This window comes from Miscanthus floridulus, chromosome 4 (genome assembly GCF_019320115.1).
Source record: "Miscanthus floridulus cultivar M001 chromosome 4, ASM1932011v1, whole genome shotgun sequence".
NCBI classification, from domain to species: Eukaryota; Viridiplantae; Streptophyta; class Magnoliopsida; order Poales; family Poaceae; genus Miscanthus; species Miscanthus floridulus.
In genome coordinates, this window is record NC_089583.1 from 119,152,452 (window position 1) to 119,224,047 (window position 71,596).

General features: G+C 44.5%; 4 protein-coding genes across 5 annotated transcripts; 1 reads left to right on the top strand and 3 right to left on the bottom strand.

Moving 5' to 3' along the window:
• Positions 1 to 2,078: 2,078 nt before the first annotated feature.
• On the bottom strand, positions 2,079 to 7,768 carry LOC136552864 (uncharacterized). The gene is made up of 11 exons (XM_066544437.1): positions 6,910 to 7,768; positions 5,723 to 5,810; positions 5,534 to 5,625; positions 5,315 to 5,433; positions 4,280 to 4,395; positions 4,075 to 4,202; positions 3,893 to 3,979; positions 3,414 to 3,474; positions 3,255 to 3,295; positions 3,042 to 3,162; positions 2,079 to 2,395 (listed from the first exon to the last, which is right to left on the bottom strand). Exons 1-11 carry the CDS (start codon positions 7,263 to 7,265, stop codon positions 2,336 to 2,338), a joined length of 1,269 nt encoding a protein of 422 aa, XP_066400534.1. The 5' UTR covers positions 7,266 to 7,768; the 3' UTR covers positions 2,079 to 2,335.
• A 4,123-nt stretch (positions 7,769 to 11,891) lies between these two features.
• LOC136550539 (ubiquitin carboxyl-terminal hydrolase 24) lies at positions 11,892 to 17,804 on the top strand. The gene is made up of 7 exons (XM_066542142.1): positions 11,892 to 12,289; positions 12,812 to 13,513; positions 13,597 to 13,784; positions 14,642 to 14,883; positions 15,500 to 15,642; positions 16,058 to 16,234; positions 16,496 to 17,804. The coding sequence occupies exons 1-7, from the start codon at positions 12,266 to 12,268 to the stop codon at positions 16,682 to 16,684; spliced, it is 1,665 nt and encodes a 554-aa protein (XP_066398239.1). The 5' UTR covers positions 11,892 to 12,265; the 3' UTR covers positions 16,685 to 17,804.
• Positions 17,805 to 18,735: 931 nt separating this feature from the next.
• On the bottom strand, positions 18,736 to 19,955 carry LOC136552865 (protein EARLY RESPONSIVE TO DEHYDRATION 15-like). 2 transcript variants are annotated; one of them, XM_066544439.1, is made up of 2 exons: positions 19,784 to 19,955; positions 18,736 to 19,624 (listed from the first exon to the last, which is right to left on the bottom strand). In XM_066544439.1, the coding sequence occupies exon 2, from the start codon at positions 19,570 to 19,572 to the stop codon at positions 19,066 to 19,068; it is 507 nt and encodes a 168-aa protein (XP_066400536.1). In that variant the 5' UTR covers positions 19,573 to 19,624; positions 19,784 to 19,955; the 3' UTR covers positions 18,736 to 19,065. The 2 variants fall into 2 exon arrangements, with proteins under 2 accessions (XP_066400536.1, XP_066400535.1); XM_066544438.1 differs by having other exon boundaries at positions 19,789 to 19,953.
• A 23,967-nt stretch (positions 19,956 to 43,922) lies between these two features.
• On the bottom strand, positions 43,923 to 44,276 carry LOC136549206 (uncharacterized). Its single transcript, XM_066540469.1, has one exon. It carries the CDS (start codon positions 44,274 to 44,276, stop codon positions 43,923 to 43,925), a length of 354 nt encoding a protein of 117 aa, XP_066396566.1.
• Between the last annotated feature and the right edge of the window lie 27,320 nt (positions 44,277 to 71,596).

The following is a 71,596-nucleotide window of genomic DNA, read 5'->3' on the forward strand; positions in this document are numbered from 1 at the left end:
TCTAGTCAGGTCACAGACTTATTATCCTGAGTACATACTTGCTTATAGGAGCGGAAAGTCTCGTTGCTCTCTTGTCGTGGGTTCCGGCTCTTTTCGAACTGACTGATTGGAGGCGGGGATGGTGGAGGTCTAAGCACCACACTGAGTCCGGGACTCAGGAGTGGGGGCTTGGAGTCTAAGTTTGGACGGAGACCTAGACCCTTTGACAGGAGAGTGGTGGGTCGGTCTTGCTTGTGCCTAGGGTACAAGCGGGACGTGTGTTTTGGAGTACCCAGCTGGAATACATTGGTTCACGAATCGTCATGTGATACGGTATGACTTGTCTAGGATCTAGCACTATAGTAAGAACTAGAAGATGAAAGGGGATGAATGGATCTGGTTGCTCAACTCTTACTTGAAAGTAGAACAAGTACTTACATAGAATTGTTAGCTAATGAACTAATCATGACTGCCAATAAAATACATACATAAGGATTCACTACTAGTAATATTTTTTGCAAAAGGAAACCCAGCAAACCATAAAGCTTATCATATCCTTTGGAGTCGGGAAATTATTCTCACTAGTCGGGTAAGTCTTGCGAGTACATTGTGTACTCAGGGTTTATTTACCCCTGTTGTAGGTGTAGCTAGAGGAGTGGCTGTTGTGTGGAGGATTTTTCTGGTGGGCACAGACGGATCCTTGTATCTTATCGTTAGATGTTTATTTCAATTTCGCTGTTTAAATTCTGCACTCTGAACTTAGTATTGTAATAATGTATTTTCGAGAACTCTTGTTGTATAAAATGGACTAAGTATTGTAAACCCGTTCTCATTATTGGATCCTGGATGAAAAATGTGGATTATTCGAGTTCTCCCTTGGGGTGTGCTCGACGGGACCGTCTGATGTAGCTCCCTTTCGAGGTGCTTAGCATCTAGTGGAAGACGAGCGCCTCCGAAAGCGTGTTATTTCAGACGTTTCTGCCACACGTTCCCCCGATCGGGCAGCCACTGTGTCGGTCGCACGTGCTGCAGCTGTGCACTGGGCCGGTCGTGCCTCGTCGTGACACACCACACGCCTAGCCTGGCATGGATGGACAGCGCCGCCGCCTCCTTCTCCACCGCGACTTGCACAGATGGATCTCGCTATGCAGTGCTCCGCCACCCAGCCGCCTACTAAGGTTTACTAAAAGGGCATGTTGCAATTGTCTATTTCAAGTGTTTCAGAGGTATGTTACAAGTGTTTTATATGGATGTTGTAAAAGTAGATCGGGATGTTGCATATGTTACAATGGCTTGCACACATATATTGCAAGCGTCCATTCCCAATATTTCATATATTTTTTAGACGTACGTTGTAAGTGTGTTTATCTGGATGTTGCATATGTTTCACACATATATTGCAAGCGTTTTATATGGATGTTGCGTATGTTTACAATGGTTTTTAAGTGTTTTCAAATATTTTTGCAAGTGTTTCAAACGCATGTTTGAAGTGTTTCATCTGTCTGCGGACGTATATCGTAAGTGTTGCATCTACATATTTCAAAAGTAGATCAGTATGTTGCACATGTTGCAAGGACACCAATGGCTGGCGAGCAGCAGCCTGCCGCAGGGTTTCCTTTCTCGCGCGGCACGCCTCGCCCTCTCTACTCTACTCCCCTCCCCTCCCTTCCCTTCCCTTCCCTTCCCTTCCCTCCATTCGACGTGATAGTTCGAGCCTGGTGAAGGTGGTTGCCCCAGGTAGGCCACCGACGACACGATGCCCGAGTGGTGGCCCCATAACAAGCTAAGGTCGCACTGTCCGCTCCCTACGTGGGAAACAGAGCAGCCGCGGGTGTCCGTCCGGACATCCGGACGCTAGTCCTGCCGTTTCTCAAATTCTGGGTTTCTTTTAACTCTCAAAGCTAAACGTTTCTCATATTCTCATCTAGGTCTCTAAACTCTCAAAGTGATTATCTAGGTCCATGAGTGGACCTAGAGTTTGTGGACCCAATTAAGAATCTGAGAAAAGGTAAGGACCTACGGCACATTTTACTCATTCCAATTCCATCATCCCACTCCTTAAATCAAACATGATATGATCTCAGGCAAGAATCAGGCTCTTGGTACAAACGTATACAGAGTAGGGATTTCAGCTGTGCAGCAAACTTCCATGAAGCCAATTGTACATATAGTTACAAAAATTTGGAAACTGTTAGTTAGCACAAGTATAGGAAAGGAATCCAAAACCTACTGCGTGAATACTACTGGAAATTTCCGGTGGTTAGTCTACTAGTATGTCGAGGAAAACAACAGCCATCAGATGCAACTGGATTTTCCAAAGAGCTGGGCGACAACATGGATAGCCTTTCGCAGGTGATCACTTGTACCATCCGGTAAGCATGTATCTTAGCCAGAAGCAGAATACGCAACATAGAGCCTGTCAGACATGAAGACGAGGGGTTATGATCCCCAAATGGAAATGCAAACACAATGCATTCACGTGGTTGTACATCACAATGCAGATATATGAAGTTGTGATTATAGCAGTTGCTTCCGTGAACCGGCTTATTCAAACTCCAAAGCATCCATGATGCAGATGTATATTCCAATTAGACTGTCTATGTTTCGGACTACTGATATGAGAAAGCTAATTCAATGATGCAATCATGCAACATTATCAAGTAACATAAAACTTTGCATGCTTGATTTTGGTGTACTATATGACAGCGTGCACCATAGCTATTGCCGTGCAACGTATCAGACAACTCTGCTGATTTACATTGGCACGCACTCTGAAAGGGTTGTTAATGCCAGGTCTGAGTTCAGATTTAACTGATGAATCTTTTACCTAGTTCAACATAAGAATCTAATGAACTTAGTTCTTTCCTCTATTCTCTAGCTGTTAGAAAAGAGCTAATCTCCTGTTTAGAATAAGAATCTTGCAAAAGCGAATAATTATGACTTCTTTGCAGCATAACCAAATAAGAAAAACGGAGCCAGTTCACGAGATCTTCAGAAGTCAAGAAACAAGTTTGCAACAAAGTACAATAGTAGTCTGCAGCAAGAGGGCATTTCAAGTCTACCTGAAAAATAAGGAGCCTTATGCAAAGGGCCTTCTCTGAGCACTTTCCAAATAACCTAAGGAATATATTAACCAGATTCCCATCTTTTGTACCAGTCAAAAGATCCGTTTCAGGATCAAACCTGTGGATGGAAGCATATTTTAGAAACTTCATAAGAACTCATAGCGTAATAAGTTCTCTTCATGGTTCTAGGTCAAAGCAACACAAAAGTACCTCGGCAACCTATGTCTTGGGCATGGAACAAAGTGAAAAAGCTGCAGGAAACAAAGACATAATTCTGAAGTTTAAGCATATTAAGTACCTACTCAGCTATAAAACACTCATATCTCAGAGTCAAAATAAAGTAATTAAATGAAAATTATTTCTCCTGACCTGTGGGACTGAACACAAGAAATTAAGAACTTGAGGTAAAAAGAAGAGCAATAACGTCTCGCTGCAAACTCAAAACGGTCATTGATCAGATTCAGTTATTACAAATAATAATAGGTAAAATGAACTGCATGTCCGTATGTAAATCTAGCACACTAATGCTAGAGATGTCAGGTGGATGAGCATAAACAGTGTCAATGGCACAGGTTTGGGCTCACAGCGAAGATAGCTTTTCCACCCCCACACATATCCACCCTATGAAGTTGGTGATAAAAAAGGGCAAGTTGAAAAGAAAAAAAGACACCCCGTATTATGCAGTAAAAGAATGAAAAGCCAGAAAAGAAAAATAGGGGAAATGCTTTTATGCACATGCACCCAAACAAGAAAACAATTGACAACATACATCACGCTGGCTGGGTATTCTTGACTGATAAATAACAAAGTACTAGTGAAATTTGTAGGGAATAATTAAAGATGATTACCTGAAATGTCCCAAAATTCCTATCACAGCCAAAGCCATTCCAGCAAAATAGGTGTAGGTATCACCAACAAAAACAATTGAAGGATACCTGATGCATAAATGCCATGATTTGTCTCCAAAGAAAAAAGAAGACAAACAAAACTCCGATTTAAACAGATCTAGTGTGTTTCTCAAGGTTCTTACCAGTTAAAAGCTAGCAAAGCTAATGAAATGGTTAGGAAAGGCAAGACAAGATAAATAGAGAATTCATGAGCTTGCTGAGATTCAATGTCTGTAGAAGATGCTATGCGCATAACATTATGTATCAAAACCTGGAAAAGGCCACACGCCATCAGGACATGTGTGGTATGCAGAATTCATGTACAAAAGGAATATATTTTGTTTATACCGCAGCAGATATAACAACTGTCTGCCCAACTTCAAGTCCATTTAGGCCAGCGTGTATATTTATCGAGTTTGTACAAAAGACTGCTAACAAGAGCATGAATAGCTTGTAAAATAAACCTGCATGCCAAAGGAAACAAAAGATCAGTGTATAGAATAGCTTCTGATTACAGAATCAGAAACAGGGTTCAGCAACAGAGCTGAAATTGGAAATAGGCTTCACAAGCAAACACACATAGGTAATCATGCAGTTGAGGGAATTTTTACAAGTAGTTCACGAAAACAAGCACTGAAGACACAAGACAGATTATTATGTAGTATGCTACCAATCAACATCCGCACACCAAGCATAAAGCACTGTCACCAGTAATGAAGCAAAATGTTACGCTATTACAGAATTATCATGCTCAGTCAATGCAAAATATCAGACTCTATCAAAATGTGAACAAACAGGTTGTGAGTCTCTTAAAAATACAAGTGACAGAGTTGCACGAGATGGTAAGCATATGAAATCTGTGATCATGATAATATAATAAAGTCAACTTCTAAAGTCCCGCAAATTTCCAAAAGACTGCATAATGTAAAACTATCCCACAAAAAACCTTTTTCTCTGTTTTCCAGAAATATTATAAGTTAGTGTCACTAATCTATAAGGAGTGGCACATTTTGACAAAGTTCCAAAGTGGAGGGCTTATTTTGGACAATGGAAAAAAAAGCTAAAGATCAAAGACTTACAGGGAACCTCGGCCACAAAAATGAGGAACAAAATAAAACAGTATCAGCAGGCAAAACTCGATAGACACTATACTAGGTAAAATATGGTGTTGAAGAACATAGACACTGACAAACACATTCTATTTTTTGAGTTATAATCAAGTGAATGACTAAGAAGCGCTAAGGATTTCACAGTGAGATCTGCTATGCTTGTGTATTTCTGTAATTGTCTCTTGGTTGTATAACAGCAAAAAAGAAACACAAGTGCTGCAACCACCAAATAGTAAATATACACTTTCAACCAGTTATAAGCGGATACACATACCTAGTTCCAAAACCGTTAGTCCAACATAAGGAGTTAAAGGCTTTGGAATGATGATGGAAGTGCCACCAGCATATGCCATCAGCAATGGGAGTGCTGCAAACGTTGGCAACGCCAGTTTCCTGTTTCAATGCAGGACATTTTAAAAATTAATTTATCAGCAACACAACAGTGGTAGCACATCACTATTTAAGTGAACATAAAGTCTCACGAGCAACATACACTCTCCATGGAACATCAAGAACATCATCAACAAATCCAAGAAGAATCATAAAGCAGACTGATGTCAATGCTGCATTATATTCAACAAGCCACTGCAACAAGAAGACAGCAAAAGCCACTGTGAAATATGTTTCAGGACATAAGACATAGTTTGTAAATGTCAAAAAAATACTGCTAGCCATGGCATACAATGGAGTCTGGGGCATAGTGAAACTGCTGAAATATAATAGCAATGACCAAGTAGACAATCCCCACAACAAGACCAAGTGCCTCAGGCCTGCAAAAAAAAATGTTTAGACAAACAAGAAATGGCCTTTAACATGACTATAGCTATAGGTCAGACCAGATCCAGATAAAGATTTTGATTGATGGTGCATACAGTGGTATTCTTTAACTTATAACATTGTGTCTTCAGTTGTTATATGAATTCCTACACAGTTATCTAAAATATTAATGCTACACCTTCAAGAGCTTGTCAAAAGTGTCTCCTACTGAGTTTATCACAACCTTAAGTCACATATATGTACCAGCATGCAACATCGTCATGGGGGAAAACAAGGCATCACGCTTCTTCAAGCAAAACTTTTTATATTTTTTCTAAATATACTAGTTATCAGAGAACCAAGGACATTTGCCAAGTCATACAAAGAATTTGGTTTGCACACACATAAGGAGATGAGGCTGTGCATGAATTCTAGATGTAGGTATGTGAGCTAAAGGGAAGGCTTTTAGCAACCCATGGCTACACAGCTGATTTATTTAAGAGTTTATATAATGTAAAAAAAGATAGGAGATATTACTGTGAAACTTGGTCAAAAACTGTGCCTCTTCAGTCCATCAGTGAAGCTAGGCATCCAAATTAAGAACGTAAACAAAGCTTGGCCTACTTATTTTAGAATTTATTTAAGCCAATAAACAAAAGGGGATGAACTCTCTAAAGCACACAAATTTCATCTAAAGATTACTCCATAAGATAATATAAATCAAATATTAAACTGTAACCCTTCAACTAGGTCGGGAATCCATAATCAATAACTACCCAGAAGCAGCCTCAGCCATCCCTACAGAAAATTCCAACTTCACTTATTATCCAAAGAGCGAGCAATCTCTAATTTCCAATTTATGCACCATTTTCTTAAATAGCAATCTCTTTTTTAACGACAATTTACAAGCCATGCATAGGAACCGCACAAAACCAACTCTGCAACTATGCAATTGATTTCAATCGAGCTGAGATAAGTATATTGACAGTACTGCTGCATCAATAAACCAGCAAAACGTGTTGTCCTGAAGAACATACACTCGAATCTAGATTAAGTCTACTCCTAGAGCAATGGCATCTGCAATAGGACAAGCAAATGTGCTTGCGCACTCACACTTTGATTTGCCCCGTGGGCAAGCCTTTCTTGTTGATGTCGTAGCCAAACATCCGGCGGCGGAGGTGGTAGCGGGCTGCGACAGGGATGAGCTTGAGCGCGACGCAGAAGCCAACGAGGCTCATGGCGCCGCATTTGAGGATGGATCGCTGCAGATCGGCGCCCAGCGGGTAGTGCACGAACGCGAGGTACGAGAACGGCGCGAGGAAGAGTGCCGCGGCCACAGCGGCCACGCGCAGGTTCGGCGGCCGGAGAACCGGTTCGTCTGGCACCGCCGCCGCCGCCGCATCTGCCGGTGGCGCCTGCGGAGGCGGGTCCCCGGCAGCGGCCGCCGCGGGCCTGCGGCGGACGGCCATGGGAGGGAGGGACGGTTCGGGGCTTCGCTGACTTGGTGGCTCTCGACGAGATTGCCGCTCGAGGCCTCCTCGCGGTGCGTGCGGCGGTGGCGGGCTGCTGTCTGGTGGTCGCCGGCGGCGGGCAGCGAGGTCAAGAGGTTTTATATGAGTGGCGGCGGGGTGACGTGGTGCGCCCTCATTGGCTGGAGTCACGTGTTCGGCTGTCGGGTCCTGGAGTATATGGAGAGGGTCGTGTTGAGAACTGGATCTTGCGTGGAGTTGAAGCTCGTGTCTTCTTTGCAGCAGTGAAGTGTCTCTCTGTTAGGTGGGGTCGGCTCTCTAATTTGTGTCTCTGGCACGTTGGTCCCAAGGTGGTTAGGGGCTGTTAACAGTAGCCTCGTTTAGATGGGAGACGTGATTTGAACTTACAAAGAATGTTTCAAATTTACAGTTTCAAGCATGTAAGAATTCAAGGTTCATTTAAAACAGTTGCAGCCAGCACTCGCTACAGTACTGCACTAGAGTATTGTTGAAGCTGTATTGTAATTAGAGGTATAAATATATCTGTAGAAATGTAAAAATAGTGATTTTGACTCAAATTTACCATATATACACACACACACACACCGTTTATGATACAAGACTATAGACCCACGAGACAAGTGCACCTCTGTAATTTGTTATAACTTCGCAATTGGCGAACAGACCCACTAATATTACAACGAATATAGACAACTAAGCATATATTACAACGAATATAGACAACTAAGCATAGAAGAAACTATGTCCAAGTCTGTCCAGTTTAGAAAGGTAACAGAAATTAACAATCTCACTACTCATTAAGGGTTTAGGATCATAAGTAGATTATTATATAATCTAAATTATACATGTGATTATTATAATCTAGATTATAGACTATAATGATCATAGTGTTTGGATTCCTAGTTATTGTGGTGGATTATTCTTGGTTCAAGTGAAAAAAATACTCATAACCACTAAAAAGTAGGTCCAAGGTAGATTATATGATTATTGTAACTAGGTGTTCTGATTACAATAACCAACCTCATAATCTAGCTTGTTTTTTAATCTATAATTATTATAATCAAAATGGATTCAAACAAGGTCTCAGGATGTGTTCAATGCATAAATTAGACCTGACCATTTTTGTTTGGGTTTGGCTGGGCCAAAAAACAAACCTGGTTTCTTTCGACTGGTTTTTTCGACTAAAAAATCTTGCCCACAAACATATCACGAGCCATGTTAGGCTAGCCTTTTTTTTGGTTCAGGCGGGCCACACTACTAGTTTTTAGCGTGAAAGTAATTGAAATAAATACATTGGGCTAGGTTGGGCCGAGATTTTTTTTAGTTTGCTTTATCTAAGCCCTGTCCGCTAAGATATTTGGGCCAGGCCAAAAATGCTCAAGTCTAGGACAAATGCCTTTTTTTTGCTTAAATAGACACGCTCAGTGGTTATTTGGATCTCTAAAATATAAACAGGTTTTACTTACACGAGTTTTCACCAGATTTTTAGGGAGACCAGTTTTATGTAGGTATATCAACTATTGCGGGTTTTATTAAACATGTGTTTTGGTCCTGCTAGCTAAAAAAACAGGATGACGAAAAAAAGATGTCCACTCGGTTCAAATCATAATTATCTTTTTTTTGCGAAGGAAATGATTATACCGTTTTTTAGAAAAATTCTCAAAAGTTGTTTATACTAATATACATTTTTTTCTTCAGTTTTGAGGAGATTGGGTTTTCCTTGTGGGAGTTTGTTGGATGGTCCTAACAAAAATTTAGGAGCAATCATTCTTGTGGGAGTTTGTTGGATAATCCAAACAAAAACTTAGGAGCAATCATGGTAGAATAAAATTTACAGAAGTTTATGTTTGTGAAACCGGAGATCCAAACAACCCCTTAAAGAGAGAGAGTATGATTAGTAGTGTTTGGAGAAGAGTCGTAACCTACAGTGAGAGCATTTTTTTTTACAAAAGTATCCTTGTTCTTCACGATGTGATTGCTACTTTCTCTAAATAATAACATGGCTTTTCGGATCTATTTGGATTGGGGCCTGACAAACAAATACATGTGGGCTTATATAACCATAGTATTGTAATACTATAGTTTTCCAAAACCACATCTTCCAAACATGCCCTTATTTGTTTTGCGCCCTCGCCTTGGGAGCCGCACCGAGGCAGGTGCATCCGACCGAACACTTGGCGTCGGTGCATGGCCCAGGCGGTTTTTCCACGACGAGAAAGCAGACACCCCCTAAAATCGAAGACTTGACTGACCCAACCATCCTTTTGAGCTTGCACCAAATAGGTCCTTAGAGCAACTTCAATCCGAGCCTTCAAATTTTGCGTCCCCTATTCCCTCAAACAAACAGGAGCCCCTCGTCCATGTTCATAAAATTCCCCTATTTTACACTATATTGTCATAGGCTCTGCTCATCGACCCCACTTGAAGAGCCAAGCAAGAGGACAACGAATAGAAGAAATGGAAGTTTGTGCTTTAGAAGGATCTGATGTTGCTCATATTTTACAAGAGATACTTAGGCCATGTTCGCTTCGCTGAAAAAACAAGCCAAAACGCTGTTTCGGATGATTTGTTGGGAGAGAGAAAACACTGTTCTGGCTAAAAACAAGCTGAAAAGTACGGATTATAAGACAAGCGAATAGGGCCTTAATATAAATCTGATCATCTTATAGCACGCCAAGAAATACGTAATGCTATGATCTAGGAAAAAAGAGTGCCTAATCACGAGGATCCGTCCGAACCTTTTCGAGTGCTCGTTCGAGAACCTCTCAGAATAAAAAAAACTCGACCCGCAGGGTGTAAGGCAGCCCCCGGGTATTGCATTAAGAAGAAGACCTTCTCACACAGATCGAACCCCCCCCCCCCCCCGATACATAGAGCACTGTAGCTCATGTGAGAACAACCACGACGGTGGGGCGGGCGGGGGGAGTAAGACAGCCTCCGAGTATTGCATTAAGAAGAAGACACGTGAAAACAACCACGGCCGAGCTAGGTCTCAGACGTGTGCTTTGGCATGAGATAAACAAGGAGATTTTTTTAACCCAGCCTGAAATTCGCTACCACAAGAAGTCAAACTCAGGACCTGATAAGTGCTACTTAGACCACCTAATCAACTCAGCTAGAGGCTCTTTCAATAACCTCGATCTGGTTAGAGTATTTCTTAGCCGTCGGCTGTTTATTCAAGCAGCGATGTCGCCAGCCCACCAGAAAAGCAACACAAGTGCGCACACAAGTGTCACGCGTTGTACAGGTTTAAGAGGTTGTTTGACTCCTACAATGCTCCAAGCTGACATTAGCAGCCTGTTCGTTTCGGCTGAAACGATCGTGGATTATTACTTCTAGCTGGTTTGGTGTGAGAGAAAAATACTGTTCTGACTTATAATCCACGATCGTTTACGACCCAGCGAACATGCTGCAGATCATTTTGGTAGCCATCTTGGTAAAAATAACGACGTGGATAGGTGATCAAAATTTGGTAGAAATCAAACAAGTCGAATAAGTTCATTTGATGTTACCAGCACGCAGCCACACGTATTTGATGAGTTTGAAATTTCAAATGTGAGGATTTATGTTTCCAGTTAATTCTAACACATGTTTTAGGGATGAGATAAAAATTTACAATAAAATTATAGGAATGAAAAAATACTTCAAAACAAACAAGGAATTTTAGTAACGTTTCGGTTGAGGGCCTTGAAATTTGTAGAAAGAAAGCTATAATGTATAAAAAAAAGATAGAATCCTAATGAAAATTGAGAAATTACTTGTAGCATCTCGTCCAAAATCATATCCTTAAAAAAAATTATACTCTGTAATATTTTTTGAAAACATTATTTACGAAATGATCTGTGATAGTGCTAGGACAACAAAAAAAAGGTTCATATGCATGAGAATGCGTGTATGTGTGTGAGCGTTTGTGTCTTTTCTAAAAAAAGATCAACATTATGTAAACAAGAAGGAGTTTTTTTTAACTAATATAAATATTTTATTAAAAATCAACAGTAGTGCCAAACGAAAACAAAAAGAAATTCATTTTTCTGATGCACATGGGATATCGCAACTAATGCAAGCTGAATTCCAAAGAACGCAACTAGTTTTCATCGTGCACTGGAAGGCTGGAAGCACGGGAGGAAAAAGTCCTTTTTACATTCGTAATCACTGCAGTCTAGTTTTTCTTGTCAAATTCCAAAATCATGCATCTTATCTCTGGTTCGAAATGATTTAGAAGACGGTTTTGTCAATAAAAATTTAGTTAAAAATCTAGAAAATAATGACAAGATTTTTAGAAGCTTAGAGATATTTTCTACGGTTTAATAACCTTATTAAGTATTTAGAGAATTTTTTAAGAAAAAGAGCAATCTGTCTAGAAACCACAAACAGAATAGAGAGGTAATTTGTATGGTTTTATAATTTTTAAAAGTTCAGAAGCAAATCAGATTCATGGACCTAAAATGGACATTTTTTAAGCACACGCTGCGAGTAGTCCAAAGCGAGTGCGTTCACCAACTGCTAAGAAAAGCGCGCGGTCAGGCCCGTGGCGCCCCACGTACAAAGTACAGCCCAAGCCCACGAATCGCCCCCCCGCATCGACAAATACCACCAACCCAAGCAACACTTCGTCAAATGCCCCCCGTGCCGTCCTCCTTCCTCCCAAGACCCAGGCTTCCAGCTCCAGCCCCACCTCGCCTCTCCCCTCCCCAAACCCTACACCTCGGCCCCCGGCCTTCGGCCTTCGGCCTTCGCCGTCCCCGACTCACCGCCGCCCAACCCCACAGCGCAGCGCCGGCGCCGAACCGGACCCTGCCGTGCGGTCGGCCGCGCGGACGGTCACCCCCTCGGCGCCGCCGGCCGCCGCCGCCGCCTTTGATGTCTCCCACCTGCGACCTCGGCTTCCTCTGGCCCCGGTCGCAGAAGAGCTCTCAAGAGGTCGTCCCCCGAGGGGCCGCTTCCTGCGCCCAGCGATTGGCCTCCCCACCGCAGCCGAGATGAGCTGCGGCGGCGGCGAGAAGGTACTGTCCGCGTGCTTGCATTGGCGTCGTCGTTTGGGCGTAATTGCGTGGTTTCACTTTCGGTAATGGTTGTCCGGCTCCCATGGCGTGGCGCATTAAAGTGAGGCGGGGTGGTTGAGGGTTGGGGGTGCGGGCGAGTTAGATTGGATTGGGGGTTTCGTAGTACCTGGCAGGCACGATGATTCAATGCTGCTGCACGTGTATGAATCGTACTCCCGTTACTGGATGCATAAGCAATTAATTCATATGTATCGAACCATGGACTCTATTTGGATGTTCATTTGGATTATGATCATTGATAACTGCTATGTTATTCTGGCTCCCGACGATTGCGTCTGTAACGCGCGTGGGAGTATAGCAGTATTCTGCTGTAATTCAAAGCTGAAATTAAAGTATCCTTAAATGCATATAGCCCCTTTCCAAAGGGCTCTCTGTACAATTATTTTGATATGCAGTAGATTTTTTTTTTTTTTGCTGCGTAAGTTACTTGTTAACAATAAAAGCTGCTCTGTTGTGATGCAGATGTTGCTGTTTGGGTCCTTTACGGAGGATGAGACTAAGTTGTTCCAGGGTCAGCCTCTCAAAAGTCCAACTAAAAGCGTCAGCAAAGAATGTGAGCGGACGGAGATCCAGTTTGGCACCCTGAACTTTTCAGTGCTGAATTTAGAGAAAATATCTATTTCAAGTGTTGTTCTTCCTGCAAAATCAGCAAACGGCGAGACCAGTGCCATCGCAAAGGAGAATGCATGCGGTAATGAAAAGAAAGCTGCAGGATCAAGCCTTCCAAATGGTGGACCAGTTCTGGCTAATGGATGCCCCCCTGTTAATGTTCCTGCTAACAATGGTGTTTTTCAGAATGTGAAGAAGATAGAGACTGTTGTCCCACCAGTTGTGCCTGTCAAAAGCATCAGCAATCCAACACCACAAATGACGTTGGAGGTGCACAAGGATGGCATCGAACCCACTCAAAGCAGAAAGTTAGACAAGGAAAGGGAAATTACTGAAAATGGTAGCCCGATTGTCGATACACCCATTGTCGCAGCTCCAGTGGAAGAGGCAGTCACTAGCCTAAATAAGAAGGCCTCTCAGAACATGCCCTTGCTTCCACATGGTTTGAGGAACACAGGAAATATCTGCTTTCTGAATGCAACTTTGCAGGCATTGCTTTCATGCTCGCCTTTTGTCCACCTATTGCAGGATTTGAGGAACCGTAGTATACCTAAGGTACTTGTACCTAATCAAATCGGTCTGATGCAATTTTGGCGCTTATTTGATTTCCTTTGTTCTGACCACTTCTTTCATTTTAGGTTGGCTACCCAACTCTGAGTGCATTTGTTGAGTTGATCTCTCAATTCGGTGTGGCTGACGAGTCAGTTATCAAGAAAAATGAGAAGGCTATTACTGTTGCTGCAAAACCACTTAATCCTGCCATGTTTGATGCTGTTCTCAGAAACTTTACACCAGATGTGCCGGCTGGAGTAACTGCTCGGCCAAGGTAAGTGCTTGTGGTTCTGTTCTTTGGTATGTTTTTTCCTTGAGCAAAACTCCTCAAGTTGTGGATTCCGAATCGAATATAGCATTTACGCCATGAAAGGATTTATCTCATTGAGTAGCAAGTAGCAAGACCTGGATGACTACATATTTATAGGGTTTTAGCTGATTCAAATCTTGTGTATCTATGTTGCAAGCTTTGCTTGCAATCATGGTCACACGATCATTTTCAGAGTCTCCCAAATGCCAAATTCACCTCCTAAATGGGCTGTGGGCCTTTCATGGTGACCATATGCATCAATATCGAGTTTATTCTGACAAAGTTGTCTGTAAATACATTGAGCATGTTGTTATCTTTTTAATTTTGTTTGTTAGTGTCCTTTATAAACTGTTGTCTCCCTTGCAATGAAGCTTTTGGTTTAGTTTGTGATGCTATATGCTGTTGGGATCGCTACTACAACCGCGCAGGAAGTAATCGTGGTGCGTAGGAGGGCGAGGCTTGGGTTCCCGGCGGCGGCGAGGATGCGACACCGTCCTGTTGGCCGGCGTCATGAGCGAGAGAGCTAGGTTGAGTGCGCGCGCGAGAGAGAGAGAGAGAGCGGGAGAGATTGCAATCAATCTCCAGCTGAGTTTCTCATTAACCAAGTGTTTGGGCTTTATAGCCAAATCCTAACAAATCACAAACTGAATAACAATTCCAAATCTGAGATCCTATAATCTAGGAACGGCGCCCACTCTGGACGCGATCACCAAGCTGAGCCGCGCGCCATGCGTGTCGCCTGCGCACTCAGCCACGGTGGCTCCGCTTATGGCATTGATACACCTGGCCCACCATAACATATGCACTTTTGCGCTCTGCAGGCAGGAAGATGCTCAAGAGTTTTTAAGTTTTGCCATGGATAGAATGCATGATGAACTGTTGAAGCTTAATGGCAATGGATCAAATTCCAAGGAGGGTATGGTTGTTTCTTCTGTGGATGATGATGCTTGGGAGACAGTTGGACGAAAGAACAAATCTGCAATAGTTAGAACTCAGAGTTTTGTTCCCTCTGAGCTAAGTGCTATTTTTGGAGGGCAGCTACAGAGTGTTGTGAAAGCTGCAGGTAAATTTTGTCTTGTCCTGAGGGAGATGACTCAGTTTTTCTGTAAACAACTGTATATCTATCTAGCTATATCTCTTTGAAAGAACTTGGAAAGTTGTGCTTTTTCAGTTTTTCTTGATTTGTTATGCCCGCATCATGTTTCCATGAACACATTCCCTGTTTATCTGGTTGTTGTCACCTTTTGCCTCCTCCTGTGCATGCTGTCATTGCTTTTTTTCGTCTCTAACCAGCCCAATATCAGGCTCAATACTTCATGTTTCAAGAGCATTCTACATGTTGTCGATTAATGAAGTGTCTGTCTATGTTAGCCCTTTGATATAATGAAAAAGGATCTAGGACTTTTCTGTGTCCTGTAAGGTAATTCTACGTTGTTGTCATTGCCATTGAAGATAATAATGCACGGATGCATCTCAGCACTAACCCAGCTACCCTGCTAAGTTAAAACTGCCCCCACTTGTGCTGTTTCCTATCCGTCTTTTCTGCAATGGAATATGATATCATGATCTCATTAGTTATTCACCATAGGGATAGGCTGAAATTTATGTTTGAGTAGGCCCACTTGTGCTGTTTCCTATCCGTCTTTTCAGTGTTGTATACTGATGAATACACCTTCCAGGTAACAAAGCATCAGCTACTGTCCAGCCCTTCCTACTGCTCCATCTTGATATATTCCCAGATGCTGTTCAGACACTTAATGATGCACTTCGTCTGTTCTATACTCCCGAATCTTTGGAAGGATACAGAACAGCTGCTGGAAAGGTATCTACCTTGTCACCTTTGTGTTTAGTATATCTTTAGCATCGAATTTCATCGTCACACAATACAATTTGTGTCATGAAATGCATTTTGCTAGCGAGCGACTTGTAAAGACGAAACTGCAAAATATGCATCTTCTAGTTTGTTTTACCTTTAGATGCATTTCTAGAATGCTTTTTATGAATTTTTTATTCGTGCCTCTATTTAAGGTGGGTTTATGACCTGTATGTTAACTTTTTTCTATTTATTAATGGGCTTTTCTCTTGAAATTGCTATAAGTTAAATTTAGCCTGACCTGTACTTTTCTCCATTTTATTTATTTTGGGTGCCATAGTGCAGCTCTTCTTTCATTAAACAGACACAGTAACTTATTGCAGTCAACTACAGTTATAACGTAGTATCAAACTTGATCTTGCAGGCTGGTTTGGTGACAGCTAGAAAATCATTCAAGATACACGCACTTTCAAAGATAATGATACTGCACTTGAAGAGGTTCAGTTATGGAAATCATGGGAGCACTAAAGTCTATAAGCCACTCCACTTCCCAAAAGAACTGGTTCTTAGTCGTGATCTGCTGAGCTCACCATCAACAGAGGTGATAATTTGCTCGACATGCATTTGTAAATGTGTTTTTTCCCCAACATATTTGTGACTTCTTATATGGGTTTGTAGGTGCAGGCATGCTTTATGTCTCTAGTTGCATCTGTTGTCCTGATTGTTTGATATTTAGTATCAGTATCTTTAAGCATAAACTCATTGTACAGCGATCATGTGGTCGTAACACATTGAAATGACATTACAATTGATTGGTACTACTAAATCACTTGATCTAACTGTTCGTCTTTGTTGTGTACAGGGTAGAAATTATGAGCTTGTTGCAACCATCACTCATCATGGGAGGGACCCATACAGGGGGCACTACACTGCTCACGCAAAGCATGCCAACGGGCAATGGCTTCGCTTCGACGATGACGCTGTTGTGCCCGTTGGCGAGAATGATGTCTTGCATGACCAAGCATATATCCTCTTCTACAAACAAGTCTGAAAGCACTACGTAGTTGATTAGTTGCTCTTTCGTATTGCTGCTGCTTAAACATCCAGATATACCATCTAACTATCGTCCTGTTAATGTAGCAGCCGAGTAACAGCAGAGTATTTATGTGAAGTACCGTGGTGCTGCCTGTGTTTATTATTATATATGCTTGGTCATATAGCGAGAGGGGGATTTGTCTTCAGCCCATTTTGAGGTTCTGTAAAATTCAACTGCTCATCATTGTAATGACCAGCGAAGTAATCATGGCATGTTAATCATGGTCACCCCTGTCGCTGACAGCTGCTGAAATGGTGGTGTGATTGGTTGCATGTGGCATGCCATGGTTCTCTGAATTGGTTGTTGAGAAGAAGACATTGCCATCAGCGTGCCATGTGCCCTGTCTTTGGGAGTGTCATCAAGAGGTGCAGGACAATGTCAGCTGGTGTATGTGCCTTGCAAGCATGATTAGCGTGTTAGGAAAGCTTCAAATTATTTCATTTTGAAGGTGTCGTATCCCTTTCATGGATCCTGACGGCTGTAGGGAAGGTGTGCGGCCGACATGAACTTTTGTTGTGGCTTGCAAAGTATATGATTTATATACAGTGCGCCAACAGAAACCTGGCTTCTAAATGCAGTTGGTTGTTGAAACAATATTCCAAGAGAGGACAAGTGTGACGAATGGACTGAAGTGGTTGTCACATAGGCAATCTGATGATATCGCAAATGTACAGCAAACTGAGCTAATCTATGCGAGATTGTTGCAATCTGTTGTTAAACTACCATCGGTTATACCTGCTGGCAGACAGTGCAACTGGCAGTCATACATAGTAGGTTGATTTGTGGTATCAGGCAAATTCTGTTTTAGAACCACCATCCGTTACACCTGTTGGCAGGCAGTGCAACTGGCCGTCCCAAGGTTGCTTGGTGGTATTGCCGAGCAGGCAAAATTAGTGGTTCATGTTCATCAGTGTTTCCTACGGCCTCTGTTTCAAGGACCGATTCTTTTCAGTGGATGCAGACCGCTTGACATCCCAAAGAGTCATCTGGAGAGTGGAGATTAGCTTGGCACATGTAGGATCCTCAGCCTGTTCGTTTGACATTGGCTTATCGTAAACGATCATAAATTTTCAGCCGGAACAGTATTTTTCTCTCACACAAACTAGCCAACAGTACTTCTTCACGAACCAGCAACGATATGAACCAGCCAACCGAATAGGCTGCCGCAACTCTGTGCCATCTGAATCATCGGACGAACTGAAGCAAGGCAAGGTAGTACTGATGGAAAAGCAGAGCGAAGCAGAGACGGAAATGAAGCGACCTGAGAAATAGACCGGGCAACCATCGACTCATTTAGGGCCTCTTTTAGATTGTCTGTCTAGTAGCTACTAAATTTAGTAGCTTTTAATTATTTTAATAACTTTTTAATCAAATGTTATGACTAAAAGCTACTAAAAGAGTTTTAGTTCTCTTTAGTAACTTTAGAGTTACTAAAAATAACTAAACCGTTTAATAGCTGCTAAAATTTAATAGCAAACACCCCGTTACAATAGTGGAGTACTGGTCCGATAACCAATACAGTGCCTACCGACAATTTCCGCCCCACAGATCAATTCCGAAGCAGTTTCGTGTAGCATTACTTCGTGTCACATTTCTGCAACAATTATTTGCTTGAAGTGTAGCAACCGAGCTTTCAATCCCATTTTCAACAGCTATACACACTGTAGTACTGTACTCTCTTGCACTCTTTGAGGGACTTGATGGTGCTCGTACCTCCTCCTGTACTGCCACTCATCAACCACCACCATTTCCCCAAGAACCATAAACCAGTTGCCCCAATCTTCCTTCACCAACCGCTTGTAATCACCATGGATGATGGCATCGCCAAAGGTAGGGCGAGAAGTAAAGTCACCATCACCAAAGTTCAGCAGACAGAACACACTTTCCAACTCCCAAATCAGAGAAGAGAACACACTTTCCAACTCCCAAATCAGAGAAGAGAACACACTGAAACACAGCAAAAAGATTCTGAGGAACAACGAACAAGAAGCACCTGGCGAAAAGAGTTGTAAAGATCAGACTGCTTGCCATCATATATTCAACGACATGGACATGGGAGGAGGAGGGAGGAACAGTACATCACTCCGTCTCTCTCTCTCTCTCTCTCTCTCTCTCTCTCTCTGGCTTGTTTTGTTTTCTAACACGGCTGGATGAACAAGAACTGAGCTGAAACAGGAGAGAAGCTAGCTACGAGGAGAGAGCACTGGCCGCCTTGGCCCGCCGAATCCCCCCTCTGGTTTTTTTAGTCGTATACACAGAAACAGACTAGCCTTGCTTGAGGTTACACTAGGCACAGCAGCCATGGTGGCAGCAGTAGGAGAAGAAGCGCTCTTCTTCTAGCGGGGCTGGTGGATGGCGCGGCGCGCGGCGCCCGTGGCGCCGGTGTGGTACGCCGGCTTGTCCGCGAGCCTCTGGTGCTGCTGCTGGGCGCACGGCGACGGCGCGGTGGCGACGGCCCTGGGGGAGCTGAGACTCAGCGCCCTGAGCACGTCGAGGTCGTAGCCGGGCAGCAGCGCCGGCGGCGGATTGGCGACCTGGTGGACGTCGGGCGCGTAGAAGAGGTCGTCGGTGTCGACCATGTCGAGGAGGTCGACGGAATCATCGGGAAGGAGCGCGGCGACATCGAAGTCGTCCGCGCCGGCGGCAAAGGCGTCGGCAGCGGCGTCGTAGGCGGCCTCGTGGAGCTGGTGCTGGCGGAACCAGTGGTCGCGGAACCAGGCGGTGGTCTTGACGAGCTCCCACCACTCGGGCGAGAAGTCCTCCACCTGCCTGTACGCCGCCGGGATGAAGAGCGGCGCGTTCGGGTTGAGCGACGACGACGCCATGGCTGCCACGGTGCTCATCCTCCTCTCAGCTCAGCTTCGATCCTCGATCTGCTGCTCTGCTCTTCTCTCCCTGGAACACAGACAGACAGACACGCTGATCGAGTCAGGTCGAGCTCTTCTCGGCTGTTGGCTCAGATCCGGAACCGCACGGGGATGCCACCCGGTTCGTCAGCGCCACGGATCTGAGACAGCTCGCGCTAGCAGCAGCAGCCAGAAGGCAGTAGCTTGCCTTACCTTTTCCTCGCCTGGCGTTGCTTCGCTTCGGACGTGCGGACGGACGAGGGGAAAGGAGAGGAAAGGAAATATCTCGTGCGGACCGCGGTTTCTGGGCGGAAACGGGGTGGTTTCGGGTGGTTTCTGGCTGCCGAGCCCGTGTGCGCCGTGCGGTGGTGCCGCGGTGGAGAGGAGGCGGGTGTTTATAGCCACCCACAGCCAGTCAGCTGCCAGCTGAACTGAAGGGAGAGGAGCCGAGCCGTGCGGGTGTGGTCCGGGCTCGGGTCGGAAGGTCCGAGGCTGGGGGCGGGCTGGTGGATGGTGGGGGCGGGCGGATGATGGATAGCTTGATGGGGACTGCGTCGGCTTGGCCTTTTTCTCGATCAAGCCCTTGATTAGTTCGTGAAATTTAGATTTAGGGCTACTATAGCACCTTCATTTTTATTTGGTAAATAATGTTCAAACATTGACTAATTAGGTTTAAAACGTTCGTCTCGCAATTTCCCACCAAACTGTGTAATTAGTTTTTCTTTTCGTCTACATTTAATGCTCTATGCACGAGCCACAAACATTCGATGTGACAGGTACTGTAGCAACTTTTTAGATTTTAGGATCCAACTAAAGGGCAAATCAGAAAAACGCGGTGTGGCCAGCTAGCTGGCCCGCGTCGGCTGGACGGATTTTCTATGGGCGCCGCGTTGTGTTGTGTGGGTGGTTTGATTGGACTACGAGTAAAAATTATCGGTTCCACCGGCACGGCAAGGCCGCTGGCATCCAGAGAGGAAGGTTCCGTCATTCCCGATAAGGACGAAACCGGGAGGAGAGGGACGCACAACGTGTAAACCGTGGCGCGCCAACAGTCTGTCGTTAAAATAATATACAATTCGACCTACCCTACTGCCCTGAATACCATTGGTTCTTTGGCGTGATGGATATACGATGATTTGATTAAATGTAATGCCAGTTTTTTTTGACAAAAAATGTAATACCAGGGTTGTTGCTCTTCTTATATACTCTCTCCATCCCTAAATGTTAGTCATCACGATTTGCGTGTCGATAACTTTGACTCGATTTATAGAAAATACGTACAACATTTCTGTCTCCAAATAAATTTATTAAAAAACTAGATTCAAATATCTATCTAATGATACTAATTATATATCATAAATATTAATATTTTTAATATATATCTAGTCAAAGTTGTTTCTTGGAAAACGAAAATAACAGACATTTAGTGACGGAGGGAGTATGATATAACAGCCTCCGACCAAGTTCTTCAAGAAAAATACATTAATACATTGCACAATATTTTATTTAATAGTTGTGCTGAAAGAGATCCTATTCTTATCAGGGAAAAATGGAAAAAAATGTTTGTTTCGAGGAACATAAATGCTAGATATTCCAAAACAAATAAAGTGGTAGAAATGCCAACTATTTGGAAATGGATACTAGTTTTCTTGAGAGAGAAAAACACGATTCTTCGCCTCTTTGTTTTTGTTTGCTAGAGCCTAGAGGGTGTCATCATCATCGACAGGCCCGACCCTCAGGGGGGGGGCGGGAGGGACGACCGTCCTAGGCCTAGGCCTCCGATGGGCCCTAACCCATGTATGTATACACTAGTAATACATAGACGCTAGTAGCCAGATCCCTGACTCCTCGAATACTGTGATCACGGCGCGCGAGACGTGAGCCTGGAGTCATGCGAGTACGTGACCTTCGGCCTCTCCGTTCCTGCGTGGGCGCATGGCGCGTGGCGGGGCCTGGCGGCGACGTGGCGTCCACTTCCAGCAGAGCATAGCGACAGAGCGGGCGACAAATCACACCTCACAATGGCCCTAATCTCACATCTTACGTGATCCGATCCCTGATTCCCTGAGCAACAATCGGCAGTTCCAGCTGAGGAGGCAGGCGCCAGGCGGTAGCAACCAGCAAGGTAGGGTAGAAATCTGAAATTTAGTTACTAATTGTTTCGATCCCTACTTTATGAAATTATAGTTACTAATTGTTTCAATACCTACATTGTGCATTGAGAAGTGATTGTTAGTTGAGATTGATACTGACACCATCATCGATGACTTCGCATTAAGGAATGTTAGAAGAAATTTTTAAGGTAATTTAATATGTATATAAATTATTTCATATGAATATTGCTTTTGTATTCTGTTAACTGCTTATTAGTAACATTTTATATATGTGTGTATATATGCTACTAATGGACAGTTCTAGTACTATTATCATGGTTATATCAGAATGCCCAAAATTTTAGCGTCATTCTAGGTAAAAAAAATATTAGGACCGGCGCTGATCATCGAGCACGCCGCTTGTCTGGACTGAGCCTCTAGAAGCACTCGTCATTCTTAAACGCAAGCTCCTGTCTTTTACCTGAACAAGCGCAACCATGTCGTCGTCTGTCGATGTGTCGAATAGAACAGATCTCTCCTCTCAGCACAGCAAGATATCATGGCTGAATCCCATGACTGCCAAAGATGTGGGTTAGTAGTCTTTGTTATGCAACGAGTTTAATTTTTTTTTTTTTTTTTGCGCCTACAACGAGTTTAATTTGACCAAATAAGATCTGGATCAAATTAGTCCATCCAATCAATCAATATATAGTCGAGGACGACGTCTAGCATACGGCGGCATCATCAGGAACCTACAAGATCCAGTGAACCCAACCACGCTAAAGACAAAGATGTCACGATCCTGAAATGGTACCTCGTAATACGCATGTAACTATACTTAACTGCAAATTGGTTCGACGAAACGTCGCACTCTTTTTTTGGTCCTTTATTAAAAAAATACAATTCTCATTTCTATATAAAAAATTACTAATATCTTATAATAAATAAGTATAATTAGATTAATTATAAAATATATTTTTTATCATAAATCTGTTTATAGACATGTTGATATTTTTTCATAGGCTAAATTTAAGAAAGTTTGACTAGTCGTCTTAGACCTAAAATTACATTTTTTTTAATGGAGGGAGTACGTTCTTTCTCTTTAGCTAGTGGGGCGTGGTGACATCCAGAGAAAGTTATTAGGGCAATGCCACTCTGATTTTCTACGCAACGCGTCACCTGATTGATTTCTAGTGGCTTGGACTGGACATGCAGCGTTCAGCCATTTTGAATTGACAGTACAGCACAGTAGAGTGGTCTCCTTTTCTTTTTCCCGTTCAAAAGTCATCATCAATCAAAATTTAAAAACAGGGGCTAGGCTACGTGACCTTCTTCGCTGGTCAAAATTTTGAATTCCTTTTGGTGGCGGTGGAAGCTTTATCACCATGTTCGTTTGTTGGTTTCAGCCAGCCCAAACCAGCCAGCCAACATTATTTTTCTCTCACAACAAACCAGCACCAGCCAGCTCAAACCAGCCCAAAAACCAACCAGCGAACAGGCCGTATATTCGATACCCGCCTGAGGACCACAGTGTTTGGTCGTCAAGACCTCGAGATCGACACATTGTTTCGTTTGTTTGGAGCATTTTTTCTTTGATCGTGAAATAGCTCTGCTGATGGAGCTAAACCGTTAATAAAAAGGTTAGGTAAAACAGTTTTTCATGGCTGTTAAAAAACGTTGAGATGTCTATAATATCATCTATCTTTATCTTCACTTATTTTACTTTTCTCTTGTCTCTCCACCGCACGCCTACTCCTTGGCCCCGTCATCGCCTTCGTCTTTTTCTTCCCTCACCACCTATTAGCTCCGACGTTCCCACCCTCGCTTGTGCAAATCCACGCTCGTGCATCCCGGGTGCGCTCGCCCACATTAGAGCCACAGAGGAGGCCCGCCAAGCCATGTGTCGCCGCTTGGGGCACGTCGGGCCACACGCCGCTACTGCTTGCAACATCGCTCCTGCTCTCGAATCGCCGCCTATAGCACCAGTGTCGACGAAATACGTCCGGCAGTCTATCAAGGGGTATGTCCACGGTAATAGATGAATCGGTAGAGGTGCGCGTAAGAGAGACGAATGGTAACACAGAACTCAAGAGACAACGATTAGACAGGTTCGGGCCGTCAGCTTGACGTAATACCCTACGTCATGTGTCTTTGTGGATTGTATTGCGTATGATCAGATAAAAACGAGGGGGTCCCTACCCGCCTTATATAGCTCGGGGGTAGGATTATAGATCGGTTATTTCTATCCTGATCGGTTTTACAAGATAGGAAATTACAGATATTGCGGAATCTGGTGTATCCAGCAGGTCTCCTAGATCATAGAAAATCTTTATGCAGTCTTGCGAGGCACGCCAATCGGCATTGTGCCTTGTACGGCACGGTCTCGTGGGCTGGTCCTCCACTAGTGGCGTGGCCTAGGCACAGTCTTATGGGCTGGGCCTCCCCTAGCGACTCGGCCCATGTATAGCCCTATCGGTATCGGGGGTTATACCCCCACAGCTAGTCTTCGAGCGCTTGTATTCATTGGGTAACACCGTCTTAAGTTTGTCCGAGCTGTTGAGCATGCTTCCGAGCTGACGAACATGCCATGCGAGCCGCTTGACCATGCACTCGAGTTGCCTGAGCATGCATCCGAGCCGTATGAGCATGCAGTCTGAGCTGTCCGAGCATGCGTCCGAGCTGTCTGAGCATGCGTTCGAGCTGTTCGTCTGGTCGCTAGAGCTGAGCATGCTTGAAGCCAGGGTTTGTCAGAAGGATGTAAGGAGCTCAAGTAAAAAAATTTCAAAGTCTCCACCTTGGGTGAAGTGTGCCCACTTACGTTCCTGAGCGCCGAAACTAGTCGCATGGCGTCCTTGACTTAGTCAACATGGAGGAACTTTGCCATTTTGTAGAAGATGAAGTCGAAAAATAAACCCACTCACCGCGAGGTGAAGTGTGCTCACTTAGTCCCTGAGCCTGGTAGTAGGTGAAGTAGTCACATGGTGCCAGGGTCCAAGGTAGTGGTCTTCAGGTGCTAGCCCAATCCCCAATGTCGCTGGAAACTAGTGTCGGAATAAATACAGTCATCGCGAGATGACGTGTACACATGTAGTCCCCGAGCCTGCTGAAAGATTACAAAGAAATCTTGTAGTAGGGTCAGAGAAAGAAAATATCGTGCCGTAGCACACTCATCATTGAATATCAGCCTGTGTTTGACATGGTTTGACGTAGGGGCCCACCAGGCCCACTCAGCGGCCCAGCAGGGTGCGGAGATGTCGGAGGGGATTGCGGCGCGGCGGGTGTGATTTCCTAAAAACCTGGAAGGCGGAAGGTCAGGGGTCAAACTGTTATAAAAGCAGTGTAACCCCGGTGCACATTCCCCACTTTCTCTCCACCACTTCATCTTCTTCCTCGCGCCCACACTGCTTCGCCTGACAACTGCTCTGCCATTAGAGCAACTACAAGAGTGCAGCCTCATCCAGGCGACGAATTTGTGAGATGGCGCCCAAAAGAAGCCGCGGCGGTTCGAGTAGAGGATCATGCGAACTAAATCGCACCGAGGAATGGGTGGTGTCCGTCAGCAACAAGGTGACGTTCAATTGGTTGGTGGAAGATGGCGTGCTACCCGATAGGGTGATGGTGGGATGGTGTCTGGTTCGTAGTGAGAGCTTTCTGACTCCCCACGGCGACGAATTAGTAGTTTTTGAAGATTATTTCTATCGTGGATTTGGTGTTCCAATCCATCCATTTCTCCGTGGATTGATTGACTATTACAAGATTAGTCTTTGTAATCTAAGCCTGAATTCCATCCTACATGTCTCTGTCTTCATACATTTCGATGAGGCTTATCTTGGCATTCTTTCGTATTTCAATCTCTTCCGCCACTTTTTTGTTTGAAAGCCTAGGGGATCTGGATCTAGGATCATAGGTAGCGCGTACTTGCAGCTTTGGGATGGGATGGTTGGCCAATACATCGCCACCCCATTGAACACGAATGTAAAGTATTGGGCATAGCGATGGTTCTACATGCCACAGGGAGAACACTATGTGGCATGCGACATTGATCAGATCCCCATGAGCAATGCCAAGTGGTCGGAGGGACCTAGTGCCAATGGGATGGAGCAAGTGACGGAGCTATTGGCACTGATCGACTGGAGAAGGGTGGATGGTGTCGTAGTGGCAACAAACATTACTTTTCGGTGATGCCAGCCCAGCAAGGATAGAGCGCACCCTAAATATAAATACCAATAGATACTGATGGGACCCGTGAGGTGCCTGAGCTAATTAACTGGGAGGAAGTCATGCGGTGAATTAGGATGTTGTTTAACCTCATGGGGCATCGTAAGATCGATGATCAGCAGAGGGCCTTCAGTGTAGGGTCCCTCCCACCATGGATAAGAGTCTTCTTTTTAATTTCGCTGGATCCCTTATCCGTTGAAATTGCGACATGCTCATTCATTTCCTGAAGATTCATGGGTAGAATCGGTCGGTATACTTCTCGGCGGTGCAGATTGATGAAGATCCCTTAGCCTCGCTGAAAATGCGGCACTACCGCGCCTGCGCAGAGAGCTTCAACAACAGCTATGCCTAGAACCCAAACTTGGAGATGTGCATGGAGATGTCCAGTGGCAAGTCCACTAAGTACCACAAGCATGGGAGCTTGCCGGACGACGCCTATCCGTCTAGGAGGCTTCACCTCCAAGAGTAACAAATGCGCAAAGCAGATTGATGAAGCTCGACAAGTGCTCAAGGATTGGCTTGCTCTTAATTGCTCTCTAACACTTAATCAATTACTAATCATGCACTCTCACAAAGAGAGGTTAGAGAGAGCTCACAAATGGCTTGGGAAGGGTTTGGAATGGTTGGAGCATCAGCAGCAACACCGGGAGGCGTGGGATGGGTATTTATAGCCACCCACACAAGCTAGCCGTTGCAGCTAAAAACTAGCCATTATGACTTGTACAGGTGCGGCACTGCCACGCCGACCCGCGGCACTGCTGTGAAAATTCGCGGCACTTGCCGTAGCTCCTAAAAATAGCATGTCATCTCAGTGAAAATGCCATAACTTTTTACTCCAAACTCCGTTTTCAGTGATCTTGGACTGTCTAGAAAGCTTGTTTCAAGGGATATCCGGCCCAGCTAAGAACAAGCCCCAAAATCAACAAGTGCAGGTATTGTGCTAATATATTTCTCTCATGTTAGTACTTAGGTTCGGTTAGTTTGAACACTTGAGACTTGTCTATGATTCGTATTGCATCCCCCTTGATAGTATGACATACCTATACTCAGGATCAAGATAATATAACCAATTCAACCACTTGAGTATTCAATGTCTTCATATGTCATTTCTTCTCAATATCACTTCATAAGGGGTTGCAATCATCTTTATCTCATCTATTCGAGCAAACACACCTTGTGCATGTGACTTGAACCATTTCCTTACATATGAGTTCACCTCAATGGCTTTAAGTCACTTTCACTAACGTTTGATCCTTAATATAATATGACTCCTCATAGCTTGATTAGTTCCTCGACTCAATGCAAGTGCTCTCTTCTTCACCTTAGCCATGGTACCTCGATCCTCAAGCCATTGTTTGCCCTTCACCTTCGCTTAGTCCCTCAAAGCCCTTTCCTTGCTACTTCACCTTATCAAGCCATACTCAAGTCACATCATATTAAGCATCCATTGAAAAAACCATTTCTTCAATAGTATGATCCTTACTTAAATATCTTCTATATATGAATGTTGAGATCAATCAAGCTTTAGTTTAATTCACATAAAGACATATATGAATCAACATCAATATGGCCAAGCCAATTCATGATTCCTTATATCCTCTTCATTTTGGCTTGACACTCCTAATACCCACTTCAATATCTATCTTCATACTTCTAGCTTGATCAAGTCAATGCAAAGTGATTTTTCAAATCTTTATCCATACAAGCAAACCAATGTAGAGAACATGTTACATCCATTATACATTGTCTCCTTTGTCATTTCACCTTTGCTTAACATTTCCTCACTTATACACTCTTGATCCATTCTTCAATCCTTGATCAAAGATAGTCCGCTATCCAACTCTTGTTGTTCATGCAAAGCAAGCCATTATAGAGATCAATCCAAAATCATCAACTCATGTCTCATTTGCCATTTGCCAAATATGATTGCTTTCACATGATGCTATAATATCCCAGCAACATAAAAGCCATTTCATTGATTCCATTTGCATTGTTATCTTTTGTTTGAACTAGATTGTTTCCGTAATCTTTCAATACAACAATATACAATTTGGCCTTCATTACAACACTATGTGGTATATCATCAAGTTTGCCTTCTTGTTGAACCTATATACACTTCTCATTCTATAATCCACAAGTGTATGTAATAAACTCAATTTTTTGTTCAACACTTAGCAAACTTGTTAGACCTTTAATGGTGTTGTCATTCAGTTCACTAAAACCCACTAAAGGGCTAGATGCACTTACAATCTCTACCTTTTTGGTGATTGATGACAACATAATTAAAGCTTACATGAGATTGATAAATAATATGATTTTGAATCCTATGATATATTGAGCTCCCCCTAAATGTGTGCATTGAAAGGAATTCAAATTTTGGCCTCAAATGCCAAATGCGAATGGCTTGTTTATTTGATTTAGCATGAAAAACATTTTTTATAAACAAAAATTTGTTGAAAGTAAAATTTGCTAAATAATAAAACCTTGGAGCTTTAGTTATGCTTGTACATGCATAAAATTGTTTTAGAAAATGAATTTTTGGAAGTTAAAATAATATAAAATATAAATAGGAAAAATCATATCATCAACAAGATATGAACATCGTGAATATGTTGGTATGCTTGTTCGAGTGTCAATGTGATGTTTGTTAGTTTAAAAATAAATATGAACGAAATAAAATAAAAACAAATGTGTCACTGGCCACTCATCTCACCTACCTCGCCGGTACGACATGTGCGTTATGAGATAGGACCAAGCTTGCTAGCCTTACTGGCTGCTTGCTCTCCATCCCTCTGCTGGTCTTGCCATGATTGCCTGTCGGTTGTCTCATGTGCCTTTAAGCCGAGGCCGAGCTCCAACTGCCGCTCGTTTCACCTACCCCTGTCGTAGCTCATGTTGTGTTGTTCCTGCCTTTGCCCTACTTTTTCTCTCTCACTCTCTCGGTGTCTATCGCTGTCTATCTCTCGTTCTCTGCTTGCTCCTACACTGGGCCACCATCACCTGCGCCTCCTGCCATCCATCGCTGGCCCCTCGCAAGCGCGCGTACGAGCCCCATAGCCCCGTGCTGAACCTGCTGCTCCACGACACTACCCTCACTAGCGCCTTCCCCGCCGCCGCAGACGCGGTCTCTATACGCCGTGTGTGTGGCCGATCGCCCCCGTCACCCGAGCCCACAGCACTCCCGCCGTCGATCGTGCCATGTCCACCCGGTGCTAAGGAGCCCACCCTCACCAGCCACCGTGCCCCACAACACCACCACCGCCTACTACCTGGAGCCGACGAAGCCGTCGCCGTTGCGGCTAGTGGCGCGCGTGGCCAGCATGGCCCGGTCGCCTTCACCCAAGCTATGCCCCGCTTCTGGGTGCGCATGGGCCCTTGGGTGCCATGCCTCCCCTCCGTTGTCACCTTGGGACCTCATCGGCCAGAGTCACCAATGATCACCGCTGCTGCCAGCCACCGGCCATCGCGCCCGACGCTGTGCGCGCGGCCACGTCTCTGTGGGCCACGACGGGGACAACCTTGGCCACACCCATGCACGTCTAGGTCCACCGCTGCCCACGCCATCTCCCCACCATCGACGGGGGCGCAGGATGGCCAGGATTTGGCCAACCGCGCCCATCCCGTGCCTCCTCTATTTGTTGAAGAAGAAGAGGAGGTGAGAAATTGAAATAGAGAATTTTTCAGGGTTCTCAATGCAAAACTGCGACTCATATGAATAGTAGCATACCAAATAGATAGAAGCATGGGGACATTTTTTGGAAAACTATCATGTGTGCCCATGCCTGGGCCATGCTGCGTGGGCTGGCCTATTGGGCCACTCGCCCAGCGCCTCCACGGCCGCGGTCTGCTCGCCACCCCGCCTGGGCTGTCCTTGTGCCGCCTACGCCTGGGCCACGCGTCCGGGTGGGCTAGGCACTTTTAGCTGCTGGGCCACTCACGCCATGCCATGTTGGGCCGCACGCATGCCTGCGGGCCAAGTCTAGAATTGAAAATGTTCTATAAATTGTTTTGTTAATTCAGTGCTCTTCAAAAATTAAAAATAAAGTGTAGAAAAATCTCAAAAATGTCAAACCAATTTTGTTAGGCTCCTAAAATCATGATCTATATATTAGCGTATTTGGTTCATCTAGTTTTAAAATATTTCTAGGTTTGCTCTAATTAATTTAAAATGTTTGATATTGTTAAAATGAGAACTTGTGGGAATTTTTGTGAGAAAATGGTGATAGTGTTGGCTCTGAAATTTTTACAGTAAATTCCTAATATTATTAGCTGCCCATGGTAATTTTTGTAGCTCTATAATAATTAGTTTACTAGATAGATAATGATGCCTTATTTCGAATAAAGATTAAATCAATAGAGTGAAATAAAAAACACCTTGGAATTATATAACTAAAACGCTCGTTGGAAAATGACACCTTTCTTGACAATGTTGATGCGTAGATTAGTATGTTGGTCATTAGAGCTAGCTTGTTAGTTCGTAGTATGTACTTTGTTTTAATAGTTGTTGTTGCCTTGTTAATTATCTGTTGCATCATTTGCATCAATGCATGTCATATAGGTACGATGATGGATCAACGGATTGATTGAAGGATGATTGGGAATCTAGAGATGGTGTAATGGTATTCTCTCCCAGAGATGATGTAATGGGCTTTTCTATTCAGATGATGGTGGATGGCCTAAAGATGCAGATACTAACCTTTTAATATATATCTTACCTAGGCAAGCCCCGGTGCATAACCCCTACTTTTCTACACTTTAAATTATATTTGTGCATTAAGTTTTAAGGAATTGAATGAAACCCACTTGCATATATATATCTTTATCCTATGAGTCTTACTAGTATGACAGGATCGTGTAGATTGCTATGCTATAGGACTTCTATAGAAGTCGAGTGATTGCCTGTCACTCGTGAGAGATAGGAAATATATTATTATTGTTACTATATTATTATCACTTAGAATATATATATGAATGATAAATGGAGACCGGGATAGGGATATGGTTTGGGTATTGGTGGGTGTAAGAGGTTATGGTTATGTCCTATGGCCAACGGGGGATAGCTTGGTAACACTATTTCCCTGTCTGTGTTAGTTAAGGACCGGCCATTGCATTGGGTTCTAGGCAGGTCACACACATATTATCCTGAACACATACTTGTGTATGGGCGTAGAGAAGACTTGTTACTCTCTTGTCATGGGTTCTGCCTCTTTCCGTACTGACTTTTTGGGTGGTTTTTGGGTGGAGGTCCTAGCACCGCACTGAGTCCCAGACTCAGGGGCGGGGGCTTGGAGTCCAAGTTTAGGATGGGGACCTAGACCCCATGATAGGAGGGTAGTGGGTTGGTCCTACTTATGCCTAGGGTACAAGTGAGACATGTGTTTCAGGGTACCTCAGCTGGGCACATTGATTTATGAATCGCCGGGCGATCTAGTACGACTTGTCTATAATCTAGCATCGTAGTAAGAACTGAAAGATAAAAGATGATAAAATAATTCTGATTGCTTATCACCTGCTTGAAAGTAGCACATGTGCTTACATAGAATGGTTGGTTAATGAACTAATGTTGATTGCTAATAAAATTGAATATAAAAACACACTTTTAGTAATGCTCCTGCAGATGCAATAAACCCAAAAGCCAGATAGCCTTGCATATCCTTAGAGTCTTTTCTTTTCTCCTATCGGGTAAGTCTTGCTGAGTACAATTGAATACTTAGGGTTTTATTTCCCCCTGTTGTAGGTGATAGGTGGATGCTAGAGCTAATCCTTGTGTGTGGATTTCTCCTGGTGGGCTCAGAGAGGATTCCTTTATGCTGCGATCACAGTCTTTATTTATAACTCTCATTAAATAGTTTTTATAAATAGAAGTTTTATAATCTGTTGTCATAGTTATTGTCGACAAAAGATGCTCGGTAGTCCACCGAGGGGGATCCCATGATGGTAGATTTGTCACAGAGGTGAGCGAGATTAGGAGCGAGATGGTAATATAAGCACCAAGACACAAGATTTAAATAGGATTCGGTCATCAGTATGACGTAATACCTACATCCTGTGTTCTAATGTATTGCATTGAGATATATTGATATTGTCCACTAGGGGACCCTTGTCTCTCCTTATATACTCTGGAGGGGTAGGGTTACAAGAAAAGTAGCCTATTTGGTACTATACATTATCTTGCGGTGCACGTCGAGTAGCGCCGTGCACGCCTTGATCTTGTGGGCTAGGCCACCTCTGATGGTGTGGCCCATGTCTTGTCTTGTGGATACCGGGGGCCATACCCCCACAGCTAGTCTCCGAGCCTAATAGTAGGTGATATAGTCACGTGGTGCTAGGGTCAGAAAGTAGAAGACCAGCCGAGCAGGCAGCCAGTCCCCGAGCATAGCCATGAGATGAAAAAGCATACATTCACTGTAAGGTGAAGTGTGCCCACTTAGTCCCCGAGCTTGCTGGAAGATGAAGAATGAATCTTGTAGCAGGGTCAAAGAAAAAGAAGTCTGAAAGCTTATCGACTTCGTCTGACATGCGCGTATCAGGACCCCAGACGTGCTGCCCAAGATCAGCACCCTGATCCGAATAGCATGGAGCAGCTTGATAGCACACCAATGAGACATAGCATGATCCGAACACTGAGGAGTCCCCGGCGTCATTGGCGATGATCGAGCATCGAGGAGCGAGGAGTCTCGACGTCACTGGCGATGTCTAAGCACCGAGGAGCGAGGAGTCCCCAACATCACTGGCAATGTCTGAGCACCGAGGAGCGAGGAGTTCCCGATGTTGCTGGCGATGACCAAGCATCGAGGAGAGAGGAGTCCTCGGCGTCGCTGGTGATGTCTGAGCATCGAGGAGCGAGGAGTCCTCGGTGTCGCTGGCAATGATCGAGCACCTTGGAGAGAGGAGTCCCCGGCGTCGCTGGCGATGTCTGAGCATTGAGGAGCGAGGAGTCCACAACGTCGCTGGCGATGACCGAGCATAGAGGAGCGAGGAGTCCCTAGCATCGCTGATGATGACCGAGCACCGAGGAGCGAGGAGTCCCCAGCGTCGCTGGCGATGTCCGAGCATCGAGGAGGGAGGAGTTTCGGCGTCGCTGGTGATGTCTGAGCACCAAGGAGCGAGGAGTCCCCGGCGTCGCTGGCGATATCTGAGCACCAAGGAGCGAGGAGTCCCCGATGTCGTGGGCGATGTCCGAGCACCGAGGAGCAAGGAGTCCCCGGTGTCGCTAGTGACAACCGAGGAGCGAGGAGTCCTTGGTGTCACTGGCGATGTCCGAGCACCAAGGGGCGAGGAGTCCTGACATCGCTAGCGGTGCCCACAAGGTGAAGTGTGCTCACTTAGTCCTCGAGCACGAAGAATCTGAGCGCCAAGGAGTAACCGGCATAGCTGGTGATGAAGCACGAGCGACGAACAGTCGGTCAACTGGTCGGTAGTGAAGTGACCATTGAGTAGAAGTGACCGACAAATAGTTCGATCAACTGGTCGGCGATGGAGTCCATGAACCAAGCAGTTCGACTAGTTGATCGATGGAGAAGTCCAAGCACCAGGTGGTCCGACCACCTGGATGATGATCCTACAATACAAACATGTAGAATGGGTAGTACATAATGTAAAGATATATGAACTCTAGAGAAAAAATAGCGTATGTAGCTCGGCGATCAGTTGGAGCAAAGATGTATTTAATATAAACCGCCCAAATAGTTAGTGTGTAGCTGAGTCTCTAGCCCTAGCTAGCCTATTAACCATAACATGGAGCGCAAAGCCCATGCACATGTAGGAGGAATGGGCATCGCTAAGGAGCCGCTGCCGACCACCCATAACGCAGAGGGTAGACGCTCGTGCACATGTAGGGAGGAGCCGGAGACAGGGCCGTCTCTGGAGGCGTTTGAGCATCAACATGACTGTTCAAGGGATTTGGAAAATTGTTTGGACAACAAACATGGAGAAAATAGCTCGGAGAAACATCATGGCGATTAACGAAGATTGGAGAATATTTAGAAAAATATTAAAGCATGACTTAGCTTTAGACAGAACGACTGGTCGGAGGCGTATGGAGCTATCTGATCAGCGAGAGGATGCATGTCTTCAACCTAGTTGATGAATTTGCCCCTTAGGGCATCTTGAAAGATGGCAGCGACATTGGTGAACCCAAAAGGTAGGGCCGTAACCCCTGGAGTTTCCCGAGCAGCCTCCAATAGATCTGATCGATGGATGTGATCATATTGTCATTGTTGATCTGTCTCCTCTGGTAGCAAGAAAGCAGGCGGCGAGTTGTTGATGAAGGCGACCTTAGAGGCGGTTCTGAGATCGAATCTGCAGTCATGGGGGCTAATGTAGCCAGCGATGAATCGTCGTCGTGGACCAGCATGGATCTCCATGAGATTGATGACGAGAACGCGCTATTGATTTGAGGTCCATCTGGCTCACCATGGATCAAGTGTACACCCCTACCTAGCATGCCAACTGTCAACAAAAGATGCTCAGCAGTCCACCGAGGGGTATCCCACAATGGTAGGTTTGTCGTAGAGGTGAGCGAGATCAGGAATGAGATGGTAATACAAGCACCAAGACACAAGATTTAGACAGGTTCGGCCATCAATATATCATAATACCTACATCCTAGTGTTCTAATGTATTGCATTGAGATGTATCGATCAGTGTCCACTAGGGGACCCCTGCCTCTCCTTATATACTCTAGGAGGGGTAGGGTTACAACGAAAGTAGCCTATTTGGTACTATACAATATCTTGTGGTGCACGCCGAGCAGCGTCGTGCATGCCTTGATCTTGTGGGCTGGGCCACCTCTAATGGTGTGGCCATGTCTTGTCTTGTGGATACTGGGGGCCATACCCCCATAGTTATATATCAATGCTTTATCATGTCATGAATAGATATTTATTTCCGTTGTAACTCCGTTCACATATTTATATTCCGCTATTAAATTAAATTATTCATAACTCTGATAACATGTTCATATTTTGCTGTTATAAATAATAAATATTATACTCTGATGCTGCATGTAGAGTGATGTAAGAAATGATTTAAGAATATTGTAAGCTTTATTCTCTCATTTGTGATCCAGATGAAAAAATATGGATTTTTATGTTCTCCCTTGGGGGTGTGCTCGACAGAACTATGTAATTTAGTGTCCTTCCTTGGGTTCTTAGTGTCTAATGGAAGACAAGTACTCTTGGGAGGTATTAGATTAGGCGGTTCTGCCACAACATGGTCTTCACTTTTCTTAATAGGACATGAGCCAATTTCATGTCCCTTCTCATTGCAACCATAACACTTCCTCTTGCTTCTTCTTATCTTCTTGTTTGGAGGTGTTGCTTGGGCATCAACCTTGTTGGAACATATAGAGACATTGTGTTCCATGTTGGAGCACTTGACATGAGCCATCTTCTTCTTCTCTTGGATCTTGCTCATGCCCTTCTCTTCTTTCTTCAAGGAGCAATTTCTTACATGGTGACCCTCCTTCTTGCACTTAAAGCAAGTGATGAGAGTCTTCTTTGGTTGAAGTTGCACCTTGGTGGCCTTGGGGGATTTGCTGTTCTGCCCAAGTGTGGCACTGCTATACTGGGATGAGGCACTGCCGCATCCTAGAACCTCCATAGCCTTGAATGGAATTGCTATATTCTAGGCAGATTGCACTTCTCCAAATTGTCCCTTGACTTTGCTACCGTTGGACTTGTGACCTTCTTGATGGGGCTTGATGCATGCTTCGGTTGATCCCTTCTCAAGCTTCTTCACCATGTATTCACAGTTATCTTGAGAAGGTTGAGCATTGCACTTCCCTTTTAATTGAATCAAGTCCCTATTTAGCCTCTCAACCCTCTTCCTTGAGCTCTTCATTTTCTTTTGTAATGGAATCATCACAAGTTTCTACAAGTACATGCTCAATGGAAGATTGGCTCGCTTGAGAGCAACAATTGTTAGCACATGATAAAATATATAGAACTTGTGTACATGTGCACTTAGTGAGTGTGAGGTTGGTATGATTTTACCGCTGTTACCACAACCTCATGAGCAATTTCTAGCATGAGATAAGAGTCCTTAAGCTTTTCATGAGAGCATAAGAGCCCATCATGACTTTCTTGCAAAGTCTCATTCTTGCTAGTGAGCCTCTCCACTTTGTTCTTGAGCATATTATTCTCATCTTCTAATTGAGCTACACAAGATAGAGAGTTAATAGTACGAGTTTACTCAATTGACAAGTTTTCATACCTTTCAACCAAACTAGCATGAGAGCACTTAAGTTTTTCATGCTTTTTGGTCAACTTCTCCAAGCATTTGATCTTGTTGATGAGAAAATCTTCTTGATCAGTGAAGTGTTTCTTCTTGCTCTTGAATTTTCTCTATGAGCTTGAGCACCATCAACTTGTATTTCTTGGTTAGACATGCCAAGTGTTGATTGAACTCATCATCATCACTTTTATCTTCACTTTCACTTTCACTTTCACTTTCACTCTCACTCTAACTTGCCATATTCTTCTCTTTCTTTGCCATGAGACCCACATGAGGAGTGGCATAGAGAGTTGAGCTTCTTGGTGAGGCGGATTCATCATTAGGCCTCCACCAATCACAATCTTCTTCTTCCTTCAAAATGTTAGTCTCACAAGAACAAGAGGAAGTAGAAGTAGAAGTACCACATGTAAAAACATTGTTCTCACCAACTATTTCATTGCCATCTGTTAAGTCATATGTTGGTGAGGAAGTGGATGTGGCATGATCACTTAGGCCTTTTGGGAGAATCATTTGAGGCTCTTCATTTGTCGGTGAAGTTGAGCACTCCTCAAGTGATTCCTCCAATGAGAGTGTCTTCTCATCATATTTGGATTTATCATATTTTTCTTTAAGTGTGGTCCAAATGATATGAGCATCATCAAGTGGTTCATCATCTCCAAATATGATGGAATCAAAAATATCTTCACTCAAAGCACTAAATAAGACATTAGTAGCTTGAGCATTGTGTTGTAAGCATTTCACTTCCTCTTTAGATAAGATGGCCAAATCATCACTAGGAGGTGAAATACTTACATCTACAATCCGCTCAATATGAGGACCCATGGCCCTAAAAACATCAAGCACACTAGCGAACCAAGATGCATAATTTGAGCCATCAAAAAGTAGAAGTTCTAGAGATACCTCCTCACTTGTCAACATCGTCTCTCAAGGCGGCCAAGCCCTAAATTGAGAGCTTAGCTCTGATACCAATCGAAAGGACCTTAATGTCACCGAGAGGAGGGTGAATAGGCGCTTCTAAAAATTAACAACAAATAAAAACTTGCAGCAGATTAGTAGAGGGCGTGGCATTGCTGCTTCATCACTGCGGCACTGCTGCACTGCAGCACTGCCTCACTGAAAATGTGGCACTGCCACGCCTACACAGAGAGCTTTAATAGCAGCTATGCCTAGAACCTAAACTTAGAGATGTGCATGGAGATGTCTAGTGGCTAGTCCACTAAGTACCACAAGCACGGGAGCTCGTCGGGCGATGCCTAGCCATCTAGGAGGCTTCACCTCCAAGAGTAATAAATGTGCAATGAAGATTGACGAAGCTCGACAAGTGCTCAAGGATTGGCTTGCTCTTAATTGCTCTCTAACACTTAATCAATCACTAATCACTTACTCTCATAAAAAGGGGTTAGAGAGAGCTCACAAATGGCTTGGGAAGGATTTGGAATGGTTGGAGTATCAGCAGCAACACCAGGAGGCGTGGGATGGGTATTTATAGCCACCCCACACAAGCTAGCCGTTATGACCTATACAGGTGCGGCACTACCATGGTGCGGCACTGCTGCGAAAATTCACGGCACTACTGCAGCTCCCAGAAACAACACATGTCGCCTCACTGAAAATGCCATGAATTTTTACTCCAAACTCCATTTTTAGTGATCTTGAACTTTCTGGAAAACTTGTTTCGAGGGCTATCCAGCCCAGCCAAGAACAAGCCCCAAAATCAACAAGTGCTGGTGTTGTGCTAATGTGTTTCTCTCATGTTAGCACTTGGGTTCGGTTAGTTTGAGCACTTGAGACTTATCTATGATTTGTATCGCATCCCCCTTGATAGTACGACATACCTATACTCAGGATCAAGAGTATAACTATTTCAACCACTTGAGTCTTCAATGTTTTCATATGCCATTTCTTCTCAATATCACTTCATAAGGGGTTGCAATCATCTTTATCTCATCTATTCGAGCAAACGCACCTTGAGCATGTGGCTTGAACCATTTTCTTACATATGAGTTCACCTCAATGGCTTCAAGTCACTTTTACTAATGATTTGATCCTCAACATAATATGACTCCTCATAGCTTGATTAGTTCCTCGACTCAATGCAAGTACTCTCTTCTTCACCCTAGCCATGGTACCTCGGTTCTCAAGCCATCGCTTGCCCTTCACCTTTGCTTAGTCCCTCAAAGCCCTTTCCTTGCTATCTTCACCTTATCAAGCCATACTGAAGTCACATCATATTAAGCATCCATTGAAAAACCATTTCTTCAATAGTACGATCCTTGCTTGAATATCTTCTAGATATGAATGTTGAGATCAATCAAGCTTTAGTTTAATTCACATAAAGACACATATGAATCAACATCAATATGGTCAAGCCAATTCATGATTCCTTATATCCTCTTCATTTCGTGTTCAACACTTAGCAAACTTGTTAGACCTTTAATGGTGTTGTCATTCAGTTCACCAAAACCCACTATAGGGCTAGATGCACTTACATGCATCAACAATGCCTGACCTCACACGGGGGGCACCAGCAGCAGCAGCTCAGGTAGTGCCATCAATGACAGACTAGGTGGCTACCATAGTCCTCGAGACCACATGGACAACTCCAATAGCGGCGACATAGGCGGCCACCGTAGTCCTCAAGACCACATGGATGACTCTGGTGGTAGGGGTAGAGGCACCAGGTAGTTTGACTGCTAGTCAGACCTATCCTAGGCAGGGACGCATGTTCTGAGCTATGCAGCGGGAGTCCTAGTTGTAAGTGCTTTATTTATTTGGCGTATTCCTTTAGCGCGTGGTATGCTTCTTAATTTTTTTTGTTTTGTAGTGTAGAGTTGACGGAGGTCCTACAGCCATCGACTACTAATGACGGAAGGCACATGGAGGAGCCAGTAGCTCCCCATGCTGAGCAAGGATGGATCCGGTCACCCCCACCATGGAGCAACCGACGGTTGCAGAGCTAACAACCCCTACAATGGAGGAGCCCACAACAACTAGATCAACCTGACTTGGCGGCAGATTGCATGACGAGGGCGATCCTGGTGTAGAGACATAGGATGCTGTGGCGACATTAGGTGACCTTAGTGGAGTAGGTATGGATGTTGAGGGTGATACCTCGAGCAGTGGAGCACAAGGTTCACCCACGATTGCTGAACAAACAGCTATCTGCAGCATCACCTAATGGTGGGAGAGGCGCTCGGATGCTCTGGCTAAGCATGGCAGCAACCAAGGAGGGCACCTTTGTCGGTGGCCACCATGGAGATTGAATAGATAGTACAGGAGCCCACCCCACTGCCCCAACTCCTCCATGTGGTCATTCAATGCGGTGAAGAGTTTGAGATGCTGGAGGAGGTGGAGGCGAGCATGGAGATGAAGAAGCTAAGGGCCGATCTGACATCGATGATAGGCTGTATTGAGGTAAGCCTAAAGAGATCTTCTCTATCTTTTAAATAGCGCAGTCTATTAATCCATTCGCCCACTATAGAATGTGGTGAAGGTGTTTGAGTAATGGCGGTGACCGCTAGAGGAGATGTCTCTAGTGTTGGATGAGAACAAGAGCCTATAAGTGTCGGTGAAAGACGTCCAGGCATGCCTGCTCTAAGAGCACCACCACAGTGAAGACCTAGAGGTGAAGGTTCTAGCATTAGAGATAGAGTGCCAGCAAATGGAGGTAGAGTCAATCGATGGCCGAGCAGCTTAGCCGTAGCACTGATCAACAAAAAGGTAGGTCTCAGAATTTTGCTTTGGTGGTATTCAGCATTGTGAGACAGCTGACTAGTATACACAGCACTAGAAATGGAGCTTAGCCTATCCCAAGAGGCTTTTGGCCAGATTCAGGAGGTGAAGGAGAAAGCGGAGGAGAAGGTCAAAATAATCACTGAAGATCTTTGACGTGAGTGTTTTTCATGTTATTTAGGCTTGTGCGGCGTGAAGCGCATCCTTATCATGCGTCTGTCTTGTTTGCAGAGTATCGACGCCAAGCCCAAGGAGTAGCTCTAGGTACCCATGGAACAAGTGAAAACCCATGATGAAAAGCTAGAGGCGATGACCATGGAGATCCAACCTGTGCTAGACTATGTCAGTCTTGAGCCTCCCAAGGGAGCATGGCTGCCCGGAGATGGGCCATACCGGTTAGTAGTGGATCGTTGCCGAACTGACATGGGCGGACTTCAAGGAGTTCGCATGCAGCATCACCCATGGAGCCATGGTCCATGCACTCGTGCAATTGCGGTCACACTACCCTTCAGTGGACCTCCAACAGGTGGTGTCTGGGTATGCGCAAGGCATGGATGCTAGAAGATGATGTGGAAGAGTCGACGAAGAGGCTGGCCTAAGACGTCGAGCTATTTGATGAAGGGGTGAGTAGTGCCCTGTAGCTGAGATGAAACTCATGTAGAATCGTTGTGTAATAGTGCTTAGCAACTTACAACATGTTTGTGTTTATATTTGATATAAACCATCTGAGCAGTAGTGTATAGCAAAGTCCCAGCCCTAGCTAGCCTGTTAACCAGAATGTAGGGCATAGGGGCCGTGTGCATGTGGGAAGAATAGGATGTTGCTAAGGAACCACTACCAACTACCCATGACGCAGAGGGTGGACGCTCATGCATGTGTAGGAAGAAGTCAGAGATAGGGTTGTCTCTGGAGGTGTCCGAGCATCAATGTGTTTGTTCGGACATTTGCTTTAGGCGTAGTTGGCGTGTCATCTTTAAGATGTTGTACGCGTAAACATGATCGCTTAGAAAAAAGCACAGAGATAACAATACGGAGAAACATTAGAACAAAAATTTTATTGAATACTCGAAAACTGAATGGTACATATCTTTGAAAGGAGACCCTTCAAGGGTAGAAGCACCTAAGAAGATCGATGTGCCAAGAATTTGGGACATCTCTTTCATCCATGTCGCATAGCATGTAGGAACCTGGTCGGGTGACCGCCTTGATAATGAAGGGGCCTTCCTAGGGTGAAGATAGCTCGTGTGTCCCGTTGGTCTTCTACTTTTTGTGGAGCACTAGGTCTCTGACCATGAAGAACTGATCGTTGACGTTGCGGTTGTAGTATCTTTGCACACTATCAAGGTACTTTGCTATCCAAACACACAAAAATAGGCGCTCCTCCTCTAGGCTGTCCAACTCAACAAGCCGAGCATGGTCAGAGTTTTCTTCATTGTAGTTCTCCACCCTAGGTGCTCGAAAAGCGACATTGGCTGGTAAAATGACCTCAGAGCCAAAAACCATGAAGTATGGGGAGACGCTGGTGTTGCGACTAGGCTAGGTCCTTAGTCCCTAGACCACAGCTGGCAATTCCTTGAGCCACTTGCTGGGTTGCTTCTGCTTGTTTGTGTAGAGCCTTTTCTTCAACGCGTCGAGAATCATGCCACTGGCGCGTTCAACTTGGCCATTAGCCCTAGGGTGCATGGCCGAGACATACCTAACTAAGATGCATCTTTCATCGCAGAAGTCCCAGAAATTAGCACCAGTGAACGTGGACCCCAAGTCTGTGATGATGCTTTTCGGAAGGCCAAACCGGTGAATGATGTTGTCAAGCAGCTCGGCTACCTTCTTTGTTGTAGCTTGGACTAGGGGTTTATATTCAATCCACTTGGAGAAATTGTCGATGTAGACGTAGACCCAATGGAAGCCTCCCAACATGGACTTGAAGGGTCTGATCTTATCAAGTCCCCAGCATGCGAAGGGCCAAGACGCAGGAATGTTTGCAAGGCCTAGGCCAGGACATGGATTTACTTAGCAAAAAACTAACAATTCTCGCACCAGTAAATGAAGGCCTCGATGTCGGTGACTTCAGAAGGCCAATAGAAACTAGCTCAGAAGGCTTTACCGACCAGTGTTCTAGAGGCTACATGATTGCTGCAAGTGCCGACATGGATCTCCTTGAGTATTTTCTCGCCCTCTTCCATGGAGACGCAATTCTAAAGTAGCTCTCCCTTAGCATTCTTGTAATATAACTTCCCTTCAACTAGTAAGCGTCCATCTTCTTGTTGGTGCAATTTCAATTCTTGTTGAGCGGATTGATCATGAGTGTGGAGTCGCCATACACCTAGAGGCATTTAACGCTAAGCTCGATAGCTATATGGAAACCATGAAGTGCCACCTCATATTCAGCGGTATTATTGGATGCTCAGAAGTGTAAGCGGAGGACACATCGAAGCTTATCCCTCGACGGTGAGATAAAAAACACGCCTGCCCCAGCACCATCGAGGTTGAGAGACCCATCAAAGTACATGGTCTAGTGTTCATTGTGGTCGACCGGGACAAGGGTCTACATGTCCATCCACTCGACGATGAAGTTGGTGAGCACCTGTGACTTGATCATGTGGTGAGGCCTGAAGTCAATGGTATAGGTGTCGAGCTTGACCGCCCATTTAATGATGCGGCCGTTGGCTTCCTTGTTGTGGAGGATATTGCTGAGTGGGTACTTAGTGACTACCGCTATGTGGTAGGCATCGAAGTAGTGACGAAGCTTCTAGGATGTGATCAAGATGGCATACAACAGCTTCTGGACCTAGGGGTAGCGAGTCTTAGACTCATTTAGGATCTCGCTGATGAAGTAGACTAGGCTTCTAGACTTTGTATGCGTGTCTGGCCTCTTCTCATTCAACAACAATGGCAGTGCTGACTACTCGGTTGTTCGCTGTGATGTAGATTAGTAGGGTTTCACCCTTTTGGGGGGTCATGATCGGAGGTGTGGTGAGGAACCTCTTGAGCTCGGTGAATGCCTTATCAGCATCCTCCAACCAGACAAATTTCTCTTGAGCCTTGAGTAGCTTGAAGAAGGGGAGTCCCTTTTCACCTAGATAGGATATGATACAACTTAAGGCCGCCATGCACCCTGTTAGCTTTTGGATGTCTTTGACACAGGTCAGTGGCTTTATGTTGGTCACCATGGCTATCTTCTCTAGGTTGGCTTTGATGCTACGGCGACTGACAATGTTGCCTAGTAGGATACTAGATGAAACACCAAAAATGCACTTAGTGGGATTCAGCTTCCATTGGTACACTTTCAGGGCTTTGAAAACTTCGGTGAGGTCGGCGATGAGAGTGTCGGCAGTGTTAGACTTAACCACCATGTCATCAACGTATGCCTTAATGTTCTTCCTGATCTAGTCCTTAAGGCATGCTGGATGGCTCTTTGATAAGTTGCACCTGTGTTCTTGAGCCCGAAGGATATGGTCATATAGCAGTAGGCGCCAAAGGGCGTAATGAATGACATCTTGATCTGGTCTTCTTCCTTCAGCGTGATCTGGTGATAACTAGAGTAGCAATCTAAAAAGCATAGGAGCTCGCAACCGGCTATAGAATCTATGACCTCATCAATGCGAGGTAAGTCAAAGGGGTCTTTAGGGCAGTAGTTTGTTGAGATCGGTGTAATCAACGCACATTCTCCATTCTTTATTCTTTTTTCTTATAAGAACCGGATTGGCTAACTACTTCGGATGATACACCTCTTTGATAAAACCGATAGCTAAGGTCGGGTTATTTCTACCCTAATGGCCTCCTTTTTGTCCTACGCAAATCATCGAAGCTTCTACTTAATTGGCTTGGTAGTCACCAAGACATATAAGGAGTGCTCGATTAGCTCTCGAGGGATGCTGGGCACGTCGGTCATTTTCCATGTGAACATGTCAATGTGCTCCCTTAGAAAGCTGATGAGCGTGTCTTCCTATTTGGGGTCGAGGTCGGCCCCGATCCGGGTAGTCTTAGACTAGTCGATGGGGATGTCTTGGACTTGGTTGAGGCTCGGGCGGCCTCTATGGTTGGGATCTCTAGGTCCTACAGGGAAATCTACTGCGAAGACATGAGGCAGTCCTGCATGCAGATGGAGATGTCTGTAGCTTCGGCGAGCGCAAAGCTTTCCTTCTCATAGGAGTAGGCGACATCGAGGTTGGCGTGCAGGGAGAGAACCCCCTGCTCTGTCGGCATCTTCAACACCAAGTACGTGTAGTGCAGCATGACCATAAACTTGGTGAGGGCTGGTTGGCCAATGATGGCATGGTACGTCGTGTTGAAATTGGCAACCAGAAAGTTGACATAGTCGACGTGGAAGTGCTTGGTTGTGCTGAATTGTACCGATAGTGTAATATGTCCTAGAGGCAGGGATGCTTTACTAGGAATGATCCCCAAGAATGGAGAGTCCATAGGGGTAAGGTCTTCTTTCTTGATCCCTAGCACCTCTAGGGACCTAGCAAATAGGATGTTGAGGGTGCTCCCTCCGTCAATGAGGACTTCTAAAAGCGCACGTCCTTGATAATAGGGTCCAGGATGAGTGGGAAACGTCCTGGATGTGGGATGTCTGACCACTGGTCGGCCCTAGTGAAGGTGATCGGGTGCTTCGACCAGTCGAGGTACTTGGTATCAACGATGAGGCCATCATATGTAGCAACCGACATGACATGTCAAGCTACAAGCTTCTGCTCATGCTTGTCTTCAGAGACAGCTCTCCCACCAAAGATGGTGACGACGGTCTTAGTGGGGTCCTGGTAGATTGGACCCTTGTTCTTGCCTCGTTCTTTGCCTTGAACATCTTCAGTATCATTGTCATCACACCGTGGACTCTTTGATGATTCGCCACTGAGTGTTGTCTTTAGGCCTCAACACTCTCGCATGGTGTGCTTGCCATCCTTATGGATGGGGCATGGGCCATCTAGCAGTTTGCCAAAATCAGCATCATAGGTGCACTTGGCATGGGTGTTGATGGTGTTGATGGAGTTATTAGGCCGGTGATGGTGGCCTTGTCTGCCTCTCAAGCTATCTGGGCGGTCATTGCGCCAGGGCTCATGGTCATCGTGATAGCGGTCACAGTCGTCACGGTGGTCTTGGTCATCATGACGGCGATCACGGTCATCATAGCGCCTATCATCACGATGGTCATCATCACGGCGTTGATGGTGAGCAGAGCGGGCAGCCCGTTCAACTTCTTTCGATGTTGGCATATTAGTTTGCCATTTGTATCAGTTCGCCGATGGTTGTAGGCCTCTTGTGGTACAACTTGCCATGGAGTTGCTCATGCTAGAGCCCTTTGGTGAAGGCAGCGATGGCCTCGGCATCAGTGATGTTAGGAACAGAGTTTCTTATTTTTGAGAAACACCTAATAAAGTCACATAGGGACTCCCTGGGAAACTGATGAAGCTTCTCTAGGTCAAACTTGGTGCCAGGTTGTTCCCACGTAGCCATATAATTGTCGGTGAAGGCTTACTTGAGGTCATCCAAAGATCTGATAGAGTTCTCCCATAGGCTGAGGAGCCAGTTATTCACAGACTAGTTAAGCATGATGGGTAGATAGTTCAACATGACGTCTTCATCTCCGCCTATAGCTCTCACGGTGATCTCATATAGAGTTAGCCACTGAGTGGGGTTGGCTTTTCCATCATAGGTGTTAACACCAAGGACCTTGAAACCCACAAGCCACCAGACAGCTCGGAGCCTTTCCATGAAGGGGTGAAGTCCTGATGTGCCGACGGGAAGTGGGGCTTGACAGGCAGCAAATCCCTCATGTTCAGCGTCAAATTACTGGCGACGCTCCATCTCTGCGTCGTAGCATGCAGCCCTACTATTTTTGATGCGGCTGTGAACATCTATGCCAGCGTTGATATGGTCATGAAGGTCATGAGAGAGGGGTTGATTAACCTCCTGGTTGCGGTTGTCGCCCCGACCTTCCTGGGGCGCGGTGGGCGGATCGTTGTGGTGTTAATGAGCTTCATAGTTGCCTCTGGATCCTCTATGGAGGTTGGGACCTCTAGCCTGAGGTCAAGGGCCCTTGGCGCTGTGATGCTGGCCTCCTCTGTCATGACGGGAGTGGTGGCTATGAGCTGATGTGGTGGAATAAGACAGGGCGTCATTCTAGAACTCGTGGACGTGGACTTGCACTACTATGATATGTGCTCGAACCTTCTCGACCTCTGAAATTTGAGGGAGTTTGTTGAGCTCATTGAACGCGATGGCTAGATTAGCGCTTGGAGTTTGGTAGACTGGTTGGTCGCCCACCATGTCGAATGCCCTCCTCCAGATTGCGTTGATGGCAGGACAGACCACGACCATCCTTGTGGACTCCTTGGGCTGCTACTGCATCTCGACGACGTTGGCGGTTGGCGTTCTTCGCCAGACGAGCCTCGTGTTCTTCAGCAGTTTCAATGTCCTTGGTGACCCTATCGTGGCTGACGTGGAAAATCATGCCCCTAAACCCTGGAGGGAAAGCAGGGCAACTTGGCATGGTCTGGGTTGAGCCCTCGGAATAATCGTCAGGGCTCTCGTTCAGAACGTTATGAAGAGATTCGGTCGGGAGAGAGGGATCATCCAAAAGCTAGCGGATAGCCACCATGTTGACCACAGGCGCGGGCTGACCAGAGTTAGTTGGGTTGATCATGTAGAGGTCGATGATGTGGTCGCGCTCGATGTGGTCGACAAAGAGGTGGTGGATGGCGTTCTGGTACGCAGGTCCCGCACCCTCTAGCCCAAAAAGATAGGGCTTCGGTGGATCCTCCATCGGAGCCTCATAGTCGGCTAGACGTAGGCCTGTAGCGGGAAGTGGTCGACGCCGCACTATGCACCCCTCTAGAGTGGCCGTGATCACCAGATCAGAATCTGGCCACCTTGAACAGTGTGGCCGAGCAGGTCGCTCGATTGCAACGGCTTGGCGATCTTGGAGTATGGGAAGTTCGTCGCTCACTCTAGATTGATTTGGGATAGAATCCACAAGGAGCTGACATTCTGCTAAGTGGTCTGTGACCCGATCGATGGATGTGATCATATCATCATTGCTGATGGATCTCCTAACCCAACGGTGGGGCACCAGGGATCGGAGATGTCGTTGCAGGTGTTGACGCGATCGGCGTAGGGTGATCCTGCACCATCTCCATGATCTCCCCGTTGCCATCGGGGCCGATGACCCATGTCATGAATCGAACCGTGAAGATCTGGCCCGACTCGGGGAAGGCCATGAAGCTTGGGAAGATGACCATCTGGTTCGCTATGAATTCAGCACGCACCCCCCCTACCTGGGGTGCCACTGTCGTCGAAATACGTCCGGCAGTCTACCGAGGGGTATGTCCACGGTAGTAGATGAATCGGTGGATGTGTGCGTGAGGGAGCCGGATGGTAACACAGAACGCAAGAGACAACGATTAGACAGGTTCGGGCCATCAGCTTGACGTAATACCTTATGTCATGTGTCTTTTTGGATTGTATTGCGTATGATCAGATGAAAATGAGGGGGTCTCTACCCACCTTATATAGCTCGGGGGTAGGGTTATAGATCAGTTGTTTCTATCCTGATCGGTTTTACAAGATATGAAATTATAGATATTACGGGATCTGGTGTATCCGAGCAGGTCTCCTAGATCATCAGAAATCTTCATGCAGTCTTGCGAGGCACGCCAACCGGTATTGTGCCTTGTACGGTGCGGTCTCGTGGGCTAGGCCTCCACCAGTGGTGTGGCCCCGACGTAGTCTTATGGGCTAGGCCTCCCCTAGCAGCTCGATCCATGTACAGCCATATCGGTATCGGGGGTTATACCCCCACAACCAGTGAGAAGGGCTTTTGTATCTTGACTTGTAGGTGAGTCTAGCAAATTGGTGGGAAGCTGCTTTTTTTTTGCTTCACCAAATGCTAGCTGGTTGTTTCACATTGTTTTCTAGAGATTCACACGAGGAGCGGCGATATTTTGAGCCGTTTGGTAAGTGAATAGGCAAAATAGCTTTGGGGCGCTCTTCCTCTCGGTTTTCTCCGATAACCCTTAGAGACGAAGCTAAGCCACCATCGCTTGACAACGAGTCTTTAAAAAAATTAAGGCCAGCCTGTTTGGTTGGTGCCGTAGTTTGCTATGCTTAACCTAAACTGTGACACCATAGAAAAAGTGTGGCAAGCAAAATCAAAGACACACTTGTGGCAATGATTGGCACGAAAGTGAGTCCATGAAATGTGGGACAGAGTGGTAAGAAAGTATGGCATGCCATAGTTATGGCGGTGAACCAAACGACTGCCAAAAAAAACTACAGCACGTGATCAGCTTTTGGCGTGGTATGCAAGTTTTGGTCATGAACCAAACAGGCCCTAAAAATGTAAAAAACATGAGAGAAAACAATGTGAAAAAGATCAAGATAGAAGACAAGACATATGATTAGATAAAAAATAATTTATAGAATGTCTTAATAGGACTGTGCCTACTAATGACGTCGCTACTGGTGCTAGGACAGTACCGTCCAACTTAATCCTTTGGTTTCAGTCAGGCTTATTCAACCAGCTAACAGTGTTTTTCTCTCACAGCAAACCAGCACCAACCAGCCCAAACCAACAAAAACCCACCAGCGAACACACCGAATATATCTAACCGGACAGATTCAATCAAACCTCTTTTTTTTTCTTTTTTTTTCAGTTCGTATGACGGCGTTTTGACGAATCAAGAGTCTTTGCTGAAGCCACGCCAACGCCGGGCGGGCCGACGACTTGGGCAAGGTCAGTCGGTCAGTCCGCAGCGGAACGTGCAGTGGAAGCGCGAGACGACCGGCGATCGAGGGCGAGACTGACCCGTTCGCCGTAGCAGCCGGTAGCACCCGTTCCCACGGGAAAAAAAGGAAAACACCCGTCCCATCCGCCGGTGCGAGGTCGTCGTCGCAGGCGCCGACCTCTGCTGTGGACAGCGACCCTGCGAGATAGAGCCTCCGTGTGCCTCTAGCGCTTGCCAGTCGCTCTGGGCGTTTGGTGAGCATTTCCAAACTGATCGGTCATTCTTATAGGCTTATAGCTAGGAGTCATGATGTAGTATAATTTTTTTTCTTCTAAAAAGGACTCAAATATATTAGTCGTAGTAACGCTTAAAAACACATTTACAAAGAATTAGAATTTCCGATCTCAAGAGACAGACTTGTAGCATCCTATTCCTAGCTAAGCTGACACAGCAGAGAAGAGTCAACGAAGTAGTAAATGCCTTGTTTAGTTGGTGAAATTTTTGGCGAAATAGTACTGTAGCACTTTCGTTGTTATTTGATAATTAGTGTCCAATCATAGTCTAATTAGACTTAAAAAATTCATCTCGTGAATTTCGTCTAAACTGTATAATTAGTTTTATTTTTTATTTATATTTAATGCTTCATGCATGCGTCCAAAAATTCGACGTGACAAAAAATCTTAAAAAATTTTACAAAATGGAAGAACTAAACAGGCACTACAAAAGGCACACACAAAATTACAAAGGCGACGTTGATGTACTCCTAGAGTTGATGGCCATTATGGACTGACGTTTCTGCCATGGGCATGGCACGCAGCCATTGAATGAGCAGTCCACGTCGAGAGCACGAGCGGCATGTAGCTAGCACAAGTGGATAAGCATGGGCGCTTTGGCTTCATCACATGCATGTACTCCGGCTTGATTTAGATTGTCTCAAAATTCTAAGTTTTTTCGCTCTCTCTTCATCACATTAATTTTTGGACGTATGCATGAAGCATTAAATATAGGTAAAAAAAAATAACTAATTGCACAGTTTGGTTGTAAATCACGAGACGAATCTTTTGAGCCTAGTTAGTCCATGATTAAACAAAGTTTGTCAAATACAAACGAAACATGCTACAGTGTCCATATTACAAAAATTTACAATCTAAACAAGGCCTCCGTACAGTTTAGAGTTAGGCAGGCAGGCATGCTAGTAGCAGACTGATGTCGCAGCAGTAGTGGTCCTTTGTTTCACTGACAGTGCAAGGTCGGATGGATCAGCCACCACACCAGAAGCCATTGCCAGGTCTTCTTATCTACGGCCGGCCGGCGCGATCGCGGGTGCCTTTTTTCTCTCGAGTTGTTGTACACGTCGATCGTGGAGTGACGCGAATCGACCGATTGACCAATTAAACAGCATACTCCTCTGTCAGAGGGAGTAGCACGGAGTAAAGTGCTGGCAGTCTCTCTCGTTTCCTCAAGGCACGAGCACGAGCTAGTGCAACTTGCAAACGAGGTATAACCACCTGCAATGCAGTGCAATTACACGATGCTTGCTCTACTCTCCGTCGACAGTGACACCGTCCTACTGTCGTCGTTAGCGCATCGTTGAGTGCCAGCGGATGCATGCATTTGACTGACAGGCGCCGGCCGACCACGTCGAATTGGGGTCTTGGCAAATTAGCCGGCGGTGACACACTGACACTGACACCTACGGATGTCGGACGAGCAAGTTTGTTTGCATCGTGTAAACGATCTTAAATTTCCAGCCTAAAACGGTGTTTTTCTCTCATACCAAACCAGCCAACAGTAAATAATCTACGATCGTTTACGGCCTCCTAAACAGGCTGTTAATTTCCTTCGTGCTGGGGGTAGCAGTATAGCGGCGTGCCGGGCTGCCGGCTGGCAACTTGTTATTAATTTCCTTCGGCCTTCGGCTGGCGGCTGCTATATGTATCCTTCGGCTGCTGTCCTTTGGAGTGCAATGAGATTGATCATCAATGATGCTAATTTTAACTGCTAATTAGTTTGGGATTCAGACACCTCCTATTATTATCGCACGGGAGCGGTCCCACAGTGCAGGAGAACAGCGCTGGAGAAATCAATCGCAATACTTTTCATCAAGTCGACATCAATATAATCACTACTACATATTCGCACAGTAGGGACAGGATCATTTTTACTGTAGGGGCGGCTGGGGTTAGGGGCACCCCTACAGTGTACGTCCTCGAGCCCCAGCCACCCCTACAAATAGCACTATAGGGGCGGCTGGTAACCTGAGCCGCCCCTACAGTTGGGGGTGATCTGTAGGGGCGGCTCAATCACCAGCCGCCCCCTGCAGTGACCATTTTGTAGGCGCGGCTGCCACCAGCCGCCCCTGCTGTTCTACTGTAGGGGCGGCTGAATCACCAGCCGCCTCTACTGACGACGCACGAATAAATAGCATCAGTCATCCCTTCTTCCACCTCGGGACATACTCTTCTAAAAAAAGGTTAGAAGGCATTTGGCTCCTTCTAAAAATTGCTCTACTAAGGGGGAAAGGTTTTGATCTCAAATCCTTTGATTAAGAGGCTCTAAAAGGTAAGGAAATGCTTCTACAATCCTTTATTTGAAGTTTAATTCGTTGGTTAATGAGTAATTTGATTTTTGGTTTTCTCTTTCTTCCATGGAGCTTGAGCTAGTTATGAGTGAAATTAGACTCTAATTTTCACTATACTAGGGTAATTAGGTAGGGAAGTAAGATTGCACCCTTTGTTAGTACATCTTTGTTGATTTTAGTGTAGTATTAGTGAGTTTGATGCATGTGTCATGAAACCCTATATCTAGATCTAGATCTATGATTTTATTTTTTTATTCTTTTTTAATTTTTTCTTTATGTGACAAGGGTTTGCATGTAGGTAAATGTGTAAGATTTTAATTGTTGCTAATGTGTAAAATATCCTCTACCATGGCTACTAATTATCATTTAATATTTATTTTGATTCATTTCTATAATGCGTGTTTTTAATTAGTTATGGATAAATAGGCCATTAATTAATTATCCTCTACCATGAAATTGGAATGGAGTTTGCATGAAAGGTAGTGGATGAAATATTAAATGTTGCTAATTGTTTTCTTTGAAATTGTTTATTTGAACCTATCAATTTATATTTTAAAATATTTATGCATTAATAGTTAATTAATTAACTATCCTCTACTATCATGGTGCGTGTCTCAGGTATATACAATTATTCTCGAGTAATATTCTTTTTTGGTTGTTTTGTTTCTATAAGATGGACTACAGGAACTCTTGGATGTATGGTTCGTTAAGACACGACACTCTTTTCCGTGATGAGGTGGACAAATTCATCAAAGCCGCAGAGAAGCATGCAGCGACGTTGAAAGAGAATAGTGACACGATTATTTGTCCCTGCAAAGATTGCAAGAATCTTATTGCATTTCGAGATGTGAGTACCATCAAAGAACATCTGATTAGGAGAGGATTTGTTCCGGACTACACCGTGTGGATTCATCACGGTGAAACAGTGGTTGTTGATGACAGCGACGATGATCTAGCTGATGAAGCTGAAACCCAAGCATATTTGTCCTGATTCACAGACGATCTTGAGCAACAAATGGATCGTGACTATGGCAATCAACAAGGTGGTGGCTTTGGCAATGAACAAGATGGTGATGATGCTGGTGGTGTCAGCAATGATGTCGAAGCACGGAGGGGGATGCAGATGACGATGACAACTTAGACGAAATGCTTGGAGCCTTTGGACCAGAAATATTAGAAAAGAGCAAGAGAGGTCTAGAAAATCTTGAGAGGATGACAAAAGCATCGAAGAAGACTGTGTATGATGCTGAGAAGGGCAGTCCGACATACTTCACACTACTACGTTTTGTGCTTGAGCTACTCATCCTAAAGGCTAAGTACGGCTGGTCGGACTATAGTTTCAATGATCTGTTGTGCCTTATGTCACGGTTGCTCCCACAGCCGAACACAGTTCCCGCCAACACATACCAAGCGAAGAAGATTATAAGTCTACTCACATTAGGAGTTGAAAAAATCTATGCATGCCCCAACCATTGTATCCTTTTTCAGCGTGGCACATCGTTCGAGACTTTAGATACATGTCCTAGGTGTGGGGCTAGTCGGTACAAGAACAATGACCTTCAAAGTGGGATGAAAGCCTCCACAGGAAAGAGGAAGAAGGGTGGGAAGAAGGTGTTGCAAAAATCTCAGCCCCCAGAGGAAACTCCATTAGGCAACGATGCAAATAAGAGAAGAATTCCTGCCCTGGTTATGTGGTACTTGCCAGTGACCGACCGCTTGAGGCGTATGTTCCTAAACCCTAAGGAAGCCGCACTGATGACATGGTGGGATGATGAGCGCAAGGTGGATGATGATACGATCACACACCCGGCCGATTGTAGCCAGTGGCAATCGTTCGATGCCAAGTACAAAGCAGAATTCAGTGATGACCGATGGAATGTACGGTTCGGCTTAAGCACCGATAGAATGAATCCCTTCAATGAGAGGATGACCGACCACAGCACATGGCCAGTCATCTTGACCATGTACAACCTCCCAATGTATTTGTGTCAGAAGAGGAAGTACCTTCTCCTCACCATTCATATCTCCGGCCCCAAACAACCAGGCATTGATATAGACGTGTTCTTGGAGCCTCTGATGCAAGAAATGGAGAGGCTATGGAGGTATGGGGAGCCGATGTACGATGCGTTCCTGGCGCAAGGACTTTATATGCAAAGCAATAATATTTGTTACTACCAATGATTACCCTGTGTTGTTTGCCCTGTCTGGACAGTTCAAAGGCAAGACTAGGATGCTTAGTCTGTTTGGATGGTACTAAATGGGTGTTCCTAAATGGATCCAGGAAGATAGTTTACATAAGGAACCGGCGCTTCTTAAAGATAGGTCACAAGTACCACGGCAAATTGTACCTAAGATACTATGGCAACATCCCGAAGGATGAACCCCCTCCAGAGAGATGTCGTAATGGAGAACATGTGTTCAGAATGGTCCAAAACATACACGTCGTCTATGGAAAGAAGAATCCAGATGGAACGATTAAAGATAGAAGCACACCTTCCATCGAAGGCATACCATTCAAGAAGTAATCGATCTTCTTTCAGTACCTGCCTTATTGGCCAGACTTGGAGGTCCCCCATGCCATTGATGCGATGCACGTGCAAAAGAATGTCTTTGAGAGTCTCATGGCTACCTTGATGGACACGGGCAAGTCAAAGGATGGTCTCAGATCAAGGAAAGACATGGTGCAGCTGAACGTGATGCGAGAGCTTTGGCCGGTACAGCAAGATAATGGCAAGTATAGTCTTCCCGTGGCTAGCTTCAACCTAACCCTAGAGGAGAGGAGAGCTATATGCAATTTCCTTAGGGGGTCAGAGTGCCGACTGGGTTTTCGGCGACCCTGAAGAAGCTAGTGTCGATGAAGGACCTATCATTAACATACTGCAAGGCTCACGATTGTCATGTGATGCTGACAGTGTTCCTACCAATTGCAATCAGAGCTATAAAGCCAGAGTTCCTAAAGATGGCCATCACCCGCATGTGCTACTTCTTTTCGAAGATCTCACAGAAGACGATTCGTAGGCAAGAGCTGAGTGACCTACATGAATTCATGGTGGAGACCCAGAACCAGCTAGAGATGTGTTTACCTCCTGCTTTTTTTGATATAATGGTACATCTCATGATTCACCTGGTTCATCAGATCGAGGCGCTGGGCCCTAGCTTCTTGCATGAAATGTGGTCCTACGAGCGGTTCATATCAGTTCTAAGCCGATACGTGCATAACCGAACACACCTAGAGGGCTCCATGATAGAGAGTTATAATTCCGAAGAAGTCGTCGAGTGCTGCCAAGAGTGGCTAAAAGTACAGAGAGAGATTAGTAATCTTGATTCTCATCACAAGGGAAGGCTAGCTGGGAAGGGCATAAGTGGTAGGAAAGTGTTCCTCGACAATGATTACAGAGAGGTGAGTCGGGCGCATTATAGTGTCTTGTAGAGTATGGCAGTGATGCAACCGTACATTGATGAACACATGGCTATCATTATGGTAGAGAGGAATGACCGTTCAGATGATTGGGTCATGAAACAGCATAAGCAACGCCTAACATCATGGTTGAAGGACCAGAACATACAGCCAGGAGAAACCATAGATTCTATTACCATTAGTCGGTTGGCGGCTGGGCCATCGAAACAGGTGATGTCTTGGAATGCTTATGACATCAATGGGTACACATACTATACCGACACAAAGGACAGGAAATCTATGAATCAAAATAGCGGCGTTCGAATAGAGGCTCTCGACGGAGTGGGCGAAAGGTGTTGTACTTTGGCATAACTGAAGATATATGGGAACTTGACTATGGAAGGGATATAAAGGTGGCCCTGTTTTGATGCCGCTGGATCAAGCAACATCAATTAAATGAGATTGGACAGAGAGTCGTTAACCTCCAGAATGTAGGCTACCAGGATGACCCTTGGGTGCTCGCTGAATGAGTCGCGCAAGTCTTCTATATGCCCGACCCGCAAAGTAACCTCCCCCCCAAAGAAGAAGACAAAGCATGTGGTGGCCTCTGGAAAACAACATATCATCAGAGTTGATGGCGTGGACGATGTTGAAGCTTACAATAAGTGTGATGAGATGCCGCTATTCATAGACTTTTGTAAGAAGATCGAGGATGTGGAAAAGAACCTGCCCAAAGATGTATTGCCATGGGAACGAAAAGGTGTCAAGGAAAAAGTTATCATGGTGGGTTAGCTAGTTTATGTAAGTGTGTCAGTGTTCGTAAGACTACATTCATGTATGTGTGTGTGAGACTACATTCATGTATGTGTGTGTGAGACTACATTCATGTATGTTTGTGTGAACAATGTGTACTAAGAATTTGGGGGTCCATGAGTTATTCAACTTTGGTATTCATTACTTTTTCAGTTGAAATGATTTGGGGGTCCAAATTTTGGTTCGAACTTATCATTTTTTCAAATTTCAAATTTGAAAGGTTCAAATTTTGTCAAATGATAAGATGACTAACATAAAAGTTGTAGATCTTGATGAGTTGAACAACTTTTGTATTCATCACTTTTACATCTAAAATCATTTAGGGTTTGAAAATTTGGTTTGAACTTGTCAAATTCCAAATTTCAAATTTTAAAATGTGTAAAACATTGTCACATCCAAATTTGATCAAACTTAAATGCTGAAGCATGATTTTAGAAATTTTTAGGAAAAGAAACCATCACATTTGGAGTTAGTATGAGGGAGAACAACTAGTTACAAAGTTTACCCATAGATTAAAAAGAGAAATCACACTGTTCTAGATGATCCTTACATGATCATTGTAAATAGTGTGATTTTTTTTTAATCTGTGGGTCAACTTTGTAACTAGTTTTTCTTCCTCATACTAACTCCAAATCTAATGATTTTTTCCTAAAATTTTCTAAAATAATTCTCTATCAATTTATTTTGTTGGTTTTTGTCAATATATACATATGAAAAGTATGAGCAATTTAAATTTTGAATATCAAAAAAATGCAACTTCAGACAAGATTTTGGCACCCCAAATGATTTCAGCTGAAAAAGTGATAAATACCAAAGTTGAATAACTCATCAAGATCTACAACTTTTGTATTGGTCATTTCTTCATATGATAAAGTGGTAATGACATTGTTCACAAATGTGACACATCTCTCATAAGGTTTTATAAACTATATGAGACATGTGTAAGATTAGTGAACAATGTGGGCTAAGAATTTGTCAAATGAAAAATGACCAAAATAAAAGTTGTAGATATTCATGAGTTGAACAACTTTAGTATTCATCACTTTTTATGTTGAAATCAATTTGGGTCTCAAATTTTGGTTCGAACTTGTTATTTTTTCAAATTTCAAATTTGAAAGGTTCAAATTTTGTCAAATGACAAGTTGACCAAAATAAAAGTTGTAGATATTAATGAGTTGAACAACTTTGGTATTCATCACTTTTTATGTTGAAATCATTTTGGGTCTCAAATTTTGGTTCGAACTTGTCATTTTTTGAAATTTCGAACTTTGAAAGGTTCAAATTTTCTCAAATGACAAGTTGACCAAAATAAAAGTTGTAGATATTAATGAGTTGAATAACTTTGGTATTCATCACTTTTTATGTTGAAATCATTTTGGGTCTCAAATTTTGGTTTGAACTTGTCATTTTTTTAAATTTCAAATTTGAAAGATTCAAATTTCTTCAAATGACAAGTTGACCAAAATAAAAGTTGTAGATATTAATGAGTTGAACAACTTTGGTATTCATCACTTTTTATGTTGAAATCATTTTAGGTCTCAAATTTTGGTTCGAACTTGTCATTTTTTGAAATTTTAAATTTGAAAGGTTCAAATTTTGTCAAATGACAAGATGACCAAAATAAAAGTTGTAAATCTTCATGACCTCTACAACTTTGATTTTCATTTGAGATCATTTGGTGTCTCAAAATTATTTTAGTAGTTTTAATTTTAATTTTTTAAAATTTAATTTTTTTTCCCATTTTGATTTAGATTTTTGAAAAAAAAAATTAACTGTAGGGGCGGTTTATAACCTCAGCCGCCCCTACAGTTTCTCTGTTGGGGCGGCTTATAACCTCAACCGCCCCTACAGTTTCTCTGTAGGGGCGGCTTATAACGTCAGCCGCCCCTATAGTGCTCTGAGGTATATCAGTGTCGTCGCTGTGGCCACCCATTGAGTGTTGGGCGAAATCTCCTGTGGACGCTGTCAGGCTGCCCAATTCCTTGGCGGCTAGGGTTCCCGACGCATCTTCGGCGGCCGGCCCCCTCCCTCTCCCTCTCCGCTCGCCCAGATCCAGAGCGAGGAGGCTAGGGTTCCCGCGGCACCGAGGAGGCGAGGACCGCACGCGACCGCCTTATCCCCGAGCTAGACCAGCGGCGCCCGGAACCGGGAGCCCCGTCGTCGGCCACGCCCCACCGCTCGCGTGCGTCGAGCGCCGTCTCATCGTCGTTGAGCCTCCGCTTGGCGCCCACCTCTGCTTCCGCTGCCGGGAGTCCTCCCCTCGCGCCGCCGACACCGGCGGGTAGGATCCCCGCTCGACCCGCAGATCCAGCCGCGGCCCAGGTAATCGAAGCGCCTGCTCTTTGGGAGTCAAGTGCTTACTAGGGTTGGTTCATGGCTTCTCTCCTTGAATTCAGCTTGATTAATCCGAGTCAGCCACATGGATCCGTACTCTGCTGAAAACCAGAACGAAGGATTAGGTTTTTCTATGCTCTCAAGAGTCCATTCAGTACCGAATATGTATCACTCTAAGTGCGCTCCGAGAGCTAGAAGTTACCAGCTTGCTTGATTTTCTTGTTGCTTCACTTTCTTATTTTAATCTATGCAAAATAAAACTTGTTCTGTTATGAGTTATGGCATTTTATTATAAAAAGCTTGTGATCAACTACTTATTGTAGGAAGCAAGAGTACCCTTTTACATTTACATAAAGTTTATTGTGTCAGCAAGCTGAATTTGCTATTTTCGTTTAGCTTCAGTGAATATACAAAAATATCATCACATTATTTTTCTAAAGATTACCTAAAAAATCCAGCTTTCAAGCTTCTTAATTGTTGCTAACTGAAAATATAGCCAAGTAAATTTGCTCGCCGTGTTTTAGGTTCTAAAGCTGTCCATTTGTTCCATGCACGGGCTAGTGTGCTAGTCCTTTTTGGTATGTGCCATTTGATTGTCAGTTCCTTCAACTAGATGTAGCAGCTACTATGCTTTCTCTTGGCGTGGAACATGAAACTAGGTTGTGAACATATATAGTATAGTTTTTTTTGTAGAAGTAACATATTATAGTAAAACAGATACATATATTCGTCAATCCAGTATTAATATACCAAATTGTTTTGGCTCATCTTTATTTTTATTGCTCAATGCGCACACTACTTGGCTACTCATCTGGAAAAATAGACTATGATATTCTCACTTAGTAAGGCTTCATAATGGATTTATATCTATGCATCTATATGTGTACGGACATTATGAGTAGATTTTGCGTTGTCTGTTTTTTTTTCCATTTTGCATGACTCAAAAACGAATTTTTAAGAGGCCTGGATCTCTTTAGTTTAAGTATGAACATTTACTTAAGCATGGTTGGCCCATTACTTTTTCTCTCAATTTTTTGCATGACTCAAGAATCAATGAATGGACTCTTAAGAGGTACTGATTGCACAGCTTGTTTTTCAGGCTGAAGATAGTTCATTCTCAGATCTTGATGATCTTGCAAATACATTCTCAAAGGTTATATTTCCCCTAAACTAGAATTTCTCTCTGTCAAAAAAAAAACTAGAATTTCATTGCAGTAACTTTCAGCGCAAACTTATTTTCTTTGTGTCCGTTGTTTTCTTAAGGAAATCCTTGTATTCATATTACATTCTTTACATGTTTTTAATAAGAGTCCATGTACTCACTGTAACCCTAAAGCTATCCTAATGGTCTATTTGCACCCAGAAATTGAGGTACAAAGTTTTTTTCTAAAAAAAATAAGGGGTATGAAGTTTGTTGTGTCAATTTGTAATCTTTTTTCTTTGTACAAGTACAATGAATCATAACTTTGATGTATAGTAGGTGTTCTATGTACTGATTAGTGATTACTGAAGCATGTATTACAAATTCAAGCAAAAATGTACTATGTGAAAAATTGCTTTACCTGCCTTTAAATAGGAAAGTTATTTTGCTATAAGTTATCTGAAATGTAGCATCCAATGTACCCCTTTATGATTGACCTGATTTACAATTGCCCCTTCCAAAGAAATTATACTGAAAAGGAAAAATACTTCCAATGTTTCATACTTGGGATTTCTACCTTTCTTGTAGAATTTGCAATATACCAGCATGACTTGTATGCTTGTTGTTTCAGGTTCTTCTTACATATGTACATAATTATGACAGAAACAAAAGAATCATAAATTACTGCAGAATATACATCTCATATGGGCTGCGTGTTCTGGTTTATCTGCTGGGCTTGATTATTAGAGTTAAATTGCCTGCATATGTTATCCTTTCATATAAACTTTTCATTGTAAGAGATTATTCTTGAGATATACCTATATCGTACCTTTTTAAAATTTTGTGTGCACTTCATTTTCAGCTAAGAAGAGATGTTAACCTACCAAAGCATATTGGGGTAAATAACCTTGGGACTTCTTTTTCAAGAGAAAGTGAGTTCTGCCATTCTGGTTAATAATCTATATAATTCTTTGGTTTAAGAATTTTATGGGTTTATTTGCTTGCTTTCAATAATACTTCTACCAGGAACAACTTGCCTTACCAAGAAGAATATTTGACTATCTACCTAATACTAAATATTTAGATAGATCAGAGTTCTTGTTCTTGCACAATAGTAGGAAAAATTATGTGCTTTCTATGTCATCGTTGTTTGTGTCTGCTGTCGAGGCGAGAACTCGTGAAAACAGACAAAAGAAAACTGCAGAAACCCTGAAACATATATATGCTGCACGTTGCGATGAGAATTAGCAGATGAGACTTCAAAACCCAAACATGACATAGTAGGCACCAAGGATTGTCATGTAGCAAATTAATATAAAACTACTTGAGAAGGCCAAGCAGACGATTTCTGTGGAGATATTTAGAAAGAATGAAACACACAAGTCCTTGGTATGAACTAGCCCTTGTGACACTAAAATCAAGTATTTCACTGACAGGAATTATATGGCGCCCAGGGTAGCACAAACCCTGGACATCCAGGCCATTATGCTGTAACGTCAAAATTTGTTCTGAAGGAGAGAAATTTGAGCCGCTATTCATCTATTGACAGATTTTTTAGGGTGGGAATGCATACCTCCTCCGGGATGCTGATCTCATTCTTTTCCATGTCTGGAGATCTCCAATAACCCTAGCAGGTTATAGTTTTAGGTTGGGGTACGAGGTTTTGGTTTTGGGGATCTTGGTGGCCCCCATCTGTGGAGGTATGGCTGAGGGTTGCAGGTAGTTCGCCGGCCCTATAGCATGCGGAAACACGAGGCGGTGGTGGACAGTGGTTGGGCAGGCATGGAGGCGGGGGCATTGTGCTCGAAGTGGTTAGTGTCATCCATGGTGGAGGGCAGTAGAGGTGGGGGAGCAGGATCCATGGTGAGGGAGGGAGGCACTGTGCATATGGTACATTGGGCGGGCGAGGGGTTGGGACAGACGGAAGAGGTGTGGGTGGGGATCGAGACAATGACGGCTTTGTTTCCCTCCTACGATGAAGACCAGGATGTCCAGTCTAGGATGCTCATCCTGGTGGACATAGAAACTGGGTTCTTTCAGTGATCACCTTAATCATAACTTATAGCATTGTGGTTTTACTACAGATTGTGGAACAAGTTCTGTTGTAGATGTAAATGTATATTGATCCGATAAATCTGCTTTCTCATCAACTATATCAAATAGACCTTTAACTCGCATGGGGAACAGGGAGCTTTCCAGGGCGCTTGCAGCCATTGCAGCTGAGTCTGAAGTAGCAGAGATGGAGCTTCCTTAGATTTGCATATGCAGAGGGAGCAGCAGCAGTTCCTCTGATCAATGTGATCTTAGGATAGAGCCAAAGCCAGCCAATCCTCTACCGGTTCAGTTAGATTTGTTAATCAGTTGTGCTTGTCATTTCAGCAGGAGGTTAGTGTTTGGCTGGTGTGTGTGTTCCCAGAACGCGACGCTGTGAATTTGGGGGCTGTGGCCTGATGGTAGGTGTACCATGCAACTTGCTGCCTAGCTATTGTGTCTGTCGTGCTCGGCCCAAGCATCATTTGTCTCCAAGAGACTATGCTAGACACTGTTGACAGTTTTTTGGGCTTGGAATTCCTAGGGCCAAGCATACTTGCTTTTCCTTTAGATGTAACATGAGGACTCTCACCTGTTTATGCATATGCATTCAACTCTCTCTCACTCATTTCTCTTTTCTGCCATTTCTAAATGGAGAGCATTGATTATATAGTGATTTTACATATTGATTCCACGTACAGGTTACATGTTGAATTCACATGCTCTTTTTTGTTTTTCCATGTCCTGATTTGTAGTGATTTTACCTTCTTAAGTCATAACAAGTCTCATAGATAATCTGAGGTTCCAGGTGGCACTAAAAGATACAATTCTGTGGGTTGATTGATTATATGTAGTTTTCTAGGGTGATTTTGAATTGTTGAGTCAGTCTTGATTGGATTATCTTTTTTGTTCTTTTTTCATGAATAAATAAATTGATGAGACATGAGTTAGTTTGAGATTATGGCTGTCAGAGTGAGGGAGATGGGGAAAGGGCAGATTGGGTCTGATATGGTTATGGTTAGGGAGATGGGGTAGATTTTGTTTATTTTTAGGTGACTGTAGCGTCAAGTTTAAGTTGCAGCTTGAAAGCATAGAGTGGTGGCAGATGTTATGAAGTTAAAGTTGTTCTCAATTACTCTGCCAAAAGCACGCTTTTAATTTCACAATTGTGGTAGGACTACATTAAGGTGCATACAGGAGCCAGGTTGTAGTTTTAGTCACTGGTAATTGTCTTTTTTTACTTTCCATTTGGCATGAAGTGCAATTCACGAGAAACATCGAAGTGCCAGTGGATTCTTAAAAAAGGTTCAGTTTCATTTCTTACAATTACAGCATACAAGTACTACTATTACTACCAGTACTACTACTACTACAAGCTACTACCAGTACTACTACAAGTACTACTACCAGTACTACTACTACAAGCTACTACCAGTACTACAACAAGTACTACTAGTACTAGTACTAGTACTAGTACTAGTACTAGTACTACTACTTGTACTACTAGTACTACTACTTCTACCACTAGTACTACTACTTCTACTAGTAGTACTAGTACTACTACTTGTACTACTAGTACTACTACTTCTACCACTAGTACTACTACTACTTATACTACTTTTTTTTCTTGCATATCTTAGAACAAGGCACGAAATGTCACGAACATCAAAGAGTGCATCCCGATGCCCCGTGAATGATGAGCAGCCATTCCATGGAGAGCAAGAACTAGATGACCAGCTTACTCAAGAGCAGTTCGATAATGAGTTAGAAAAGGGTCTAGAAGTGATGCTTACTCAGGAGGACCTTGTCGATGATGATGATCCAGTGGGGGGAGCCCAGGGAAGAGAAGGCGGAGAGGATGCCCAAGGCGAAGAAGGAGATGATGATGACGACACCTCATCAGGGGGATATGTAAGTCCCGAGGATCCTTTCCCATAAGAACCCAAACGGAGGCCAACGGAGGACGAGTTGGACAAGGATTTTAATCCGAACAACGAGGTACGGATAAAGCCTTAGTAGCTTGTAAATTTGGCTAATGCTATGGCTTTATGTTACCTCTGCTAACACTTTTGACCTGTCGGATACACAGGTCATCCCTACTCAACCTCTGAAAAGACGACATCGGCCTCCGGCTCATCTTGCCAGACAATACATAGCGGGGCAAAGGAGATCAGAGGAAGGAGCCATAGGTACTCACAATGAGGCCTCCGCTCCACAACCTCAGGACACAACCATGACTGAGACTGCCCAGCCAAAGAGGAAATGAGGGGGATTAGAAAGCCAAACCAATATCACGACAAGGCATGCTATGTGATAACGGAGGTCGGACCAGACGGGCAGATCCTTGAGCCATATACATACAGGGCGAAATTCTGTAATCACATCGGGTTTGTAGTTAGAGATAAGTTGAACCCAGCTATCCGTAGCTAGAATCTGGTACCTATGAGCCAAAAGGTAGACCTATGGGAGAAGCTGAAGCAGAACTTCAGGTTTTCGGAGGGAACGCACGAGTTGGTACAACAAAATACTTTTAAGATAATGGGGCAGAGCTTCCGACGTTGGCGGTCAGATCTGAACAAGAACTTTATCCAACAGAAGTTAACTCCTTTCCACGAGTATGGCAATATAACTCCTAGTTAATGGGAGGAGCTCGTGGCTGAGAAGACTTCAGAGGCATCATTGTCCCTTAGTGCCCGTAACAGCGAGCAGGCGAAGAAGAACCAACACTACCCTCGTCTAGGCCCCGGTGGCTACGCTGGCAAGCAAGAGGTCTTTAGGAAGATGGACGCAGGCCGAAGCTGCCGGGAATACGGAAGTGCCAAAGTTGAAGCCACGCCTTAAACAGTGGATATACGCGAGGAGTGTCGATTCATCCGGTAGTAGCCTCAAGTTTGCTAAGCCAGAGACCGGAGAGGTAGTATCAAAAATACTGAAACTTGTTGAAGACAAGGAGAAGGGCGCATTCAACCCTTTCAGTGAGAGGGACGAGCTTACCATTGCCTTGGGAAACCCCGAGCACATAGGACGCACCAGAGGGCTAGGGAAGAGGATGTCCTGGAAGCACGGATTCATAGAGGAGAGACATATGTACAAGAAACATGGCAGAGACCGAGAGTCTAATCTTGAGCGCCAAGTGAAGGCTCTAGTTGAAAAGATGTTGGTGGAGAAAGGACTATCTACGATGGAGCCACAGACACCAATGGGGCCGCCTAGAGAACTGGTGGTAGTTGGCAGCCCTTCGAATGTTCCCAGCAGTCAAGGTTCCAATGCAACCGGAACCCCCGTCGATCGCATACGGGTGCCAACCAGTTGTAAATTGGTGGTTCTGATGGGCAGGCAAAACGTGATCATTGAGATGGCAACGGGCGTGGCACATCCTCCGAGCGGCACGTGGCACAATAGGGACATCCCGCAGGATTACACTCGGGTCGAGGTGCATACCGTGAAGCCCGAGTTCATGACTTGGAAGATAGAACACCCTACTCTAGAGGGGCTCGTGTTACTCGGAGATGTCATGAACCAGTTCATCCTCTAGCATAGACGGGATATTGTATTGACCGAGTCTTCGCCAACTCCGACTAAAGTTCATCCTCGGGAGCAACCCGTCGAGGACGGGGAGGTATACTCACTGGCCTATGACCATGATCACCACATGCTAGAGACTTCTCCACCTCATACCGAGCTAAGGGCATGATGACATGCCACATCCTTCTCCACCTTGTATCGAGCATGGGCATGATGACATGCTACATCCTTCTCCAGCTCGTACCGAGCAAAGGCATGATGAGATGCAACATTCTTATCAATAAGCGCAGCCGATACATGAACAACAAGTGTCTCATGAACAGCAATTGCCTCGTAAACAGCCGATACATGAAGAACAAGTGGCCCCTAGAGCAGGTGATGCATGAGTTGACAAGGACATGCCCGAATGGGAAGCTTGAAACAAAATCCCAATCAAGATAAGGCCATCGTATGTGGGCATTAATGACATCTCGTCGGTGCACAAGTGGATGGCTCATGATCAGTTCAAGCCTAAGAACCAAGTAAAAGAATTCAGAGCACCAGCTTCTGAGGAGGGCACCACTGAGGAGGGCACCACTAGCAAACTGCACAAAGGGTTTAACAAGTATCCAGCTGTTGATAACCTCAAATGGTCAGATGATTGCCCGAATAAATATGAAAAAGGTAAGAACTTCCTACCAAACCAAGTCCTACAGTGCTTGCCACGTGGAATGAGAAAGTTCCACGATTGGTACTTGCGTGCTTAGATAACAGAACTAGAAATCTTACAAGCATAGATCCCTACCGGCACATTTGGAGCCCCAGGTGGGCAAATTGCCGTTGAGTTTAAGGATATCCAGGTATGCTTCCACCTCGGACGAATGGAAATGAATCTGATTCGCATATGGTGCCTGTAAGTCCTTGCCCTCTCGATATGATATGAATGTAATCTTTTAATTTTGTTGTAACTAACCCGCGCTGTGATTTATAGAATGCAAGCGGACTTTGTGAAAAAGAGGCCAGCTCTGAAACATGGGTATATAGACCCTTCACCTATAGCATCAACAAATTTTAATTACCCTAAAGAGTGGAAACTAGATTGCAAAGAACTGGGAGCTGGAAAGACACTTAAGAAGAAAGAGGACATCAGGAACAAGAAAATATTGGAAGAGTCCCTCAAGGTTGCGGCATACATTGCCCTATGTTTTAAAAATCTCCAACAATACGATGATATATGGATACCATACCACTTCAAGTAAGTTCGACTGTATACTTAGCTTTGTTCAAATTACTTTGTTCGATGCAAAAGAGCTTATGTGTTCCTTCTATGACTAAATTCATGCAACGATCACTGGATTTGCATAGGCGTCTGGCTCTCACATAGCATGGCATGGGTCTTTGATTTAGCGGATTTCCCAGTCGAGACATACAAAGACTTCATAACGATTGTCAAGACGTATACATATTGACAATCCTCATTTTAGCTACTATGTTTGTATACATACTTGTAAGGTTCAATGTGGGATACTAACAAGTTGCATTTGCTAAAACCATTGAAACAGGGCATTCAGGCACTATGTCCAGGAACATAAGGGGAGGCATCATCCAAATAGGAAGGAAAAGTTGTATGTCAAAACTCTATATGCGGTAAGTGTCATTTACTTTGGTACTCCATATATTACGTGTCTGTCAATAGCATTACTTAACATCTCCATATGCAAAACACACAGTGCCCCAAGCAGAAGCCTGGGAGTCTACATTGTGGATACTACACATGTATTATGATGAGTACCATCGGTGGCTACAACAGAAACTCCAATCTGGTAAGTTTGAACCTCTTCGCTCATAGTATGAAAAGTTCACATATGTTGTGATATAGTAAACCTAAACTTGTTCTCTTGTAGTTGGAGAAAGATAAAGACACGAGAAGAAACCCATACAAGGATGACGAGCTCTTAGAGATGGTCAGTGACCTTTGCAACTTTATAATGGACCAGATTGTGTATCATAAAGGCACTTACCATCATCTTCTTTCTGACTTAGGTAGTAATCCTATGTATCAACACCTTCGGGAGACTGATAGGTTAACCCTAGGTCGTTGATGACAATATGGACTTGTGGTATGATTTGGATCAGACTTTGGAACGGTTTGGACTTTGTTATAATGATGGACTTCATAATGGACTATGTTGTAATGATGAACTTTTGTGAATTATGATTTGTGATGATGGTCTTGTGTTTGTGGATGTATATATGTATATTTGTGGCGGTCAGATTTGAATTAAATTTTTTTTTTGCTGGAAAATCCACTGTAGGGGCGGTTCTTGATTGAACCGCCCTTACAAATACACACAGCAGGGGTGGCTGGTGATACAGCCGCCCTTACAGAAGTCCACAACAGGGGCGGCTGATATTACCAGCCGCCCTTACAGAGGGAACTGTAGGGGCGGCTGAAAACATCAGCCGCCCCTACAGAGGGCACTGCAGGGGCGGTTAGAAAACCGCCCCTACAGAGGCACCCTCTGTAGGAACATCCTGGGAAGGGCGGCTGGCGCAGCCATCCCTACAGAGGCTCTAGAGTCGCCCCTACAGTAACATCTGTAGTAGTGTATTCATTCTATGGATTCTTTTCTTAGGAAAAAAAATAGAGCCAGTGGGTGCGTCGTGGATGTGACGTTTGTTTGTGTGTTACTTACCTCCGTTTTCATTTACTTATCACCGAATTTTTACTGTAGCAATTTGACCATACATTTTTTTCTGCAAAAGATTTTTAGATACATCAAGTTTTCATATATATGATTCTTTATTGAGCATACTTCATTAGTGTTATATACATTGAAGTATCTAAGATTTTTTTAGAAGAAAAAATAGATGGTCAAATTTGCTACAGTAAAAAAGTTGCTGACAAGTAAATACAAACGGAGGGAAGTAAATGATAAAACCAGTGCATAGGTTATTTCATAGTTCTAACTATATCTTTCTGTACAATAGCGAATAAATGGTTGCTTTGCAAAACAACTACCTCTTTCTCTTATCTATGAGACTGCTTACATGTTCGAACATACTTCCTTTTAGAAATGGTCTTGGGGCACCGAGGACTACGTAGAATGCTGGGAGTATAATCTCTGGGTTGCGAGGTACTCGTGGAGCCAAAGGTCGAGTGCTTGAACTTCGTGGTGACCGGGCAAGAGCCGCATTCGACGTGAGCACTAAGGTACTATTTAGTTTGGGGTGGGACATGGACAGGGATGAAGTGATATATTCCACCTGGGCCAAGTCTTTTGTCAGAGATTACTGTCATGAAGTCGACCCACTAGGAAACATTGCATGTAGACGTGGTATGGCTTGGTAAATTTTAGGGCATCTCCCTCCGATTTCACGCCTGACGCACGCCTACACCGCCTCTTTTCCTCTGCACTGTTTCTTCTCTTTCCCTCCGCCACGCTGCATCATCTCCTCCGCCCTGCCCAACCAGCTAGCTCTGGCGTGGTGTCCCCACCATGATCTCTCGTGGCATGGTTAGCTCCGGTGTCCTCGCTTGGCCAGGCGGCCTGGCCGTCTTGCTTCACGCTAGTGATGGGCAGTCTCAGACCACCGATGCACAGCATAGGGAGAGGGAGTTTGGACGCGGTGTGGACCGCCTCCCTCCGATGACATCTTGGTATAGAAAAGTAGTCGGGAGCGTAAGAGGATGGTGGTGACGAGCAGTTGGCCACATGCCTCTTGTGTCCTTGTGATTTCTATGCTAACAGCAAGGGTGTATTTAGTTTGTGTGCCATCTCCTAAACAAACCAAATTTTAGCATGGCCAAATTTTAATCACCAAATTTATGGTAATGGATTTAGCCATTTAGGGATGGCAACGAGACGGATTCGGACCAGGCGTGAACTCAACGTACCTGCACTCCAAACCTGAACTCAAATCCAGAAATTAACCAACCTTATTAACACCGAGTGATCCACCTTTACCACCAAATCCGGTGGACCCTTGGTTCCCACAAGGAGTTGTCGTGATCGTGATGCCCCTTTTCTCGAGTTATCGTTGTAATCGGTGGAGTGATGCGCATCAGCCGATTGGCCAATAACGTGTACAGTAATAATAAGTAGCTAGTAGGAAAGTGCTGCCAGGCACAAGCTGGTGCAACTTGTAAAGGTAACTACCCTTTGGGCCTGTTTGGTTTCTGCAGTACCTCCTAAAATTTCTGTCACATCGAATGTTTGGACACATACATGGAATACTAAATATAGACTAATTACGAAACTAATTGCACAACTTGCGACTAATTTGCGAGACGAATCTTTTAAGTCTAATTAGTCCATGATCTGACAACGTAGTGCTACAGTAAACATATGCTAATGACGGATTAATTAGGCTTAAAAAATTCGTCTCATAAATTAACCTCCATCTATATAATTGGTTTTATAATTAATTTATATTTAATACTTTTTATTAGTATCTAAACATTCGATGTAACGTGAATATGAATTTTAAGAGCGACCAAACCAAACACCCCCTTTGTCTGTGACCTGCAACGCAGTGCACTTTGACACACTCCGTCGACAGTGACAGCGTACTGTCGTAAGCGCATCGAGTGCGGCTCTACTAGCGCACGCATGCATATAGCCATAGACTGACGGGCGTCGACCGTGGAATTGGGCTCTTGGCTAATTAACCCAGCTAGTGACACACTGACAGCTACGGATGAACAAATGAGTTATGGCTGGGGTAGCTAGTAGTATAGCGTGCCGGCTAATTTCCTTCGGCTGCTATGTTTGTTTGGCATCATGCCTGTTTTGTTGAGAATGGTACAAGACCGGGGTAATAGACTTTTTTTTTTAGGTGTGGGTAGTAGACTTGCTGTTTTGTTGACAGATACCGTTCCAATTCTAAGACATATTCACATATCCAACCCCAAATTGTTACGGTCGATCGTCCAAACAATTATTCCGATTGTTTTATAGTAAGCAGTGATATATTTTTTAAGTTTAGTGTCATCGTGAATATCAAATCTTGCTCTTGGTCCAACCTAAAGATCCTAGTTTTATGTTCCCTATTTGCTACTAACTGAAAGTACTTTGTTTTGACGTGCCAATCTAATAAATTCTTTACTCTAGCACGTGGTGGCATTTCAGTTCTTCCTCTCTTAAAAGTTCCAGTAATATTTCATTTAAGACATTCTTAAGATTCAATTTTTCTTTGATATCCTTGCTGATAAAAATTTCGTTTTGATCTCCTTACATTGTCTACGCCAAATCATAGAACGGACCGGCGGTGATGTCTACTCTACGACTGCCGGGCTGATGGGAGTGGAAACGACATCACTGTTGGATCATACGCCAAGCCAGCGGTGATGATAATCTTGGTTATCACTGCACACTTTCACAAACATGAGCGAAGACCGTCAGTAAAAGGGAAGTTACGAACCGGTGGTGATGAGAAATTTGTAGCAGTGAATCCCGCGGGGCGCCGCTACTGCCCAAGGGTTGTGGAACTATTGCCTTCGACCCACATTCCTGTTGCATCTCAATCCTAGAACATGACTCTTGTCGACGCCACTCATTTTTTTCTTGATTGTCTCTGCTTCCATCTCTCACGCACTCTCATTTTGGCAGACGAAAGATACATATATACACAGGGCTTTTGCAATTTCCAGGTGTTAGGTAAGTTAAATACTCGAGAAGAGGTTGGTTGGCATTTAGATGAATTAAATTAAATACTGGAGCATGCTACACGCCACATGCAAGGGACAGAAGTGCACTTGTTAGAAACTCTTTTGTGCAAAACAGGATGGTCCGGTTTGCAATAAACTGAATACGATCAGGTTTCACCAGTAAACCACTAAACCAACATATGTTTTTCTCAGGAGGGACGATCATCGAGGCAAACGCACCTTGGTTTCCCCAGTGTCAACAAGCGAGTTAGAACCCTTTCAATCATCGTAGAGATGAAAGAAGAACAAAAGAGTTGTGTAAAAGATAAAATAGAATAAAATAAAAAGGATAGTAGATGTCGTCAAGAGATGGTAACACTGGTTAACAGGAGCACGTTGCCACAGATAACCCTTATTTTTTTCGAGATCGTGCTTTAGCACGTTTTTCATTAAGCAGCAAAGATTACCAAAACCCACACCCTTCACCCTCACCAAACTTGCACGTGGTTGTAATTACACAATAAACATAACTACTGAGCGACATTGGTGTTGGTGGCGAAGGGGCTAGTTGGCCACCTCGTCCAACCTGACCATATCCAAGTTCATGGCCACTGGGTCGAACTCCCCAGCAAAAAGAAGCTGCAGCGCCTCCTGGGTGGAGTCTGACAGCGGCGCCCTGAAGGTAGTCTTGTACTTGCGCACCGTCTAGGAGTCGACATTGGGCGATGGTGCCACCATTCCCAGTTTCAGCATGAGAACACACTGAGCATGCTTGGTGGAGTCTGCCTCGCGCGGCTTGGCAACAAGGCGGTCACTGCGCCGCAGCGACGTAACGGGGGCCGACGTTCGAGGCCTGCGCAACCTCGGCGGCCCGCGGATGAGGGGCGTCTGCAAAGGAAGACAGAGCCGCTCTTCCAAACTCTCCTGAATCGGCATCGTGGTCGTTGCGTGAGGCACTCCGCCATCAACAACCGGCATGGCTGAACCGCCTCCGTCTGCATCTTCCCGGTTGCTGGGGAAGTCGACCTAGACCGGGGGTGGGGATCCCCTAGCCTGCTCCGTCTCCAGGAGTGATGGCCTTGGTGAGGTTTGGCCCGAGCCGCACTCGTCCGGGCCTGAAAGGCACAAGTCCACCGCCAGGGCCACCTCCGACACGGCCTGGCTCCTGAGACCTGCCTCCACCTCAACCAGCATGGGATCGAAGTCCCAACGCTGAACCCCGAGCAATGGTCCACTGCGAGCTCAGGCTCCCAGTGCACTGTTTGTATCTGCATTTCGCCTCCCTGCATATCAATGCAAGAGTGGTCGTCCTGCTGACACTCACGTGCAATGGGGCCTCCGAGAGAAGCATAGGCCCTAGCCTCTCCCACAGACACATGGAACTTCGAGGAAAGGTGATGGCCTTGGTGAGGTTTGGGCCGAGCCGCACTCGTCCGGGCCTGAAAGGCACAGGTCCACCGCCAGGGCCACCTCCGACACGGCCTGGCTCCTGAGACCTGCCTCCACCTCAACCAGCATGGGATCGAAGTCCCAACGTTGAACCCGAGCAATGATCCACTGCGAGC

Excerpts from the sequence above, each read along its gene's own strand:
- LOC136552864 (XM_066544437.1), bottom strand. The coding sequence starts at position 7,265 with ATGGCCGTCCGCCGCAGGCCCGCGGCGGCCGCTGCCGGGGACCCGCCT. Across the intron at positions 5,626-5,722 it reads ACTATGCCCCAGACTCCATT|TGGCTTGTTGAATATAATGC; the intron begins GTATGCCATGGC and ends TTCTTGTTGCAG. Across the intron at positions 3,475-3,892 it reads GGAATTTTGGGACATTTCAG|CGAGACGTTATTGCTCTTCT; the intron begins GTAATCATCTTT and ends TTGAGTTTGCAG.
- LOC136550539 (XM_066542142.1), top strand. The coding sequence starts at position 12,266 with ATGAGCTGCGGCGGCGGCGAGAAG. Across the intron at positions 12,290-12,811 it reads GCTGCGGCGGCGGCGAGAAG|ATGTTGCTGTTTGGGTCCTT; the intron begins GTACTGTCCGCG and ends GTTGTGATGCAG. Across the intron at positions 16,235-16,495 it reads TGAGCTCACCATCAACAGAG|GGTAGAAATTATGAGCTTGT; the intron begins GTGATAATTTGC and ends TGTTGTGTACAG.
- LOC136549206 (XM_066540469.1), bottom strand. The coding sequence starts at position 44,276 with ATGGACTCTCCATTCTTGGGGATCATTCCTAGTAAAGCATCCCTGCCT.
- LOC136552865 (XM_066544439.1), bottom strand. The coding sequence starts at position 19,572 with ATGAGCACCGTGGCAGCCATGGCGTCGTCGTCGCTCAACCCGAACGCG.